This window comes from Olea europaea, chromosome 11, assembly GCF_002742605.1.
Source record: "Olea europaea var. sylvestris chromosome 11, O_europaea_v1, whole genome shotgun sequence".
Classification (NCBI taxonomy): Eukaryota; Viridiplantae; Streptophyta; class Magnoliopsida; order Lamiales; family Oleaceae; genus Olea; species Olea europaea.
Window position 1 is genome coordinate 36,839,584 of NC_036247.1, and position 62,249 is coordinate 36,901,832.

The window sequence follows — 62,249 nt, forward strand, 5'->3', positions numbered from 1 at the left end:
TTTTTTAATACTTGTACACTTGTTTAATCTATGATCCAAATGTATGGTGGTGATGGATAACAAGTGGGGTTGATTATAAGTAATTAGTAGCCTAAAGACCTATATTTGCAAAGGAAATCTCTAATCTTCCAACTAATATAATCCAACCCTCTATCTTTCATTATTAGCAAATGTATCCCAAATCTAAACTTATATCCAACTTACATATCCAAAAATTGTAGATCATAAATTAATTTAATCATTTGGTCAATTGAAGTCCTAACAAAATAATCGACCACATTCAATTTCAAATTTGACTTAAGTTTCGACTAACTAATAATCACTTCATGTATACGCAACATTTAACACCTCATGCTTGTAGTCATTAGCTATCTCTAACAATAACCACTACAAAAGTGGTGTCCCCTTTTCTTATGGCCAAAAATAGTATTGAAAGTTAAATCGCCATCTTAAAGAAATTTAAATCAGCATAAAATTTCGGAGTATTACACTATGGATGAGGAAATTGATTCTCTTATTAAAAATACAACCTGAATTTTGGTCAACAGACCTAAGAATCAAAAGATTGTAGATTCTAAGTGGATTTTTTAAATTAAAGAAGGAGATTCAAATTCAGAACACAAAAGATATAAAGCCAGATTAGTGGCTAAAGGTTTCACTCAAAAGGAAGGAGTAGACTATCATGAAATATTCTCTCCTGTGGCCAAGTACACTACAATTAGAATCCTACTGGCTTTATCTGCTCATTTTAACTGGGAATTAGATCAACTTGATGTTAAAACAGCATTTCTAAATAGTGATCTTGATGAGACAATCTATATGACTCAACCCAAAGGATTTGAAATTAAATCTAAATCAAAAAAAGTCTGTTTGCTGAAAAAGTCTCTTTATGGGCTTAAACAAGCTCCCAGGCAATGTTACTTGAAATTCAATTCATTTGTGCAGACTTTAGGTTTTGTAAAGAGCTGCTATGACTCCTGTCTTTTTTATAAAGGCTCAGGTGGAGCTGAATCAGTTTACTTGTTATTATATGTGGATGATATGTTGCTTGCTTGTCATGATAAAAATGAAATAGACTTCATTAAATCATAGTTAAAGTCTGAATTTGAAATGAAGGATTTAGGACAAACTAAAAGGATTCTTGGAATGGAAATAGATAGAGATAGAGATAAGTACATATTAATACTAAAACAAGAATCTTATGTGAAAAAAATTCTTGAAAAATTTTCTATGCTCGATTGTAAACTAGTTACTCTTCCTATTGCTAATCACTTTAAACTGTCTAGTGAACAATCACCTAAAACAGATGATGAATTAAAAAGAATGGAGAAAGTACCTTATGCTAACACTGTAGGTTCTATCATGTATCCTATGGTCTGTACAAGACCTGACTTAGCACATGGAATTAGTGTTCTAAGTAGATTCATGGCCAACCCAGGTGAAACTCACTGACTTGCAATAAAATGGATGTCAAGATACTTAAAAGGGTCATCTGAATTAGGTCTAATGTATAGAAGAAGCAATGAAGAGATAACCTTGAAAGGTTACACAGATTCAGATTTTGCTGGTGATTTAGATAGGAGAAGATCCACATCCTCATATATTTTTACTTTGTGTAATGGATGTATAAGCTGGAAGTCACAATTATAAAAATTAATTGCCTTATCATCTACACAAGCTGAATATATTGCAGCTTGTGATGCTGTCAAAGAAAGCATCTGGTTAAGAGGTTTACTAAATGAAATTGGCTTTGCAAATAATTCTGTTAACATTTATACAGATAATCAAAGTGCAATACACCTAAGTAAGAATCCTGTATATCATGATAGAACCAAACATGTAGACATAAAATTTCACTTTGTGCGAAATATGGTCGAAAAAGGTGTGATCAAATTGGTTAAGATTCCTACAGAGTTCAATCTCTTTAATTTGGGAACTAAGGTACTGCCTCTAAACAAATTTAAATTCTGCTTGAAGATTCTAAATATCACATGAAGGGGTGATAAAATTTAGAACTTCAAGTATTGTTTATGATAAGGTTAACTGATATAAATTTTTTTGTTTTACAGGAATGAAGAGCAAGTGAAACTAACTGATTTAGTATTAAGATTCATTAGTAAAGACCAAGATTCAACTCGGCAAGATGGAGATTGTTAAAAAATATGGGATGCCTCATTTAATCTTGGGCTATTGGGCCTGTGGGCTGCATTTATTTTGAGCCCAACAATATGAGTAACTGGGTTGCTGGTTTTTTGTTATATCGTATTATGAAAACACGATTTTAGCCTCTGAGGGAGTGTGAATCTGCCGTCCACGTGGCTACATTTCAGCCCTTCGATTGTGACTATTGAATTGATCAGATATATACTTGACCTTGGCACTATTCACACTCTCTGGATCCTTCTTTCAGTCTCTTCGTCTCTCTTCGTTCTCTGAGTGAAAATTAGGGTTTTGATCTCTAATGTTGAAATCGATCTTTGTGATTGATATAGTTGTTCTTAGTAATATAATCTGATTGCTGTGTATAATCGATAGATACTGCTTTGCGAGGTTACTTCAATTGTGAAAAGAGGCGAGAGAAATACGAAGAAATCTGAGATTTCTTCGCACATTTGTACTGTTTCTTGGTTGATACTAGTGGATCTTGAGCCTAATCCCTTAGTAGATCCTCAACGGGTGATTAGGTCTCACGACTGAACATCCTTTCGAGGGTGAAAAATCTCTGTGTTCTTTCATTTTTTAATTTCTGCAATTTTTACTTACGGTTACAAACTCGACCCTCAAATTTGAAATGTTAAAAATAACAATATGGAAATCCGAGCTATAAATTTACATGAATGAAGTTCTAAATCAAAAGGATAGTTGATTAATTTATGTTCTGTGGAAACTCTTTATTGCAGAAGGTGAGAAAAACTGGATTTTCTTCTTTTCTTTTTGTTTCTTTCTTTTGTTTTCTCATCTCTCCATTTTTTTTCAATAATATTTTGAGAATATTGGATAGATTGAAAAAATAATAATAACGGCATACGTAAGGCATGCAAGTGTTTGACAGAAAATTAATGTTTTTCAAGTTGGAAGCAATATGCAGTCGCATGAATAAAGTTCTTAGAAACCTATGCATTTTATTTGTGATAGTTTGAAAATCCCTACTGCGAATTTTCCTTTATTACAAATACAATTTCTTAAATCCAATTATAATTTTGATCTAAAAATTTACTAGTACATATGAGGAGAGAAATTATTAAAGGAATTTGATTTTTGTACAAGTTTCTTCTAAGTTGGGTGGCAAATTGGCAATTTAATAGGTGCCCAAAGTATCTCAAATTCTCTCTTAGAAGTCCTCTTTCTACAGTTTCGTCTAATGAGACCCTAAACAAAGTAAAAAATATGAACGAAGCTAAAACAATAGAAAATGTTTTAATTTAACTGAAATCTGTGTATGTAGTGCCTTGCATTCTTTTCATGAGCTAGTTAATATTGGCAAAGGTCAGTGCTACTTAAAAGAAACTCAGATTGACACTATCATATTCCACTCTGTAGTAGAGTATGGTATTCATAGATTTAATTAATGTGCGATGGGATTAATGTTTCTAACATTATATGGAAAAGAATTAATTTATTTAATTACTCGAGTAATACAAACTTTTCTTAGTATTTGCTGAATACTTAATTTAAGCATAGATATTTAATTAGGAATGAACAAGAAATTTTAATACATTGATCGAAGGAAAATAATGCTTTGAATATATAGAATATAACTAACTAATCAAGAAATTTCTTGACATATAAATACATGTTTCTACATTTAATTAATTTTGAAACATACAACTGTTCATAGCATGATCGCATTCATTTTGAAATAATGTTTCTTACTAAGATAGAGAATTACGACTGTCGAATACACGAGTGTTATCAAGACAAAAGAATTATAAGCACTGAGTACACTCCTGTGGCACATCATGCATAGTGTCTATCCCTTTAAAAGAATCGCGATCAAAGTACCAGTCGCCAATGGCCTGTGCAATGGTCTGCATAATATAGATTACATTAGAAAGTATTAAACAACACTTTTTCCATGAATGAACTGAAAGGATGGTGGTATCGTGATTTTTCAACTACTGTGAAACTAGGTAATAATATTGAAATTTAATTGTTTTATAAGTTGGTATAAACACAATATTTCAAATAAGATTACAATTATTCATTATTTTCATTCTAATTCATAAAGGAGTGAAGGGTGTTTTTTAAAAAATATTATTACCGTATTTCCCAAGCCGGCAGCACAATTCCATCTTTCAGTTGAGTAAGTGTAACAATGGAGGTAGCAAGAGTTGATAAACATTCCTGTACATGAAGAATTGCCTATTTCTTGCAATGACTTTAAGAAGTCCATTCGAAAATCTGAAAAGCAGTCGTAAACAAATATTATGCTGGTTTTCTTATTACAATAGAAAAGAAGGGCGATACTCTATTTTTGTACGTAGCTTAAGACACTCACCTCTTATGGTTTTTAGTTGGCCAGGGCTGCAGAGTTTTGTATCTTTAGTGCATTTTTTCCAGCCATGCTCATCTCCATGATGTGGTTTCAAATTATACGTTATCTAATCATAAATTCATCCAATAACAAATTGGAAAGAATTAGTAAAAGAATTATTACGAGGTCATTAATTCGTTGTCAAGTTCTTAAGAAGTTGGATATTTTGCAGATAGGATTTAATCATAGGATTGCATTTGTGTTGGGCGGTTTTGAGCATTCTCAATCTTAAAAGCTAGTTTAAGAGGTGAGGTTTTTCGTCACACTTATAAATTGACCATCACCCTCCTCCAAAATCGATGTAGAACAACCTCAACAAAAAGAGGGAAATAAAGTGCATTTATGTATTAGATGTAAAAATCTAACCTCATAAATTTTGAGCTGGACAGTGGACTAATTAATTCACTTTTATTCATATGCATGAAATATTTCAGTAGTTGTAATTCATGCATATCAGTGATTAAACATTAAGGGCGTGTTTGGGGCACCGTATTAGACTGTACAAGTGAAGTAATATAATTTTAAGATAAATAATATTAGTAAAATAATAACATTACGTGGACTAAGGTGGATACTAGTTTTTTATTTTCATTCAAAATAATGTTACTTATACAATTTATCTTATCTTGTCTAAACTCCATCTCCATCATCCTCTATGCTATACGGTCAAGAGTGCAAGTGCCATTTTTTAAACTAAAAACTAAAGAAGATTATCCATCATTATATTATGGACCTACTATGGTCCATTCTAATTTAATATTGAATTCTTTATACCGTGTAATATGGTTCAACAAATGTAACCTAAGTAATAGAGTTAGCAGTAATGAAATAACTGAACAAAATCTTAGTTATACGAGGAAAAAAAATCTGACCTGCCATGAATCATAAAGCGAATTGAGTAGAAAAAGTGGCGTCTCCATATCTTTTACTAAATATTCTGGAAATAAACACTGAATTTGTAGAAACTTTTCATTAGGGTTCTAAGATATTATCAAAATGATATTTGATATACTGCAGATATAGCTCCTCTTACCAAACTCGGATTCCTTTTCGATGTACAAGATGAAGGCAAAAAATTGGATAATTCCTGCATCACCTCACATTTATTTAGACTGAAATTTTATTTATATAGTAAAGAGAAAAATATTTCATGCTATGACAGAATTAAAACATATTAACAACACAGAAAGGACAGAAAATATATATACATGTAGTCTAACGACTCCAGCAAAGCGTTTTTCTCTTCTTTTCACTCCAGGAACATCTTTTCTATAGTAAAGCAACAAAAAAACAACATAAGTGAGCACCGAAAAGTTTGATGAATTTGGGATAAACAATCAGTACTAGAATTTAGTTTACGAGTTTTACGCATGGATAAAGTAACCAGAATCAGAAATGCACTTCACTCTATTAGCACTAGGCACTAGAGCTCGGAAGCGATCACAATTCAGAATTGTAGCCAATCCACCGGCCGAACAACCAGTGAGTATAGCCTGATATAATGAGCTGTTAGCGCATGGACATAATTTTCATACTATTTTGGGAGACGGGGAATATTTAATTGACCATACATTCGAAGCATACTTCATTCCTTTTTCCAACAAATCCTCCATCACAACCTTAAAAATCCTTGCACCTCTATAGTAAAGGTTGGTAGCCTGTCATAGATCAAATTAAAACGAAGAGCTTAAAGGACAAGAATCCCTCACAAATGTAATTTTTCATATGGATAGCATTGTTTTTTACGTAAAAATAGGTACCGGATTAACTGCTTCGACATTTCCTGCGAATGATGAACCATCGCAGTATCTAACAAATACTCTATTCCAGTTGTAGAATTCTGGAATCAGATAAAAGGAAAATTAGTGGTAGAAAATTAGTTAGAGACAATCGTAGTTGAACAATAATGAGATGAATACCAGGATTGATCATTTGGTTATTGCTTAGCACCCCATTGAAATAGTAAACTTTTGGCTTTCTAAAGGAACTGCCATAGATAGAAAGCGCCCTATCTTTGCACTCACTTTCTGTTTCACACCATCCACCGCCCTAAATAAATAACGAAAAACAAAAACTGGGATGTATATACTGAGGGAAAAAAAATCCCTTCGGAAAATAGAAACATTAATGATATTGTAAGCTTTTTTAAATGGGATCTAATGATTTCACCTAGGAAACGAGAGACAGAATTTAGGAATATTATAGAGCTTGTGGTTGTATGGACTAACCTCAAGATAAACCAACCAGTTGTCAATTCCATCTCCGAATCCCTTATCAAAATGGTAAGCCGGAGGGCTTCCATCCAAGCAAACTGTACCACATGAGATCGTATACATGTTAGCAAATAATGACGAAGAAAGTTGCTAATTTATTTTTGAATTAGTCGCTTTAATTTGTATAGTCACACCTGCTCCTTTCGAAACAGCACTCTCAATAAATGTTATGTTGATAGGGTTGGGCACTTCATCAATGGAGTGAAAACCTTCTGTCTTGATGACAACTAATAGAAAGATCAGTAGAGATATGTTTATCCAGTAACCTGATCTTGAATTTCCCTTCTGCACGAAATGTTCGGATGCAAAATGTGTAAAAGATTTTCGTGATCTTTCAAAGCACATTTATCTTTGAAATAAAATCTACAAGTCTAGTTGAACCACTTGATATAGGAGTTGAAGTGGTTAGCAAAAAATGCTAATTATAATTTATATCTTGTTTTTAACACTTTTTCTCACATATAGATATGATCCATTTTTTTCTATTAAAGCAAGACAAGTATGCATTTTCATTAATGTGTAGCAACAAGACTTGGGATCTCGGAATCTTTGCCTCTTTTGGTACAATACTGAATTATTTGATCTAAAAATTTAAACTATTCACAAGGCAATATGTATAGTAAACATGAAAATAACGAACAATATTGAATTTTCATAATAAATAAATCATTATTTGGTGAAGATTAATAAACTTACGGTATGCACCCAACCTAATTTCTTCATCGAATTGACTACGTAATTGAAGGTCAAATGTTAAGGTATTCAAATTGCTAATAATTGTATCGGTTTCATAAGAATTTATAAATAGTTTAATATATATAAATGAATGATAAATAAGTAGATACCAGTTGTGGATTAATTGAAATATGAAGTTTGATTAATTTGTAAATAATTTATAAATTTACCAAAGGGAGGCTAAACTCAAACAAACAAAAATGTGAATACTGGTTATGCAGCTTATAAGACATCCTCTTGATAATCATAGAGTTAAAGTTTTCCAAGATCAAGAGGGACAATGATCTCCTTTATCTCAAGAGAGAATTTATATTTTTGGACAAGAATTTTGGTTTTTTCATTTCAGTAGAGTTGTATACTTCATTTTTTTGTAATACAAGAACATTCTCATGCTAATTTCAAATGTATAACCAATTATTCTATGAGGTTATTTTTATTTTTACAATGTATAAAAGTTTTCCTCTTGTTAAAGTTATGAATGAGATGCCCTTTCATGAAATTTTATTCATGGTGTCAATGTAGATTAACTGTAGGAGTCGTAAAGAAATTTGTCATCGTAATTCATAGAATATTGTATGGTGGTTCATAAACAAATCTTACCGCACTTCCCAATATGTGAGAGCTATTCCATCTTCGAGTTGAATAATTGTGACAATGAACATCACAAGAGGCTATAAATAATCCCCGAGATAAATAAATACTGCCCATTTCATTCCTAGGATTCTAGAAGTTATCTGAAAATCTGAAAGAAAACATAAACAACATTAGTTAAATTTTCGTACATGAGTGTTTTATTTAAAGCTGCACGTACTGTTCTTTAATTCATTTTTTTTAGTTTCTCTTATATGGTACAAATTTAAGCTATAGTCGTATCACGACAATAATTAATGCTAACTTTTTGTATGAATTTAAGTCAGACCGTTAGCTCCAACAACATAGATGTGTCCCAAGTAGACCAACATTAAAAAATAAAAAATAATAAAAAAATACATATATTGACAAGTGCGAGTTACGTTAGAATTACTAAATCTTTATAAGCTATTTACATTATCCTTGTGCAATCAACATATAATGAAGCGTTGCAATTTTAGTTTTCAATTCTGTTCACTAAATATATTATATCAATTTCCTTAACAAAAAAAAAAAAAGGAAAAATGTTAATTTTCATGCACAAACAATTGTAAAAATATATATGATCAAATTAAAGAATTCAAGAGGCTATCTAAACACAGTACATTAGAGACTCAATCGTGTTTTTCATAATGGTAACTATTAACTTCTGCAATTTGCAATAAAAACTTATTAAAAGTCATAGCAACTATTTATTGAGTATAAGATAATAAAAAAACAAAAATAAGGACAATAGTAAATAAGATTTCTGCAGGTTGCTTAACAAAAACATATATTCATTTACAAAAATAAATTTATTCTTTTAGAATGAAAGAATATCCGCGTTATGAAAATAATAATATATCTTAAATATAATATATACACACACATGCATACTCATTCAAATCTAAACCCCTCGTGGACATACCTTGGGTCGAAATTACTTTGAGAAGTAAAAGAATTTCTCCTTAGCTTAGTAATTGCAATCACACCTATGCACTACCTCCAAAGTTTTTGTTTACCACTGCATCAATACACTCATAACCATTTTATAAATTACAATACATATAAATGCTCTTATTTAAGATAAATCGAATTAATAGAGTAATTGATGTGTTTCAGTTATCAACAAACATATTTGCAATGCATTCAAAGAATCAATTAATATCATAGACCTTATTTATAAGTTACAATGAATGCATCTAAGAAAACTAAATTGATACATTAAATCAAATATTTATTTATTTATATGCATCAATGAAGAGAATAATATGATTGGTCTAAGCCTTATATTTGTTTACAAGCATGGATCAATATTCAATCGATTGATCTAAGGTCGCATAGACGAAGAAAATGAAAATGTCTAATGCCTCTTCATTGTGTATAAACAGCAATATGATAAATTTGTTAGGATTTTGAAATTATGCCCCCATTTGAGCCCTATTATTTGACATTATTTGATGTTATAATTTTTGAAATGGTATTTTTTGGAGAATGTGTACTTGAAAAGGAATGAAAAGTTTTTAATTTATGTGCAATATTAATTTATTGGAGAATGTGTAATATTATTTTATTATAATTCAATCTCGGCGATGGACCAAACCATACGAATGAATTCTCTCCTGATATTCAAGTAACTTGCAATCTTAAAAACAAGTAAAACATGATGCCTTTGAGATACAAAAGCTCAAAAGATAAATTGTATAGATGGAAAACACAATTAAAAGTATGAAAAATGCTACCAAAGTTGTGGATGCTCTGGTAGTAATAATGGCCAATGCGTGGTACGATATCGTCCGACAATTTGATTGATTTGGGCTGCATTTCTTTGATGAATCCGATCAAGTCTTTCATATCGCCAATAAATGTTCTGTAAGGATTTCCATTGAGTCCTTGCTTTCTCAGACCTTCTTCTAGCTATTTAGGCCTTAACCACACCCAGTTTATCAATTTCACTACCCATCTTATGAATGCAGCTATGAAGATAGAGGTGAAGATTGAGCTCAGTGTGACATCCATTTTTTTCTTTGTCAGAGACACAGCAACACCAATAGAAACTTGGACAACTTCTACATAAACTAGTGACTAGAAGCTAGACTTGAACATGATATACTTATTGTTCAACTAGCAAGTTAGTTGACATCACATTGATTGGTATCCTTAACTAAAGTTTTGATGAATTTTAAAACATTATAAATCCTAATGAAATTTGTGGGTTCGAATAGATTTTCACAAACTCCATAATATATGGTGAAATTTCAAAATATTTGGTTATATTTTTTTTAAGCGCGTATATTAATGAAATCTTTATAAATTCGTTAGTTATTGAGAGTACCTAAATTTTAACATCTACTCTCAATTGAGGACACCTAAATTTAGAAGATTTTTAAAATCCTTGTTATCTAAATATCACCCACCTGCGCGGCGCATGGAACAATATTTTTTAAGTCAAAATTCAATGAGAAAAAACTTCGATGATCGGGGAAGAACTGTTGACATTTAAAACCACAAGGTACACTGTACCTATTATAATTTGGGATAAATATCAATTGCGGTAAGTGTATTTTCACTTGAATGTCAATCACGTGGAGTAACTACACATTAATTTTATCGCAATCAAGGTAACTCCATCCAATTCCGTCACTAAGAATGATGAAAATTGCTAATGTGGACGACCATCATTAATTTCTACGTGCATTAGATTTTAGGGCTGATAAGGCCTCATCCTGAATGCATTTTCAGAAGTATATAGGTATCTAAAATTTCTAATTAATCAACCATTTTTGGTAAGTATTCATGGAAATCAGCGTCTTGTCCTATTTGATTAAGCAATATCTATCGAATATGTTTCAGATATATATATCAATGCCATTTATCAAAAGGTGATTTCTAGTCCACGCCAAAACCTAAAAAGAGTATTTTCTTGAGGAAGTAAACTAGCTAGATATGTTGAGTTAAAAGTTGTGAAAAATAAATAAGTAGTGAATAAGAAATGTAACTTAGGTAGATTTCCAACATAAAGCCAGTCATAATTAGGTAATATGTCAAAATTTTAGCAAGGTTATGCATTAACACATGATATACAAGAATTTTCATATTATGTCTTCTAATTATCCTTCTTACCAATTGATGCTATTAGAATTCGAATCTTGTCAGACCTGAGAAAGGGGAGACTGAGGATCAGAATGAGGATGATCACGAACAAGCAGTCTTTTTCCCTCGGATGACCTTGAAAATGGCCGAGGAGCAATGTACCGGGGAGTCTCCCAAGTACTTGTGCCAACCCGAGGTACGTAGACTGAAGATCGAGGTAATGTTGGTCATGGACAATGCTTCCTGTAGTTGGGATGATCTGAAAATGACCAAGCAAAGATTCTCAGGAGGAGTGTTGCGAGCGGCTTCTAAATACCTACAAAAGGCGAGTAGGTGTGATCTTGTTACCCCTCTGGTGCAAGAAGTATTCGAGGAAGAGAGAAATATGCAGAAAGCTATGAAGTTCATAATGAGAGTGTAACGACATAATGAACAAAAGGCGTATATTCAGTGGCGAATCTAGGACTTCGATTCAGCTAGAACGGTCGTTGATCGTTGACCATTGTTTGTCGATAATTAACGATCGTATAGCGATATCGTTTATTAATATTAAATTATTAACATATCTTATAAATTATTAAAGCATAAAATATTTAAAAAGAAAAAACCAAAAAAAAAAAAAAAAACTTTTGTAAAGTCTTAACATATATTATTTTGTTAAATTTAGATTCGAAATTCAACCATTACCATAATGATTAAGCTTCCAATCATCCTAATTCTAGAAGTTATAGGTTCGAATTCTTTCCTTAGAAAATTAATTTTGGTAAATATTGTAAAAATAAAAATTTTACACAATGATATGGAGAGAAAGGAATCGAACCCAAGACTCACAATATATAAAAGGAAGCTCTAACCAACTAAACAAAAGAGAGGTTTGAAAATAAAATTAACTACCAATTATACAACCTAAAATTTTTATCTATTATAAAAAAAAAAAAATTCTCCCCGACGAATCCAGTTAGGACGGCCGCCCGTCCTAACTGGCCACATACTAGATCCGCCCCTACATATATTACTAGTTTAATGAGAAAAAACTTCGATGATCGGGGAAGAACTGTTGACATTTAAAACCACAAGGTACACTGTACCTATTATAATTTGGGATAAATATCAATTGCGGTAAGTGTATTTTCACTTGAATGTCAATCACGTGGAGTAACTACACATTAATTTTATCGCAATCAAGGTAACTCCATCCAATTCCGTCACTAAGAATGATGAAAATTGCTAATGTGGACGACCATCATTAATTTCTACGTGCATTAGATTTTAGGGCTGATAAGGCCTCATCCTGAATGCATTTTCAGAAGTATATAGGTATCAAAGAACATGAGGCCTATCAAGTTTTAGCCTTGTTTGACGGTCATGCTTTAGAATTTTTTCGGCAAGAATGAGTTCTGAAATAGTAAGTTTTTGGAGAATATGTAATCTAAAAGTAGGAAAAGATTTTGTATTTATACATAAAGAATATTTTATTATGAAAATGTGTAGTTGAGCTAAAATTTCTAATTAATCAACCATTTTTGGTAAGTATTCATGGAAATCAGCGTCTTGTCCTATTTGATTAAGCAATATCTATCGAATATGTTTCAGATATATATATCAATGCCATTTATCAAAAGGTGATTTCTAGTCCACGCCAAAACCTAAAAAGAGTATTTTCTTGAGGAAGTAAACTAGCTAGATATGTTGAGTTAAAAGTTGTGAAAAATAAATAAGTAGTGAATAAGAAATGTAACTTAGGTAGATTTCCAACATAAAGCCAGTCATAATTAGGTAATATGTCAAAATTTTAGCAAGGTTATGCATTAACACATGATATACAAGAATTTTCATATTATGTCTTCTAATTATCCTTCTTACCAATTGATGCTATTAGAATTCGAATCTTGTCAGACCTGAGAAAGGGGAGACTGAGGATCAGAATGAGGATGATCACGAACAAGCAGTCTTTTTCCCTCGGATGACCTTGAAAATGGCCGAGGAGCAATGTACCGGGGAGTCTCCCAAGTACTTGTGCCAACCCGAGGTACGTAGACTGAAGATCGAGGTAATGTTGGTCATGGACAATGCTTCCTGTAGTTGGGATGATCTGAAAATGACCAAGCAAAGATTCTCAGGAGGAGTGTTGCGAGCGGCTTCTAAATACCTACAAAAGGCGAGTAGGTGTGATCTTGTTACCCCTCTGGTGCAAGAAGTATTCGAGGAAGAGAGAAATATGCAGAAAGCTATGAAGTTCATAATGAGAGTGTAACGATATAATGAACAAAAGGCGTATATTCAGTGGCGAATCTAGGACTTCGATTCAGCTAGAGCGGTCGTTGATCGTTGGCCGTTGTTTGTCGATAATTAACGATCGTATAGCGATATCGTTTATTAATATTAAATTATTAACATATCTTATAAATTATTAAAGCATAAAATATTTAAAAAGAAAAAACCAAAAAAAAAAAAAAAACTTTTGTAAAGTCTTAACATATATTATTTTGTTAAATTTAGATTCGAAATTCAACCATTACCATAATGATTAAGCTTCCAATCATCCTAATTCTAGAAGTTATAGGTTCGGATTCTTTCCTTAGGAAATTAATTTTGGCAAATATTGTAAAAATAAAAATTTTACACAATGATATGGAGAGAGAGGAATCGAACCCAAGACTCACAATATATAAAAGGAAGCTCTAACCAACTAAACAAAAGAGAGGTTTGAAAATAAAATTAACTACCAATTATAAAACCTAAAATTTTTATCTATTATAAAAAAAAAAAATTCTCCCCGACGAATCCAGTTAGGACGGCCGCCCCCCCTAACTGGCCACATACTAGATCCGCCCCTACATATATTATACTAGTTTATGATGTAACCCTATATGGATTAGGACTGGATAAGGCATCCTAGTGTTGAGAGCAGTCTTGTGCAGTAAGGGAAGATGCTTCCCTTAGTTGAATAGGACTCCCTAGGTCGAGTTTGGATATGATAGGGAGATTTAAGGGATTTCATCCTGCTGTTGCCATGGCCCGAGGTGCCTACTCAGGTGAAGACCAAGGTGGTTGGGTCGGGTGACTGACTGAGGTGATGGGTCGAAGTGGTCATGGACTGGCCGAGGTGATTGGCTGAGACAAAGACTGACAAGAGGCCTATCAAGTTTTAGCCTTGTTTGACGGTCATGCTTTAGAATTTTTTCGGCAAGAATGAGTTCTGAAATAGTAAGTTTTTGGAGAATATGTGATCTAAAAGTAGGAAAAGATTTTGTATTTATACATAAAGAATATTTTATTATGGAAATGTGTAGTTGAAAATAGGTATGAGAAAAAAAAGAGTTTTAAAAGAGTAGTTACCTAATAGGTGCTTACTACAGATAGGGCAAAAAACTAGGTACGTCACCAAATAAGGTGCAGCTTATCTCACTCATTAGCTGGGGCTAAGAATTTTGGTGCACATAATTTGTATGATCACAACTTGTAAGAAGTAGCTTTTTTGTCAATCATTCTCTCAATCAAGAGTTGAGAAGCTTAATACACTGTCAAGAACGAACAGATCACATTATGCTTTTTATTTGTCAAGTCAGTCAAAAATAATTTAGAGTAAAAAAAAGTAATAACACAGTAGATAGCACCGTTGGCTAGTCAGCTTGTCTCTTTACAGACAGGTAAAATTGGAGAAAGAAAAATTAGAATTCACAAAAAATTCCAACATTTTGGTTGAATAATATGAAATTTGTTTTATTAATTATAGTAAAGTTGACAAACACACCATGTTACTTGATGATCTTTTATCTATAGAAAGAGGATTGGACCCATCAATTCATTTCTAATAGAGTAGATACCGTCCCTCCTACCAATTCGACAAATAATAGCAGCTCTTAATTTAAGCTAATTTAACTATCTAGATCCATTAGAACCTTAAATTAGATTAAATTTAAGGGTTATGACTATTTATCGAAATTATTTGTCAAATTCATTGATAAATGAAATTTCCCTAAAAAGAATTCCAAGCTTAAGAGAATCAATATGAACAATTCAACACCTACAATTTTTAGTGAATATTTCCTCCAAGTATCAAGTCGCCAATGGCCTCGCAGTGGTCTTTGTACACCACCAGAGTTAATGATACACATTGGCAATAACTATGCTTCTTTCTAAATTCAACTTTCATTGATCATTAATAATGGATCTCCATCCTCAATGAAGTTGGAGCGAAGTGACCTTGATGCAACAATATCAAAGGTTTCTTCGGCCTAATTGCCATGCAAATTGATCAACAGCCACCATTGGACGAGATGCTGATCCTATAGAGCCCTCATATCTGAAAAATTCCATTATATGCAAGAAAAAGAATAGAAACAAGCATCACTTCATGCCCATCAAGATGAAGTCTAAAGTCGATTGTTTTCCAGAATTTTCTTAGCCAAACTTTTAAATACTTACAGTCCAACTAAGAGAAATGCTGCCGTCTGCATCACAATAGCACCTTCACCAGCAGGTTTTGAAGTGTTCATGCACCTTGCACCAAACCAACTCTCATGAATTGAGGAGACAAGGTCTGAAACAAAATTTTATCCAACGAACTTTAGAATTTTTGTAAAATAACAAGGCATTATCGTTGTCTTTCTATCAAACTCTGATAAGTATATACATTTTTAAGATTAATGTTTATGCAACAGGAAAAAAAAAAATCCATCGTGTTCTAACGAAAAACATGATATCCTTCCAAGAGAGTTCCACTTCTTTGGTTGTAAGTTCTAATTTTTATGATGCCAACACTGCTAGTGTTTGGCATGGAAGGCTATGTCACCCTAGTCCTTCAATTTTCAAGTCCAATCTTAAAAGTGTGAAGTCCCTATTTCACTTGCAAACAAGATCAATTTATGTAGCCATGCCAATTCCGTGTTTTCCCCTTGTGTAAAACCATTTGTCCCTTTGAAATTGATCATACAGATATTTGGGGTCCTGCCCCTATGTCCATGGAAGGTTATCAATGTTGTTGACCTTAAAAAATGCACCTACCATGTGGCCAGCAATTCATAACTCCACGCGGATACCTTCCTAATTCCTGTACAGTAGAGCACGTCACTTGTGGACTTTCTAGGTGGTGATGGAAGCGACTGGAAGCACTCCGACGGTCAAGTCAGTTGGCGGTATGAAAATAAAGGGTGAAACGTTCTTATAATGAGAACCATTGAAATATCTATGTAAATAGGGGAAAGGAGAGAACAAAGCATCTATTTTGTGTTTGAGTTGTATTACTTTTAAAATAACACTAAATGTGATTATATATAGGGAAAGATGTAGATTTGGAGCCGTTAGATGGAGGGGGCACCTAGCCTCATCCACTAGTCGAAGCGTCTCCTCCTAGGTGTCAATCAATCAATCCTTAGGCGGGTAGGCATTTATTGTCACTGACAAGTGGATTGATGACTTGACTCTTTGGCGTCTACTGTACAAACGTCACATCAATCAATCGTGTAAAGATTTTATTTTAGATGAATCTTTGTATAAAAGATTTCCTGGTTGGAGGAGACGAGACGATGTGGCTCCCTTATTATAGTTACATGGTACTTTATTTTCGCAATATGTTGTCCCCTTCATACCACTTCAATGCATATCATCTCGATCATCTCTTTGACACCTCGATTGAGCAGTAATGGTGACACTTCGATAATAGTGATAGGCATGGTGGTATGGAGTGACGTGGAGTGCGAGACTTATTGATTTTACTTAGCTAGCTATCATGACGGTGATGATGTGAAGCCTACTCACAAGAGGCGTAACAATGGTTCCAACAAGTCCACATACGGATATTTATATAATGCATGGACTTTAAAGCCTAGAGTAGAGTTGGAGGTAAATTGGTCTTTGTCGAGGTGATGCGTTAGCTTGAAGTAGCTTACCTTCCTTTGCGGTGTAGTTTTGTACAAAACAAACTGCTTCTTATGAAGAAGTTCTAGATCATTACCAATGTGGCAACAAACTAAGCCAAATCAACAAGGCTCGCACTCCACGTCATCCCACATCACCATGACTTTTATTATTACCAAAGCATCATCGTTACTGCTTAACCTAGAGTAGAGTTGGAGGTAAATTGGTCTTTGTCGAGGTGATGCGTTAGCTTGAAGTAGCTTACCTTCCTTTGCGGTGTAGTTTTGTACAAAACAAACTGCTTCTTATGAAGAAGTTCTAGATCATTACCAATGTGGCAACAAACTAAGCCAAATCAACAAGGCTCGCACTCCACGTCATCCCACATCACCATGACTTTTATTATTACCAAAGCATCATCGTTACTGCTTAATCGAGACGTTGAAGTGATATGAGCCAAGGTTATATCGTCAAAGTGGTATGAAGGAAACCACACTTGTTGTGGAAATAAAGTATCATGCCAATATGATAAGGGAGCCACATCGCCTTGTCTCTTTCAACCTGGAGATCTTCTATACAAAGATCCATCTAAAATAAAATCTTTACACGATTAATTGATGTGATGTTTGTACAACAGACATCAAAGAGTCAAATCATGAATCTGTTTGTTAGGGACATTACATGCTCGCCCACCCAAAGACTAATTGGTTGACACTTAGGAGGAGACACTTCAGCCAGAGATGAGGCCACGTGCCCTTCCATCTAACAGTCCCCAATCTACCCTTTTCCCTATATATACTCACACTTAGTGCCACTTTAAAGGTAATATAACTCTAAACACAAAATGGATATTTTCTTCTACTTAGTGCCACTTTAAAGGTAATATAACTCTAAACACAAAATGGATATTTTCTTCTCCTCTTTCCCCTTTTACGTAGATATTCCGATGTTTGATATTACAAGAACAGTCCCCCTATATTTTCATACCGTTAATTGACTTGATCATTAGAGTGCTCATGACTGTTTTCACCATCATTGAAAAAGGCCATGAATGACTAATAGCGTGCTCTAGTGTAGGAAGGTATCCCCGTGGAGTTATAAGAGTTGTTGGTCACGTGGGAGCTACATTTTTTGAGATCAACAAATACTATGCTCATTTCATTAAAGCAATTTCAGTCCCTTTTTGAGAGGCAATTTTTGATAAAATTGAAATGTTTGCAATCTGACAGAGACGGGAGCATAGGCTGTTTAAGCCTTATTCAGAAAAAACTTGGGTTCCACTTTAGACACACTTGTCCCCACATGAATCTACAAACTGGGAGGGCCGAGAGAAAACACAAACACATCGTAGAATTTTGCCTAACACTCCTTGCAAAATCTAGTGTGTCATTTAACTTCTGGTGGAAGGCATTTACCACCAATATATTTTTTTAATTAACAAGATGGTAAAATCTAATATGGAGGTAAAATCTAATATGGAAGATGATAACAGTGTTTTACCCGCTTATCCGCTTGACAAAATATTGCTATTTAAGCGGTTATCTACTTAATTTAGTGTAAATATGTTAATTATAGGAAAAATCCGAATCGGAATGCAATTGGCACGAATAAAAACAATTATGAACTTAATTGGAGTTGATTCGGAGAATTTGAAGATCTACCATATTGAAAGTGACTAATAAGATGAATTATGATACCAATTGGAGGAAATTTACAAGTTCCGGAGCTCAGTTCAATATTTGGAAAGTTAGGGGACTTAATTGTGAACTTTCGAAACTTAAAACAGTTTGATTTCAAATAATTGTGGATGATGAGGATTGAAGTTTAAAGATCAAAATATACAAATAGGAAGGCACTCAAGCAAAACCAAAGGAGAAATTTAGGAACCAAGTTGCGGAAAGCAAAATAATGGACCTTGCGCCACAAGGCTCGTTCCATGACACAAACTTCATAAATTGGCCCCAAACAAAATCTTAATATTCAATATTCATTTTGTCGCAGTGCGACAGAAAACCAAAAATTAATTAGCAATTTCACACTTGGAAATTGGCCCAGAACACAATCATCCTAAAATTTTCGGCCTGACATCTTCAATGACTAACAGCGACAACCCCCAATAAGCAAAAAACGTACACAATTAAGAGTAGTTACCAGAATGAGAGTACAAGTTCACAACAAAAAATTGAAATGAAATGCCAGAATGCAGTTTCAGTCAAAATCATTACCAAGCATAAATTTAACCACAAAGAAATGACATAAGAAAACTGCTGCGGAAAACTAACAAAAGAAAAGATGACAGCGTATTCATTACTGACATGAAACTCACACTGGTTTAATCCAATAAAGAAGCTCTCTGTTCGAAGTTTGTTTCTATTAACATAACCGACGAACTGACTGAGTTCAATTGGATAAGATTGTATGCCCTCTTCCTCTGCTCTACAAGAAAGGAGATGAGCTTTAAAACTGGTGCTCTCAGAAGTTGGCAGAAATACTATATTGATGCATAAACACTAGTGATAGGGTTTCATGCAGCTGTTTAACTCAGCAACCAGATGCCAAGAAATATATAATTAGACAGGTGAGCATTTGTATAGAATGAGCTGCTGCTTTGTGTAGGCAGAGGTTTCAAGACACAGAACACTCTCCACTTGTATGTTGGCGATACCCTCGTGCACTAGGTCGGACCTAAGAATAAATAAAGAAGGAAGCAAGAAGAAAGATCCAATTGCTCTTCCAGTCAACACACAAAATTATACAATAAAAAAAGAAGATAAAATGCAATTTTTGGAGGTGAAGATTTGCCCAAGTTACTGAAATAGCGCATACTTAAAACTGAAGGCCAGTAATGCAGACTCTTAAATTGTCTAGAGATCTGGGTTTTTCTTCAATTGTCCTTAATAATAATAATAATAAAAAATAATAATAATAATAATAATAAAGAAAGAAAACAACTTGCATATAAGTCAACTTGTCCTAAAATGGATCCTAATTACTTTTGAGAAAAGCTTTCTCCACGTGATACTTTTTATCAGGATACATAAATCTCCTCACAATAATCAAAAGAAACTGTCACAACCTTTCATGTTTACTTTGGAAAATCTTGGCAGTGCGAGAGGTACCTATGCCAGCTATTAGGCAAGGAACTGGAGATGAAGAGAAATCATCTCTGCCACCTCATGTTCTTAAAATCCCATTGCAAACACAGGTTTCTAATTTTTAAAGGAGAAAAATGTTATATAAGCACTCTCCCAAAAAAACTCAAAAATCAAGGTTATTCCTTCTCCTTGTTTCAATTTTCATGAAAAAAGTGAAAGCACTGGAAATAAAATTCTAATCATTATTCAAGGAGTCAGTACAGATCCAAATATCCATAAAAATTAGTTTTTGATACTCCAGTAATCGCTCTGTTCTTTTTTCATTGTGTGTGAATATCATACCATGAGTTGGAAGTTGGTAGTCTGCTTTTGACTTAGACCACAAGCTCTTTCATTATAAAAATTGAACAGTGCCTTCGTAAATCGAATTTAAAAAATGAAAATTGTAGTGATACATGACATATTCCATACGAGAGGCCGTAGGGAAGATCTCTGTGCAACTTCAAAAATGTGTATAAGCTAAACTTCTATTATTCTTTCAAGCTTCAGTTTTGCCACGACCACTCCCAAAAAAGCAAAAACAATAGTAGGAAAAATAAACTATTATATATAAGCTCGAGAACTTTCACCTCATTGGAAGAGATCCTAGAAATTAGGAATAGCTACCGCGGTAAGAAATCACTGATCATCTACTACATCTAGCTCATCCTCTATTGGTAATAGGTTATTAGGTTTCTACTTAGGTTCCATAGCTAACCATTCATTTCTTCATTATTCTTTCCTCAGTTAATATCTCTGCCATATAACCTATAACTAGGAAGAGATATTATCAGAGCTTTATTCCTTTTCAAAGACATGTCATGCAACCCCTTACCTTACAATTTGACCCTGTGGAATATTTTGGTAGACTATGATTAGTTTCCAAATAATGAGATTAGGATAATTAGCATCTCAATGTCCAAGATTTTTTCTGTTTTCCTAATTGGTTAGTTTTCTATGTTTTGTCTTCCTTGATTTAAGGAGTTTGGTGAACCTAATTGATGGTTTCCTCTCCTATTTATTACTGTAATCTTTGCCTATTCCATAATAGAAAATAAGAAGAATTTTCTCTCATATTTTTCTTCATGGTATCAGAGCATGCTCTAAGCTTGAAACAATTTCAAGTCTAATGATGGTCAAATACGGAATGGCCATTGACAAGAGCAGCACTTTAGATGCCACTTCCTGTCAAACCCAAGCCTCTCACAATGGCGGATCTGAAAATCTTGCACTCCCAATAACTGGGCATAAGCTGAATGGACACAATTACCTTCAATGGGCTCAATCTGTGATGATGTTCGTATCAGGAAAAGGAAAAGATGATTACCTCAATGGTGCCGCTAAACCTCCTAAAAAGGAAGACCCACTTTTTCTGAAATTGGGCAGAATTTCATGTTCTACGGAACCGCGAAAGAAGTTTGGGATGCGGCAAAGGAAACTTATTCTGATAATGACAACACAGCAGAATTGTTGGAGATCAAAAGTAGCCTTCATGATTTACGCCAAGGTGATTTGTCTGTCACTCAATACTAAACAATCTTACTCGTTTTTGGCAACAATTGGCCGTTTTTGAGGAATTGGACTGAGATCGCCCTGGAGATGCGGCCAAATACAGAAAAATAGTTGAGAAGGACAGAGTCTCTAAGTTCTTATTTGGACTAAATAAAAATCTTGATGAAGTTAGAGGAAGAGTGTTCGGCATGAGGCCTTTACCTTCAATTTGAGAAGCTTTTTCAGAGGTAAGAAGAGAAGAGAGCATAAAGAAGATTATGATGGGAGGACAAGGCAACCCAAGTGCTACACCCGCATCAGAAGGTTCAGCCCTTGCAACTCGTGCAATAATCTCAACTGGTAACCCCCAAAATCGCAAAGGCAAACCTTGGTGTGACCATTGTCGCATACCTGGACATAAAAGAGATACATGCTAGAAAATCCACGGGAAGCCAGCCGATTGGAAACCAAATAAGCCACTTCAAAATAAAGAAGGACGTGGCTTTACAGTAACTTCAGATGAACAGCCAACAACTGAAGCTGCCCCATTCAATAAAGAGCAAATAGAAATGCTGCAAAAAATGTTCAGCCAACTCCAGTCAAACCCTACAACATCTACTACTATTAGCATAGTATCTGTCGCTCAAAAAGGTACTTTTCTAAGTGCTCTGGGAGTCAAAATTGAGGATCAACAACCTTAGATTATTGACTCTAGAGCCTCTGACCACATGACTGGAAATGCTTCTTTATTCTACGAATACAGTCCATGCTTAAAGAATTATAAAGTGAGAATAGCAGATGGTTCTCTATCCACAATAACTGGTATTGGGACAATCATTATCTCAAAGGCAGTAACTTTGAAATCTGTGTTGTTTGTTCCAAATTTGACTTGTAATCTCTTGTCCATTAGCAAACTTACTAGAGACATGAATTATGTTACTAAGTTCTTCCCTACTCATTGTGAATTTCAGGATTTGGTTTCGAGGAGGGCAACTGGCACTGCTAAAGAAAGTGAAGGTGTCTACCTCTTCAAGGGTGATGATCAAAATGAAAAACAATACCAAAATGTTCATCGTGATGATCAAAATAAAAAACAATGCCCAAATGTTCATCGTGGTTCTAGGAGTTTTAATTCAGTGGTTATTTCAAATAATGAAAGTGCTATTATGTTATGGAACCTTTGATTAGGTCATCCAAGTTTTATGTGCCTTGAAAAATTATTTCCATCTTTGTTTATCAATAAAAATTCAAAATCTTTCCAACGTGAAATCTACCAATTATCTAAACACACTCGAAAATCGTATCCGACTCATACATAGTGATATTTGGGGTTCTTCACGAGTCAATAATATTTCAGGAACCCGATGGTTTATCTCCTTCGCTGATGATCATTCTAGAATCACCTGGATATTCCTTCTTGAACATGGGATAGTTCATCAGAGTTCTTGCATAGACACGGAAAAACAAAATGGGATAGCTGAGAGAAAAAATAGACACATTTTAAAAGTGGCTCGTTCTATTATATTCACTACTCATGTTCCAAAACACTTCTGGGTGGAAGCCGTTCTTACTGCCACCTATCTCATCAATAGAATGCCCTCATGAGTCCTAAAATTCCTAACTCCATGCCACGTACTCACACAAATCTACCCACAATCCAGACTCATCTCGTCCTTACCACTAAAAGTCTTTGGGTGTACAACATTTGTCCACATACTGCCTCATCAAAGGAGCAAACTCGATCCCAAGGCCATAAAATGCATATTTATTGGATATTCTTCTCACCAAAAAGGTTACAAATGCTACTCCCCAACCACTCGAAAGTTTTATAATACCATGGATGTAACCTTCTTCGAAAATCAACCTTTTTACTCCAAAACTCATATTGAGGGGGAGAATGATTCCATCATAAAAGAATATCAGTTTTGGCAAGATGAGAATAATTCTTCCTTTGAACAGCCTTCCACAATCCCTAGTTCTTCTAATTCGAGTAACAACATTACACTTCCAATTGTACCCATTCTACCCGAGTCTACTCAAAATTCCGTTCTTCCCGAACCTATTCTAAACAATTCTGAAATGGTGAGTCAACAAGAAAAATTGGAGAGATTTAAAGGGTTTGTATACTCGAGAAAACCAACAACTCTGATGGAGGTAGATCACTTTACTTTTCCTGAGCAAAACCAAGAGACCACTTCGAATTCAGATAATACAATTCAAGGTAACACTAATTCTTATCCTGGTAATGACCTTGATATTCCCATTGCTCAAAGGAAAGGTGTTAGGTCATGTACTCGATATCCAATTGTAAACTTTGTGACAGATGAGAGATTATCCCCTTACTATCGTGCGTTCACTTCAAACTTAACTGGCATAGAAATTCCACATTGCATACAAGAGGCTCTAAAGCATCCCGAATGGAAGAAAGTGGTTGATGAAGAAATTTAGGCCCTTGAGAGTAATGGAACGTGGAAACTCACAGAACTTCCCAAAGGAAAACAACCTATGGGATGTAAGTGGATATTCAATGTCAAGTACAAGGCAGACGGAAGCATTGATAGGTATAAGGCAAGACTTGTGGCGAAAGGTTTCACCCAAACCTACGGGATTGACTACCAAGAAACATTTGCTCTGGTTGCCATGTTAAATACTAAATGTGTCCTATTATCCTTAGCAGCAAACTTAGATTGGCCTCTCCACCAACTTGATATAAAAAATGCATTCCTTAATAGAGACTTAGAAGATGAGGTCTACATGGAAATTCCTCCGGGTCTCAAAAACCCAAACAATGCCAACAGTGTATGTAAATTGATAAAATCTCTTTATGGCCTCAAGCAATCTCCAAGGGCATGGTTTGAAAGATTCACTACAGAAATCAAGAAGTATGGGTACACTCAAGGCCAATCAGATCACACCTTATTCATAAAGAAGTCATTCGAAGGTAAAATTGCCATTCTTATCGTTTATGTGGATGATATCATATTGATAGGGAATCATGTAGAAGAAATAAGTCACTTAAAGAATACTCTTGCTGAAGAGTTTGAGACCAAGGACCTTGGTGTAATGAAATACTTTCTTGGAATGGAAATAGCACGATCAAGCATAGGTATTACGGTTTCTCAACGGAAGTATACACTAGATTTACTTAAGGAGACTGGCATGCTCGGCTGTAAGCCTTCAGATACTTCTATGGACTCCTCCAAAAAACTAGATGTAAAGGAAGGTGCCACAACAGTTGACAAAGGAGGTACCAAAGACTAGTGGGAAAACTCATTTACTTGTCTCACACAAGACCAGACATTAGTTTCCCTGTTAGTGTGGTTAGCCAGTTCATGAACAATCCAACTAATGATCACCTCAAGGCAGTATATAGAATTCTTAGATATCTTAAGAAAACACCGGGAAAATGGCTGTTTTTCAAGAAAGGGACATATAGAGGCATAGAAATCTTTTCAGACGCTAATTGGGCAGGATCCTTGATTGATCGAAGGTCTACCTCTGGCTATTGTTCATATGTATGGGGAAATCCGGTCACTTGGAGAAGCAAGAAGCAATCAGTTGTTGCTAGAAGTAGTGCTGAAGCAGAATTTAGATCAATGGCGCACGGAATTTGTGAAGGAATGTGGCTAAAAAGACTTGGAAGAATTGAAGATACTATCTGATGATCCAATAAAAATAAAGTGTGATAATCAAGCTGCAATCCGCATTGCAAAGAATCCAGTTCACCATGATAGGACCAAGCATGTCGAAATTGATCAGCACTTCATAAAAGAGAAGATTGATCAAGAAATCATCAAACTAGATTACACTCTGTCGAATCTTCAAATTGCAGATATCCTCACCAAAGCTCTCAATCGAGACCAATTTGAAATTCTTGTTTCTAAGCTGGGAATGATAAACATATATTGCGCAGCTTAAGGGGGAGTGTGGAATATTTTGGTAGACTAAGATTAGTTTCCAAATAATGAGATTAGGATAATTAGAATCTCAATCTCCAAGATTTTTTCTGTTTTCCTAATTGGTTAGTTTTCTATGTTTAGTCTTCCTTGATTTAAGGAGTTTGGTGAACCTAATTGATGGTTTCCTCTCCTATTTATTACTGTAATCTTTGCCTATTCCATAATAGAAAATAAGAAGAATTTTCTCTCATATTTTTCTTTAGACCTATTAACTGCGAAGGCATTGACCCAATAATAAGCCATTTTAGTGTAATTAGTAATCAATGATAAACTTCTTTCCCTAGAACCTTTCCTCCATGGGGATTTCAAGTGGCCTCTAGAAAGAAAGAAGTTATAAACCTCTAGAAGGTGGGGTCCAATAACTAAATCACATACTACAATCACCGTGTAAACAGTTTCTTGCAATAAAGCAGGACATAAATGTAGATAACAAGATGTTCTACGAAAACCATGAAGATCCCTTTTGAATTCCAAACGAAGGCAGCAAGATTTATAAAGACACTGTTCAAAATGGCAGCAAATTTGTATATTCTCTTACATGGTAGATACAAGGCGAGCAGGTCCGGTAGGATCATAGTTAATTAACAGAGCACCCCTCAATGGTTGACCTGGAAATTTTTTACCTCGTTTCATTCCAGAATGATAAAAGAAACACTTCAAATTGGAGTGTTAAATGCATGCTCACCTGAAGAACCCACGTAGTTGGATGCCCATTTGTCCCAAATTCTTTGCACAAAACCCCAGTCCATTGTTTTTCTTCCGCAACTGGAAGCGCTAAGATTTACAGCACTAGAAAAACGGCATTGTGGAAAATGAAATAGGGAAAACAACATAGTCATTTCATCAAACAGTTGTCGTGCAGCTTGAATTCAATTAGAAGATATACACAATTATCTAAATTTCAATAGCGTTTAAAAAGAAAAGAAATAATTATCGACAAGAACTGAAGATCGATTCTTTACGCTTATATGCTTGCTTCGAACTCCCCGAGAAGTCGCTGCGATAATTATTATACGCTAACGAAGATCTATAAATGGATGTAAGGGAAAAGAAAATATTGCACAATTCGTCCCAACCTATTGACAGAATGCAATTTGGTCCATAATATATTTCTTTGACAGGAGTCGTCCCCAAGGTACTGTTTGGGTAAGTTTGAGAGAGCAAAACTATTTGATGAAGCAGCAAAGTTAAGTGAAAAATGAAAGCAAACACCATGAATCACCCTCACCACTCCTTCATCGCCACTCCTCAAGATCTAGATCCCCAACCACCACCGCCACCGCAACAGTCCGGCGCCGACACTGCCACAACCACTGCCACCCAACGCTACCATCCCCAACCTCACCCAGTCCAACCCCAACCAACGCGCCGTCCTCGTGGCTTCGCAGCCACAATGTCTAATAATACTAATACAACCACCACCAGCACTCCCCCACCGAAAAGCAGGAAAGAAAGGGAAAAGGAAAAGGAGCGGACTAAGTTGAGAGAACGTCACCGGAGGGCCATCACCAGCCGTATGTTGGGAGGTCTCCGCCAGTATGGCAACTTCCCGCTGGCTGCCCGAGCCGACATGAATGATGTGCTCGCGGCCCTCGCCCGCGAGGCCGGGTGGATTGTTGAGACTGACGGCACTACCTACAGACAATCCTCGCAGCCTCCTCCTCCTGCGGCTAATCTTCCTAACATTAATCATTACAATAATAATACTTCCAATATGGTGAGTATAGTTGGAACTAGAAAAGAACAGGGATTTTTTTAGCTGGTTTTGTTTATTTCTAGGTTTATATGGCCTTTGAATTGTGTTGCTTTAGTTTTTAGTTGGGAAAGTGACAATTTTTAGACCTTTTTTGTGCTATGGTAAATGCTAAGAACAAGAATTACGGAATTATGGATGTGTGTGTATGACTACCTTGCAGGAGATGGATCTTGCTATCTAGTTAGTAATTGAAGAGATGTGAGTAGAAGAATTTATTATTGTATCTTCATTATTGCCTTGCTGTAGTTTGAAGGTTGGAATGTTCTTGTCCTTTTTGCAATGAATGTTCAAACTAAAACTACCTACTTAATCAAATATAGATTTTATGGTTTACACTTGCTAAATTAATTGCATTTTTTTTGTTTCAGATACCTAATGATAAGCTTCCCTGAGAGCTTTAGAAGATGAAACGGAATCAAAGAATTTTTGTTGGGGATTGCAAGTTATCGATTTAGTGTGCATTTGCGTCAATACCCAGTGAACATTATTGACTCTAGCAGTGTTTCAATGAATTCAAAACCAATAACAGCTGTATTAATCTTAGAGTAGCAGGACTAATACTTATTTTCTTTCCTTTGACATGCTTTAGTGGATTCTTAAGTTTTCTTGTTTTGTGAGAAAAATGTTCTTCGCCTTTTAAACTTAAAAATTATAAAAATTGAAAAGTATTGTTTTTAATGCTGGGGCATGTTCAGGGTACCTGCTCCAGAAAGACTAGAGGGTGAAAGTGTTGGGTATGTGCCTGACCTTACACATCCTATTAATCTAAAAAAGGTAATTTGATTTTGTTATTTATTTAGTTCAACATTAAGCATTGAAGCCACATCCCATTCCTTCGTCTCAGTTTTTTACCTTGTCCCCTGTTCTTGATGGAAGAAGTGATCTTGTGGAACTCTATGTATTCCACGAAATCCAGTATGCACATTCGTAGTTCTGCAGCTATGTTGCTGTGAAAAAAGCTAACAATTGACTGATTGTCCCTTCTCCTTACATATTATCTACCAATAAACTATATTGGTTCCTATTCGCCCATAGTTGATGCTTCTTATATGGTATCCTGGCAAGAGGGGCCACCTTCAAAGGTTCTCTTAATGCTTAGATGCCCCTGTTTGTGGGAAATCTCCCGTTGTACATCCTTAAGAATGGCATAATAAGATTTGATCCTATTAATCATACAATGTATATTTATATTCTTGCATTAAAGATGATCAGTATGACTGTACAACAGATTATTCTAACATTGTAGCTTTACATTTTACCATCACAAGCCAAATAATCTCCTATCCTGCCCCTTATCTTCTAGATGATAAATTTGGTATACCTACTGAATCCATGATTTTGCTATGTTGAATTAGTATGACTAGTTGAACTACTTATATAGGCATATGGAAAATTTATTATGTGCTTGGATGGCTGCTGCCTTTACATTTTTGTGCTGATCTTCTATGCTTTGATTGTTGAGGAATTTGCTTTATTCATTATCATTGCTTTGATTTTTGATGCATATGGTGACAGCTTACTCAATATACGACACAATAATTGTTTAAAGAGGACTGATCATATTTGAAGCTCTTACGAGTATATAGATAACCTGTCTCATTTTACTGCACTACGTTGTAAAAGCCTATCCTCTTTCTCATTATTTGGTGCAAATTTGTGTAGGGAGCATATCCAGTGAGGTCAGTTGAAAGCCCACTATCTTCTAGCTCTTGGAAAAATTGTTCCACAAGATCTTCAGTAGACTGTCAGCCATCAGATCTCAGAATCAATGAGACTCTATCGCCAGCATCTCTAGATTCTGTTGTTGTTGCAGAGAGGGATGCGAAGTTTGATAAAGGTACAAGTGCTTGTGCCATCAATTCACCTGAATGTTTTGGAGCAGACCAGGTAATTTTAAGTCTTTTTCCTGATAGTTTACTGGAGAGTTGGTAAATTTCTGGTGCTGCATTTTGATAAAAAACCTAGTTCTTGTCATCCAAATTCTTTCTTGTTCCTTTTCCGTTCATGGAGCTTTTAACTATGTTTTTCAATTAATTACTGGTGTTATTATTGTTCATTGTATTGTTCATATTCCATCTGAACTGTTAATTGAATGATGACTTCTAGCAGAGTTATCTGCAGTGCAGCGATTCTTATTCTGACTGCATGTGCAATTTCAAGTCTCATTTTTGTTGAATACTTACCAAAATATGCACTCTATCTCTGATAAAAACTTAGAAAGTAGTTTCTACTTTTTTTTTTAATTCTGATTTAGGTTCTTATAGTAATTATTAATTCTGAGGTAGGAAAAAAAAATTGTTGTTTGAGTATTTGGACTGGCATTTCTAAACCATGCAGTCATTTGATATATATGGCGATACTTAATTCCTCCCTGAATTTTTCTCTCAATTATTCATTTCTTCTCTTTCTTTTGTTCTTATTTCTCTCTCTTTCTTTCCTGTCCTCCATCTGTGCACATGATAAAGACCTGACATAGATGCTTCTGGGTGCTTCTATTCTATGCGTAATGAATAATTCTCAAGCTTATGGTTGACTTGTGCAGATTGTGCAAGATATTCATTGTGGGGAGCATAGAAGTGGCTTTCAGGGAACCTTCTATGTCCCTGTTTACGTGAGACTAGCTGTAAGTGGTTTATCTACTCCTCCAATTCTCTTAAAATATCTACCTCATGCTATCTTACTTTCTTCCTTTTGTTCCGTGAACATTCCTGCTCCATATGTGGACTGATTTATTCTGTGTGCCTCAATTCTGGCAGACTGGCTTAATCAACAATATCTGCCAGCTAGTGGATCCTGAAGGAATTAAAGATGAGTTACAGCATTTGAAATCTTTGGGTGTTGATGGCGTTGTTGTAGACTGCTGGTGGGGCATCGTTGAAGGATTGAATCCACAAAAGTACAAATGGTCAGGATATAGGCAACTGTTTGACATCATTCGTGAGTTTGACATTAAGTTGCAGGTAATAATGATTTAACGTCTTGATTATTTTTATTTATATCACTAATTTCTGCTTGGTATAAATAATAAACTATTAAAAACTCTCGTTATATTAAAAATGCTGCTGTGGTGCATAAATGCCAGCAACTCTCCAAATGTTTCTCTACAAATTGTCTTTAAAGATTGTCTTTTGTGCATGTGATCTAACAATGCTTTAAGCATTCATTTTCGCGTTTCAATTTTTATCCTTTTGTTGCTTAAGTAAATTTCTTATTAGATTGATGGAAGTAATTTAGTCTGCTGAGAATTTCCTTGAGGAGCAACTTTAACTAAGTCTACTTTTTTCTGAAGGTTGTAATGTCATTTCATGAATATGGAGGAAATGATTCTGGTGGTATCTATATAACCCTCCCTCAATGGGTTTTGGAGATTGGAAAAAGCAATCAGGATATATATTTCACGGATCGTGAAGGAAGAAGAAATACTGAATGCCTTTCTTGGAGCATTGACAAAGAAAGAGTATTAAGGGGAAGAACTGGCATAGAGGTAATAACTTATTGTTTTATGTGTCCCATGAAGAACTGACTTTGCTTTTTAAATCTTCCTAATATATTTGCATTTTTTAATACTAGTTTGTTGACCTTCAGTTCAATTTGATTTCTTAACTTTGTGACTATTTAATCCCATCTATATTTCAGTATTTAATATGCACCATATTTGGTAGCTCGTTCTTCAGTCAAAAGGAGGATTTATTGCTTCTTTGCTTTTGCTTTTGCATCAGTCAACTGCCAAAGAAACATTATTTGCTTCTTAAAGAAAGAAGTCATATATCAAATGCCATATATCATAAGTGGCAGGGTAAAAGGAAACATGAAATTGATAAAGGAGGGAAGAAAGCAACAGATGCACAATTAACAACATCCACATCAGCTTGAAAATTTAGGCTCCGTTTAGTTTTAGTTTTAAGTTTTGAATTTATTTTCAATTTTTTGTTTTGAGAGTGCTTTAAGATTGCAGAAAATGCGTTTAGTTTGTCATTTTGAAAAATTATTTCTAAAAAAGAAAATTGAAAAGCACATTTGGTTTGGAATTTTTAGAAATTGTTTTATAATATTTTATTCAATGAATTTGTTTATTTAGTAAAATATAATAATTTTTTGCTAATATATTATCAAGTAATATATACATCTTAAAGTTGGTGAATCTTTTTCCTGCTACAAAAAAATAATAAATTGACTTGGCAAAAAGTAGGAAATAAACATAGAAAAATTAATGACATGAACACATAATTACATAAGGTGATTATGAATTATAAGATTGAAGCATATAGGTGCAAGTGGATTAAGATTTTATGCGTAAATATTGATAACAGAAATAAACAAATTGAGGAGTGCTTGGATGTAAAACCCGGACTTGGAGTCATTTTGGAGCAAAAAGACTATATTTTAGCCTTATTGGAGTGAATAGGAGCAATTGAAGGCTAACCGGATTGCACGGAGGAAAGTCCCAAGTTTCGAGAGTGAAATTAAACTTATCGAATGTTGGAGGATAAAATTGCACATTTTCAAAATTCGTGGATGACCGATTTAGGAGATTATTGAGGTTCAAGGGCCAACATGGAAGTTCTTGGAAGTTTCAAGATCAATATGTGGAAGATTAAGACGAAAAAGGATCAAAATTAGATGAAAATCAAGAAGCATGAATCAAATTGAACTAAAGCTAAAAAGTTCAAGGTGACCACTGTTTGTGAACAGGAGTTTGAAGGGAGTTTTATCAAAGTCTTCCACTCCATCATTTAAACACTGTAAACATTCAAAGCATTGAAAACTTGTTTTGAATTTTATGTTAATCTTGTTTTCAAAATTCACAATTAAAAATACCAAACTAAACAATATTGGGTGTTCTGCAAAATTAAAAACAACGAACCAAACCTACCTTATTCTTTCAGTGAATTTTACCTCACCCGATGTACCTCCAGTTGCTTGCTTTTTCAGTTCTGTGGTTGTTACATCCTTACCTAAGTACGCCTTATTATCACCTAACAAGATTCCCATATATATATTTCTATGCACCCATTAGAGTTACCATGCTAATAGCATTGACATATGGCAGTTTCCTTTAGAGAAGTTATTGAGTCAGTGTGTTTTTCCAAAATCCTTAATTTTGTTTAGTTAATTCGGTACTCACTTAAGGAAAAAAATGCAGGTCTATTTTGATTTCATGAGAAGTTTCCGAACTGAGTTTGATGATTTATTCATTCATGGCTTCATTTCTGCTGTGGAAATTGGACTAGGAGCTTCAGGGGAGCTGAAGTACCCTTCTTTTTCAGAAAGGATGGGTTGGAGATACCCTGGTATTGGTGAGTTTCAGGTATCTGATAAATCTCAGTTTCTTTTTATTATTGTGCATCTGTTAAAGGTCAGGGAAATTTACAAAAATTGTGGGCAAGTTGGGGAAGACTTTCCATCATCTTTGTTTAGTGTCTTGAAATTAACTTTTGGTCATTAGTTCGGGGGGAAGAAAATTAAATGAAACCCAAGTGATAGGATTCATTCAACATTTGATGTGCGCTCACTGTTGTGCCTATGGTGCTGGTAATTATTATATTGATTGTTTCACCTTGATTGGCCGAATTAGGTATTTACATCACTACGACAAGGTGGATTCTAGTGTTCTTATGTTGTTGACTGTTGAATAGTTCAAGTGTGCATGCTTGTATTATGAAATTTGACTATGTGCTCTCTATAGTTTTACCTGTTCCCCTTGTTCTTTTTTTTTGTTTTGTTTCCAGTGTTATGATAAATATTCGCTGCAAAATCTTCTTAAAGCTGCAAAACTTCGTGGACACTCTTTCTGGGCTCGAGGGCCTGATAATGCTGGTTATTATAATTCTAAGCCACATGAAACTGGATTCTTCTGTGAACGTGGTGATTATGATAGCTACTATGGACGTTTCTTCCTCCATTGGTACGCTCGGGTCTTAATTGATCATGCTGATAATGTTCTCTCCCTTGCGAACCTTGCATTTGAGGACACACAAATAGTAGTTAAGGTACTTTTCCAACTAACCTCCAGTCATTTTATTTCTTCCAGGCATATCCACCGCATTCTGTGACAGTGAAGTTTGTTGTCCCAGGATTGCAGGTTTCATATCATGAAATTGATGATTCCTTGTCAGATCCTGAAGGCTTGAGTTGGCAGGTAGTTACTGTAATGGTATTATTATCTTCTTTTACACTATGCTGCATACTTGCTCTTAAGAAAATATAACAAGAGCTAGAATTTTATGGTATTCAGTTTCCAGGGTTGGAGGTGGTAACACTCTTTTTCACACTAAAAGATTATTTTGCAGCAATTATCAGATTTGATGTTTACTATTCCCATTGTTGCAGGTTTTAAATTCTGCCTGGGAACGAGGGCTCACTGTAGCTGGTCAAAATGCACAATCATGTTATGATAGAGATGGATTCACAAGGCTAGTTGAGATTGCAAAACCAAGAAATAATCCTGACCACTGCCACTTCTCTTTCTTTATATTTCAACAACCTTTGCCTTCGATTGAAAGAACTATATGCTTCTCGGATTTTGATTGCTTTATTAAAAGCATGCATGGTAAGTGTTCCTGATAATCTCTCTTGTCAACAATATTTTTATTCTCAACAATTTATGATTCTTGCATCGTGAAGTAAAAGTAGCTACTTGCTCTAATTCGTTTATCAAATTACTACTGTTGAAATCACATATTGATGGAAATTTTGGCAACCAATGTACAAATACTGTTAGTGCTCAATGACGATAGTTATTTTTTCCCAGTGTCATAAAAGGTGATCCTGCGTTCGTGCTTTTACTGAAGGGAAGTTATCCCATGATCTAATCAGAAGACTAATAGTAGTGATGCCAGCATCGTATGCATATAGTTTGGACTCCCGATTGCTGCCCTTCTTTGTATTTCACATAATTTTTCTTTCAACCTTTTTGGTTATCTCCAATCCATGTTTGCTTTAACCTTTGCAGGAGATCCGAGTAATTCAGAGTCCTAATTTGTATCACAAAATTCTAGAATTTGGAAAGAGTAAATGTTCATTTCTGGAAGGACAGACAATGCCGGGAAGTAGAATTACCATAGATGTGAACCCTGCAACCGATATCCTTCAACAAGGAAGGTGCAATGGAAATGATGGAATCTGTACATTCAGTAGGTGTTCCTCGTCTTCACCTAGGATAGTAAATATAACTTAAATCTTAAGAACATGAAGCCGCAGTTTTTGTATTTGTATCTTCAAGACCTCAGATTTCCATGGGTACTTATTCTTGATTAAACATATATCTAAAGAAATGTTTAAAGTTAAGAGTCAGGATTCCTTGTATATGTCAATGTTAAATGGAACATGAGAATGACTGTGGCCTCTATTGCTCGCGTCCATCTGTTAACATGAAAATTTAGTAGATTTTCTGGTTACATTCATGGCATTTTGTCGCATAATAGTTCTCTTATGCAGTCCATTTTTACCGTCCTTGGGATCCACATGATTGTTTTCTTTGTTCTTTTACGTGCATTTTATTTTTCTATAGACCCCCTTTATATCGAATATGTTCTTTGCTGAACAACGTATTGTTTGAGCATAAAACAGGTAGAAGGTTTAACTCAAAGCAGAAAATTGCTAATATATTATCAAACTTTTTAGCAAGGTTCCACCAGTCTAACAAAATACTACCATTTAACTGGTAGTTGTTTAGAAACGAAAACCATTGATGAAAAAAGGTCACAAACGCAAAACAAGTTCGAGAAGAATTTCTCAACAAATACATGAAATCCATCGTATTCCTTGTAATCTTTGTCCAATAATTCGTTAGCTTGGCATTTGAAAGGGCCGAATAAGTTAATCTATTGTGTATATATCTGAATGAAATGCTTCCTCTTCTGATGTTAATTCTTCACTCGTCCATCATCTCAATAACTCATTCCCATAATCAATGATATGGATCGCAACTCTAGTAAAAGGGAAGATCAGATGGTCGTGAAACTCAAATTCCCAATTTCCAACCTCCATAGAGCTGCCGGTCACAGTATTTGTTAGAATTAAAATCGTCCTAATTTTGATAATCGCAATGCTGAGGAAATTCGCATTGGCAAGGACCTTTCCTGACCTGCATCATATGGTAAAAAAAAAGTAATAATAAAATTATACATCTAGGAAAGAGAACCATATCATCAGTAACTTAAAAAGGATGTATACACCAGATCAGAAAGTAAAGAAAACCACATTAAAGCATGTAACTGAGGGCAAGATTACATTCCCCCACCCCAACTTATTTGATCCCTTTGTTATTTTCACGAGAGATTTTCTTATTTTTCTCATTGCTAGACCATACATAAGTATGTTGCGTAAGTGGCATTCTCCAAAGAGCATTAGATTGAGAGGAATTGTAATTAAATACATTCAAAGCCAACTTGAATGCGCATACCTTGCGTAATGTCAGGGACACTCTCCTTGAGCCCCTTCGGATTTCCCTGTCCTTCACTTTGTCCACCTGCATCACAAATAACATATGTAACTTCGAGTAATTAAAGAATACACGATGAAATAAATAACAAGGTAAATCATACTTTTCCACTGTAAAGGATACAATTTGCCTAAATTATGTAATAAGTGATACACTTGCCAACGCCAAAGAAATTCCTAATAAAACTGTAAAAACGCAAATGCATCCAAACTGTCAAAACACATACATGCCAACAACAAAATTGTGGTTGCACAAAGCTTGCTGCCTTGTTCATGTCCAAAAAATAAAGGTGCTAGATCTCTGGGGTTTCAGTGTTCAGACTTTCTGGATAATGCACAAAACTTTCATTTGTAAAGCAATTATACCCTTAGTTCTGATGCTCTGCAAATATATTAGTATGAACAATAGAATTGCTCAGGCCCGTGCGCAGAATTTTCATGTCAATCCACTCCATGCCTCATGCTGATAATTATAAGCATGAGAATATAAATGAAGAAATTAAGCTTTGTTCTTTGAGTTCTCATTAAAGATATTTAAGTTACTTCATTCTGTATAGATTCTATAGAAGATTGTCGAACATCATAAATGAAACACACTAGTATACCTTGTGGTGGGGAATGTAATGATGCCAAGCATATCGGCCCTCCCCGGATAACAATAACATTGATCGAGGTGGAAGATAAATAGCTTTCTGCAAGAAATTGGAGCTATTTTCACATATTTGCTCCTCTGTGTCACAACTTGAGGTATGACTTGACAGCCAAACACCTCTTGAATACTGTCTGAATTCCATGATGCAAGGGCCAGCCAATGAAAGGCTGAAAATTGATCCCTCAAATGCTGAATGGGTGTCTATATGTGGAGACAAACCAACCCCAGGTGGATATTCATTCACCTGTTATGGAAAAGAATACAATTCTTAGTCAGCCAAGAATATGAGTTCCCTAATAATAATGAGAAACTCTGCACCTAAAAGTGCTAAACACCCGAGCAGAAGTACAATATAAGTAGAAAGAGTTTAGAGTTTACTTACAGTTAATTGATCCACACATACATCTGTAGAAGAATCAAATTTTTTAAACATTGTGATCCTATCAAGTACTGGAGACACAAAGCACGGGAGATCACCCAAGTATTGCTTTGGGTTAACGTTCCTTATCTGTAAGAGGGAAGGGAGATGGGAAAAGAAAAATAAAACAAAATATCAAAATCAAATAAGGCGGAAGGCTGATTCAGCATTTAGTATTTCTGATAATAAATCCGAACTTACATCATAGCGAAACTCGTACCCGTAATGCTGAACTCTTCTTTTCGCTAGATGTTGCCACGGCTGACAATCCACTGCAGCAAGTAATTCCTATAAAAGGAGTATTTTGTAGTTTAGAGTAAATATGTGCGTATGTGATAATAAATTGGAGAAGAACAAACCGGGAAAGAGCCCATATATTACACTAAAAGATTATCCTTAACCTCCTCTTCTTTAGCAGTGACAAAGTCATGCACTAAGTAAACACCAGGAATCTTTAAATCTGAAGCTGATGTTGATACAGGAACAGTGTCTTTGACCTTAACCTAAAAAGATATACAGTCATTCAATAATATGTACAATCAATGGGAACAGCTACTAAGAGGAATAGAAGTCTTAAAAATCACAATAGTATAGCATCAAAATACAGAAATCTTTGAGTTCAACGATTAACTATGCTGACCCAAAGAAGGTTTGAATCATTTAATTCTCATTTACTAAAAATTGATGAAAAGAGAAAATGGAGTCACAAGAATTAAAACTTAGATTGAGCACTATTACATGAGGATCAGACATTTGATTCAAAAGTATGATTAGTTGAGGCAGGAGATGAACTTCATCAATTACAGATGGATATTTTACTGTAAATTGTTGGAGATACTGGACTACATTTTTATCTAAAACCAATATAAAGAGATAGCTGAATAAGACTAAAGCAGAATTGGTTCATTGCCCCCACTGGAGACATTCAGTAAGACAATAGGTAAGTAATCCACGTGATTCAAAGTTATACCCAATTGCCTCTTGAATTATTGCTGACATCATGGATGATTGGGCTCAAATCTGCAGTTACCTAAACATATTACATATTGAAATTTACATGTAGTACAATATCCTCACCTTGCCAAGTGATTGTGCAGAATAGCGAATGTGCAATGAGCGGCCTCCAAGATCAGAACATGGGCGTCCATCTAGTTCCTTCAGCGCTGTTTGTGCGCTACTCTCCTCATGATAAGATACAATAACACGAGTGCCACTCTCATCTGCTGCATAAACTCCCTTGACTTCGCCATATGTACCAAATGCTGACATGATAGTGTCAAATGAAAGTCCAACTGCAGGCCCACAGTTAGCCACATAAAGGTTGGAACTTGACTCACCATCCCTTCCCTTGGGACGCGTAAATCTCGGCAAACCCATAAGTTAAATTCTGTGCCGACAAGGAAAAAAAACTCATTTGCAAAATTGGTATTATCAAGGAACTATGGAAGAAAAACAACCCTTGACATACGAAAGAAAAAACAACTACAAGCTAAGTCTTATTTCCAATGAACGTCTTCTTGGCTTTGACTTTCTCCACTCCAATTGACTAAAAGTACCTCCATGAAAGGCCCAATGGAAACAAAATATTTGGCAACCAAATTTAACTATGCTAATCACAAGCTTGAGAATTTATTCGAGTGCGAAGAAAGACTATGAAATCAAACTTATCCAAGACAGAATTCAACAGGATACTAATGAAGGTTCACATAAGCATAGTAAGGAAGGCAAATATTTATCAAGCCCATTCTCCACAAATTTTTAGTATCACAGCAGAATGCTCATTGCATTAACAGACTGATCCAAGAGCTTAAAATACGTTCAAAATTGATTTATTTACAACGTAATTAGAGGTTAAACAAGCTTTGGACTCAAATCTCGAGCAGCAAATGACAAAATACCCCACAATTAATAGAGTTTAGACAAATTTGAATTCAAGTGACGTTGTTTCTTCCAACCTTATAACAGTGAATGATAATTTGTCCACAGAGAGTAAAATTTAACTGGAAAGAGAAAACATTTCTTCAGAAGCTAATGATTAGTCATTGTACTCTAACTAAGATATATGCAACAGCAAAATCATACAATTCCAAATTAAAGGTACGGTTGCAAGTAATGTCCATCAGTATTTTGCAAAGAACGAGAAATCAAGAACTCACAATGCATCTAACTACAATTTCAAGAAAATTCTATCATCTATGTAATTCGCAGTAGCTTTTTCTGGACCCATAATATATTTCATTCAATCCCTGGAGCCTCACGCATGTTTCAAAAACCAGATACCTTAAAAAAGAAAAGGTATCACATAAAAAACACAAATCACCTATTTCTTCATCAATGTCTTAATCCTTTTCTTTTATTTAAGATGGGAGGAGAAATTTGGTATCTCTCTTTTCTCCACACAGCACATAATTATTCTTGTAGCATAAATGGAGATTGGTACCTGAAGAAGATCCACGAGCAGTTTGCAGAAGCTATTGAACCACGACAGCGGAGGCTCAAGGACTGTCTATTCGGATTTGCTCCCCGTTTCTCTTTGATCCGAAGTGGTATTTTTTTCGTTTCACACTATTTTTCCGGTTTATTTGCAGAGAGAGGATATCGAAATTTAATTGCAATGAAAGTCTCTGATCTTTGTTTATTACACAGCTAAGTCCTCAACATTTTTTCTTCTCATTCTTATTTATTTTAAAGCAAAAGGGTGGCGCTAAGGAGTCGCCACGTATAGCATCCCGCGCTCCACAGATAATCCATATAATTGTCCTTTCTTTAATCGTCGTCAGACGTCAATCGAATATCGACCCCACTGAAAATTTCCCACTCGATTCCATACTCACGGAGCATCAATGGCGACTGCTCCTCTTACTTGTAGTAATCCCCCAAAACTCAAACTTAAACCCCCATTTCTCAACAACTCAACTTATTCTCCCTCTCGTATTCCTCGAAATTACAAAAAGCTCAGGCACTGGCAATCTTTATCTCCACGCATGGCAATAAACCCCAACTCGTATGCTGAAATCGGTAGAAGAATTAACAATGTGAAAAATACTTATAATTATAGTAATAAGAATTACAAAAGGCTTGATTCTTGTCTAGTAATCCCTCCGCCCCAAGGTGTGAAACCCAAAGCACTCATCAAATTCCTCGGCGGCGCGTTTATTGGAGCTGTGCCAGAAGTCAGTTACAGGTACTTTAGTTTATATGTATAAACTATTTCATCTAAAAGCTTTTGCCATGTCCCTCACGTGTTGGCCAAGTATGCACAATTTTAAAAAAATAGGTGGCAGTGTCTGATACTGCGTTAATCATCTTGTCAAAAAGGCAATGCTGTTCAGCATCACCAGTCTAAGTGTATTCACTTAAATACAATACCACGTGATTTAGTTTAATTGAATTAATCAAGTGTGGTCATCTAGACACCACACGTGCTAGATAGCCTTATTCTGTCAAAAAGCATAAGATGTTAAAGAGGACTAACTGTATTCATTTAAATCTTGTTGAAATGTGCATTTATGTATATATTAAGGTTGTAATAAATGGCCTGAGGTATGGAATTGAAATGAGAATTATTTATTTATTTTTTAATTAAATTATTTAGGCTGGGCTGACTTGATCGCTATGTCAGTCCTCAAACCTTGATTTAGTTTTCTCTGTCACAGTTTCCTTTGTTTATAGCCATACCACGTTTGGATCGGTAAGTGAAAAATTCTTAGATCTATCTTAATGAAACTCGTTAAATTGAGTTGTATGGCTGGTATAACTTGTACATACCATACTACTGAAATAGAAAGGATATCCGTCACCTCCCTTGGACTTTTGGACCTTCTATTTCAAAACCTATTGAATAGAGCAGGGATAGAGACTAAGGCCGTTTGTGATTACCCAATTCTATGTCAAAAACAAGCACTTTCAGCCTTCTCTTCTCTGACAGTGCTTTCCACCTATGCTAAGTTTACTAGTTCCTGTATTTAAAAACCTCTCCCACAGTCTGTTTTTAGTAGCAAATAGGGAGGTAGTGGTCTCCCTTGTTTTTCACTCCTTCTATTTCTTTATATAGTTATAATAATAGTGTTAGAAGTCTAAATAATTGAAAGCACCTACGAATTAGTTCCAAGGAATCGTCTGTTTATGGTTTCTTGTTTGTGCAGCTATTTGCTGGAGCTTTTGGCTAAGGAAGGATATTTGATTATATCAGTGCCGTATAATGTGACATTTGATCATGCACAAGTTACGAAAGAAATTTATGAACGTTTCCATGCATGCCTGGATTCAATTTTGGTGTCTGGGTTGCCCGAGAATGGGCTTTCAGGAGTTGAGATTGCTGATCTTCCTTTTTATTCAGTTGGACACAGGTGATCTCAAAACTTCGGAATATAAATATCATTTCCGTGGGATATAATTAACTCTGTGGGGGATGTGATCCTATAAGATTTAGATTGCGAAGTATAATTTTGGCTGATGGAATATCGTATCAGACTAGTTGTTAAATATATTTTTTGGCTTGAGAATTTTTATTGTTAGGATAATGTAGAAAATGGACATCATCATGTGCTATTTATACATTACCCTTGGTGCAAAATGGTTTGTGCAAGTAATTGGATCAAGGTTGAACGCCACTCAAAAATAATGACAAGTAAAAGGGTAATTAGCTTCAAATTACGATGAGAAAACAGAAAAGCTTATTGTAATGGATGAGATAGCATCTGACCAACTTCTGCAATATACATGGGTAGTTATTGACTTTAACTGCTTCAACCTGTGCACATGGCCTGTATACAATAAATGATGGTGACAGAGATTGGTTCATGGTTTGTAACATCACATTAGTAGGGTAGCTGGTAGCATATTTTATCGAGTATTCTCCGCTAAGAAGGCTTATTGGAAGCATATACACATAAAATGGTAGCATGATTGTATTATATATATATGTAACTTTAACATGGTTTGAATGGACTATTAAATCTATCATATATATAATTATTATATATCGTTGCTGATTGTGTTTATTGACATTGTTATTGTTTTAATATGTATCTGCAGTAATGGCGCACTTCTTCAGGTGCTCATGGGAAGTTATTACTGTGAGAGGATACCAAAGGTTCATTGTGAATCTTCAAACTCTAAAATATGCCTGTCATTGATGAAATAACAATGTACATACTTTTTACAAAGACTATATATGTTTTTGGTTGAAGGCTAATGCAATAATATCATACAACAACAAGCCAGCATCAGAAGCAGTACCATACTTTGAGCAGGTATATTTGCATAAAGTTTGAGTACTCAATTGAGAAATTTTTCCTAAGTGTCTTCAATTTTTTTTGTATCTGGATGATATCTCAATACAGTAAAAGAAGTCATAAAGATGTCCTAAATAGGTCTTTGTCTTTGTCACTCTCGTTTCTGACTAGCTGACAGAGATGGAGCTTGCATATTAGATTATTTCTCAAGCTAGGGAATTTTTTTTCCCTTTCCATGCAAATAAATGGTTTCCTCATTCTTCTTGGTCTTGAATTCAACTTGCACTGCAGTTGTTTTAGTATCACCAACATAAAGTCCATGCAGTTATAACCTGTCGTTTCTTAAATAAAAATTTAGGTGAAGTTAACAGTAATTCTCCAACAGATTCCAAATTTGTCTGTCCTTTTTTGCAGTTAGGTCCTCTAATCAATCAGATGATGCCAGTCATGGAGGCATCTCCTATGTATTCGATGGCTCAGAGTGTCTCAGGTATGTTGGACTTATATGCAGCTTATTTGCTATTTTAATTTCGTTTAAGATCATAATAGTAATTTTTCATACTATTATCTCATTCCTTTGACTTCTTCAATATTAAGTCTCAATATAATTTCTTGTACCTCTGTATATATAAGAAATTGAATCAAAGTACCACAAAATATTGTATTGTGCACCAAAGTTTCTCTTTGAGCTTGACAAGTGTTGTCATGTTTTGGTGCAAAGGCACTTACTGGTTATTGCCTTGAAAGGATTTTGGCATAAGATAAAGATTTTGTTTGTTGTTAGCAACATCTTAATGATTCACTTTTGCTTTGCATATTATGGAATTTCCATTTCCTGAAGCTCATAAGCGTGTAATTTTCAAGTTAGAAGCTCATTAAACTGCCATCGTACCACCGATATTAATGAGTGTTCAGTGTTCTAAAAGGCTCTGCTTTGGCACGCCTAGGCTTGAGGCTCAAAGAAAAAGCCCCGTCTCACACCTTGGTCTAAAAATAGATAGTCAACTTTATATTGACTGCCTAAGGCATGCCTAGGAGGAAAAAGCACACCCTTTTTTTTTTGGGAAGTATATTTTCTTATTTTGAAGTTCAGCTCAATAAAGCACACCCTGAAACATGGAATTGGACTCCTTGTAGGCGCAATGTACAGACATCTCTTGTTTCCTGGCCTACTAGGGCACATCCCTCGATTTACCCCCCTCACAAAGCTCTAAGGGCCGAGCGGTGGCGGCCCTCAAGGTTGGGGTTCAACCTTTTAAAAAGGAGATAAGTCCAACAAAAAATCCACTATACAAACATATCTTTCTCGGTCCACGAACAAAGTATTATTGATTTGATGTATTTATGATTTTGAATCATTTTTTGTTGGAAACTTGAAAAATAAGTAAGAAGTTCCTATAAATTTTCAAGGTAGCTTTGAAGGTGCTGACTGTAAGTTGGAGTGCCGTACAGTCATCGACGTTAATTTTGAAAGACTTGTAATTGGTTCTTTTTTCTTGGTTGTTGTAGTTCTCATTGCATAGCGTATATGCAGGATATTAAAGTTGTCCAGCTAATTAATTTCAGTCGTTGAGTTATATCCTTGTAATTTTTGTCCCATATGATGCTTCAGTAATTTAAAGATGTGGAATAATTAGGAGATGCATGGAAAACACTAGTTGATGTGGCTGGAAGAATTATGCCCGACGATGATCCAGAAGCTGCTATATCATTGAACAACTTTGTTGATCAGTTGCCTGCAGTATTTAATCAGGTAATATGCCACGATGTATTTGTGAATTTATAACCTTTATATTTCTTGTGGTTCAAATTTCCAAATTGATCTTGTGCTAATATCCCAGGGTTTGTTACAAACTGCACTAATTCCTGGCCTAATGCTTCACTAAAGTTTTATACCATCAAGTTCTAATTGGTTTCCACACTCACTTTATAATTTTTGTTTAGGTTGCACAGGGGATTTCTGAGTTCAAGCCAACGCCTTCTGAGAATCTGGACTGTTTTAAGGCGTTATACAATGTTCAACACACTCTATTGGTACTTTCTACACTTGTACCCACTGTTAAATCAAATCAAATGCTGTCTAAAATTTATTAAGTATGTCGATTTTTGTTTCAGGTAAAGTTTGATTTTGATGCAATTGACGAGACAGATCTCCTTGAAGAGACACTAAAGCCCCGTGTGGCGTCTTTTGGTGGAAAACTTGAGAAAGTTATCTTAGGTGGTAACCATATCACACCATGTGCGCAGGTAGTATTCTTCATCACTGATGTTTTTAAAATAAGAAAAAAGGGGGAAATCAAATTTGGGAATAGTCATCTAAAGTGTCAAGTTGGTATAGAAGCCATTTCACTCATATAGACAAAGCTAAATTTTGTCAGACAGCCCATGTCACATCACAATCACTTTCCAAAAGGACACTATTTTCAGTTTATAGTCAGGACTGAGTGAGTGCAAATCTGTCAGGCTCCCTCCTAGTATTACTCTTGAGATTGGCACTCATACCCACAGGAGGGGTCCTGCATGCAAAGCATGAGCTCAATGGGATCCACAAGTGATTACTCAGAATCACTTCACCAAAATATTTGACCTAAGTTGTGACGAAAGCTTACCACCCTCATATAAACACTAAACACGATCAACGTAAGATGTTAAGATCACTCTTTTTTTGGTGAACATGCGATGACCTCTTTGCATTTCATCCACTGTCAAAGGCATCTCAAGATACATCTGGTTTTATTCTCCACACCAATAGTGCCCTAGTGTTGGTTGTGGATCGCTCTTGCTTACAAGCGACCTTTGGCATGGGCTTCACAATAGCTACTTGGGATTGGGCTCGGGGCTTGTCCCTTTTCTCGTGATATACAGAATTAATGAACATGTCATGATGCACATCTTATACCAATACACTAGACTCCTCCGACCAATATATCCCAAAGTTGCTTTAACACATCCTATTACACCACTGCAGCCCACCCAATGAAGGAGGGGTCAGCAAGAGAGACTCAGGGTCATGGGTTTGACAGACAACTACTTGGCATTTGTGCTCTCATGTTTCCAAAATGAGGAACTCAAAACTGTCATGAAAGCCCATGATATTTACATATAAACACATTTAATTATCTCCCACATCGCGGCCATACTATTATATGTACATGCAGAAAGAGTTTTATCTCTGCTTTCACTAGCAATCCTAAATGCAAATTGAATTTTTGTATTATCAGGAACCAAGGTGGCAAGTAGGACCCGTGTACACTCCAGCGGATGCTGTTGCTCAAGGGCTCAAGGCTATTTCGCTAAATGATACTAGAGTCCTATCTAGAACCATCAGTAAATGGTTAAGCGGACTTGAAGTTTAATTATTTTCAAGGGTTTGACCAGGATGCATCTTGTATGTGAATCTTCACTGGAATTTTTCAGTTATTTCTTTCCCTTAATTAAGTTTCTGTCATTTATAATGTTCATCCATGTATATGCCACTGAGAAGCAATAAACATGTCAATATAATAAACATGTATGCATTGTCACACATGCATTGCTCATTAGATTTTCAACCCACAGCCCTACTACAAAAAGTGAAGAAACTGCTGAATCAACACCGTGCCATAGTATTATAAGGCATAACAGTTCATTTTTTACTTTCATGTAGTATGATGAGCCTAGCGCTGAGAGAAGATTTATGTTATCATCCTCCATGATTTTTGCAGTTTCATTTGTATTTCTATCCAATATTCTTTGAAAGTCAAGAAAGGTTGGTGCAAACCGGAAGGATTAGTGAAAGCTCTGTTGTGGGTTCTTGTGAAGCTGAAAACAAATCTGTGTAAATTCTATTTCTTTTGCCTTTTGAGAAGCAAAATTAAAGGTTAGATCATTATTCTAATGTTAATGGAGATGTTATAATATAATGACATCAAAATGTCTTAAAGATATTTTGGTTTTTTATTGTCATTGGCCCAATTATTTTTCAAATCCCACAAACAATCAATCAAAATTCACAAATAAAAATCCTTTAACTATACACAGTCGAGAATTTCTGCAAGTGGCGATGAAGAAAATGAACAAACTCATGTACTAAACATGTATCAAGAAGAACTCGATAAGATTTATTAGTCTTCGATAATTGATACTTTTAGTTTAACAAAAAATATTGATTTCTTAAGTTACCAGAAGTTTTACTAAATTTTATCAAAGAGCAAACATTATTGCTTCAAAAATTAAAATTTATTCAAACATTTCATTGAAAATGAAATTAGTGTCCATGAAGTTCTCACCACAAAAATGGATATTGTCCCCCCATTTTTCATATAAAAAAAAAATACTGATAAAATTTTGTGTGGGCATTGATCATCTGATAATTAATTCTATATACATTTATCCTTCACTCATTCTGAAGTTTCGATGGAAAGATTTATCTATCAACGCAGCCCACCCCATTTGTTAGAATAGCTTCCATTGCATCCATTAATTCTAACAAATTGAAAATTCTTTATGCGAGAAAAATAAAGAAAAATTTTCAATTCAAGGCAAAAGGAACAATTAGAACAAAGCATCAACGGTTAATTATCACAAAATTAAAATAATTTAAGCATTTTTTTTTTCAAATTTAAAATAAATACCGTGATAATTGAGATTTAATATACGTATTGATCGTTACGTGGTTTCAACGAAAGTCAACAAATTGTTAATTTTTTTTATCATAATGTAATAATGCATCTCTTTGGTAATAGCACGTTCTTGTTTTGTGATTATACTAATTGTCCCATCATTGAGGAGCCTAGACGCGAACAGTACAATTAGACGCAATGATAAATTATCGATCGGAGCTCCCCGAGGCATAGTTTAGTGATGCAAAGGATAGGAGTGAAGTTATATCACGCCTTGCTGGCAGCAGCAATGTGAGGGATCGATTCCTGAAACATGAAATTATATTCCTTGTAGGCTCAGTGTACAGGCAGCTCTTGTTCCCTAACCTGTTAGGACATATTCTGCGATTTATCTCCCTCACAAAGCTCTAGGAGTGGAGTGGTGAGGGCCCTCAAGGTTGGGGTTCAACCTTTTTAAATTATCGATCAGAATTACATCATCACTTTTCATAAAACGTGATTAATTTTACTATATATTTTTCGTTCACTGCCTGCAGGTCCCTCTTCAAAACACTCATGAGCTACATATTTCACACTTCTTTAGCACGTGTATCTCTTATTTGTTTTATGCGTGAACAATTCAAAAATGTTATATTGTTTAGATTTGACACAGGAAATGCAAGTAGGTCTATACCATTTTTTATATTTAGATCTCTAAACATGAATTTTGTAGAACTTGAGTGTCAATCGTGATAGAAAATGTCCATTCAATTGTAAAATAATGATGATAATCGTTGGTGAGAAAACATCTATTTTTCTTTTCAATTTTCAGATTCTTCTTCTTTTTCTTTTTTTTCTTTCTTTCTTTCGTTTTTTTTTTTTCCACCAAATTTTGAACCTCTTTCTAGGTTGTGATCAGAACTAGGGATGGCTACGTTTTTTTTATCTATATATATATTTTTTTATAACTGAAAATTACATTTTCACTACCCAAATGACGAACCAGCTTGCGAACCGATGAACAGCGAGCACGAGGTTTTTCATTGTTCAAATTGTTTGTGAGCATGAGCCGCCACCTCTACCTTCATCTTCAAATCACCTCAAACAATTGGAGAAACATCATGAAGCAGATTCAAATTGTATATTAAAGGTACACTTTCCTTCGATAAAGTTTAAATATAATTCAATATTACTCTTGCTATCCAGAAGGAAAATCACTGCCATATTCATATCAAGATGCGGATATAAGAAAAGCTGCTGTATGACATGGAGATGGTATTTATTTACACAAGATGCCATCCGAAACTGCACATCTCCTTGTCATGGGGAATTTTGAGCAGACACACTGTGGCAAGCCTCTCGACCAATGCACCATACTCGGCTTCGACTTGGTGTTGCATTCACTGAACTACTTATTTTAGCTTCAGAAAACTGAGTTTCAATATCAGAGGCATCAGTATCATGGGAAACCCGTGATTTTCCATCAACACCATTCAACTGATGAATAAGGGAGTGCCTCACACGGTCCAGCATCGGACTATCTGATATCCCCGGAATTCTAGCTCCAATGAGGTGTGAAATTGCCACAGGTGAATTGGGATTGCTCACAACATCTTCTTGCAGAATATCTCCTATCCGAGAGAGAATTCTGAATGACAGGTTAGCTAGAGTTCGAGAGTAAGCCTCCAGAATCGAATGCCCCACATCCTGCATACGTACATAGCAAAGTCAATGGGGAAATCTTTTAGATCTTGCTACTGTTAAATTCGTATAATTTGTGTTTAAATAACTTTCAAGTAATGCTACTCTCATAATTAGGATTTAATCTGAACACTTACTTGGCTAGTCAGACGTCAAACAGTTTAGAGTAACAAGCAACTTACCTTTCCATATTGAACTTTCGTAACATCAAGGAAGCTTTGAGGAAGATTGGGATACTTGGTCTTTAGCAGCAGCAGAAGTATTTCCGCTTTGTTCACTAAAGACTCCACCTTATCCAGCTCCGATATTGGATCTTTCACAAAAGACCAAGATGTTCGAACTGGAGATTTGCCACTTTCTTGCTCAGTAATTTTCTCTTTCCATGCAAGCTTTGCAGTTTCCAATCTGTTAATGACTTCAAGAGCTTCATGTTCAGATTTCAGATTAAGGCAACCGATCATATCCTCGGCTGGAAGTGATTCTGCGGTCAATATTTTGTAGAGTTCGATACCAAGGCTTGCCTTTCCACACTGTAACGAGGGAGGAACACGGGAGTCAACAATAGGGAATTCTTTCAAATAAAACAACAAATTCATAATGCTGTAAAACCTGACACATCGAAAAATCACAGAGGAAGGTACTAGCCTTTCTAATTTAGCTTTTGCGAATAATTTAAATTTATTTAATATATTTTAGCTCGTATTTTCATGTTTAAAATGATTGAAAATAATGGGGAACCATGCTTGCCTTTGGTAATGCATCCTTGATTTCGTTAGGAACTGGCATTTCGAGCAAGACATTTTCGTTGATAGATTTGGCAGCCTTGAATACTTGATAAAGCAATTTACCATGATGTAGCAACCTCTTTCTCTCTTTCTCAGAGAGCCCGACTGTAGGTACCCGGGGAGAAGGAAGCCACCATCTCGTGCTCTGGCCAGCACTTCTGCTTCTTCCTTCTGCTCGGCTACCCACTTCCGCGTACCAAAACTCGGTATCAACCATCGAGTCCAGCGTTTCCTATCAGTTCGACACATGTAAACAGGCAATGTTATTCGGTTATAGTAAAACTGAAACCGAGCGATTTAAGTTTGCGAGTGGAGAGACCACCTACAAGAAGCATACAATCCAACTTCTGCAATGCTGGAAGATTCATATGAATGTCTGATCGAGCTTTTGGGGTCATTATCTGCACCAACAAGAAATGTCACTCAAGTTTGGTTGTGCTTAAAAGTTACGTTTCTCGAAGTAATTTCGTTAGTACAAAGAGTAACATGAAAATCATGTTTAGGAAAATAAGCAACTTACAAGTTATATGTACATTATTTTATTTTTTATTTTATTTTTTTGTTGTAACGATACAACTAGTGATGGCAATGGGCCGAGCCGGCTTTAATCCACGAGCTCGTGGCTCATGAAAAACGAGCCGAGCCCACAAGCGGCTCTTTTTTTTTCACCTTTTTTTAAAAAAATTTCATCTTTTTGGACGAGCTCGGCTCGTGGGATGGAGCCCCCTGCTCGGCTCGGGGTCGGGCTGGTCATTTGATGAGCTCGAGCTGCCCACGAGCCCGGTTTTAACAAGCCGACGAGCTACTTAGCCCATTTGACATCCCTTGATACAACCCCCCGCCCCCCACCGAAACCACCATAGTCAGCCTTTTCACCCCAAAATGGTCCATGCGGGATTCAATACATACTGTCCACGGGGGTTAGGCCCAACATGGATTTAATTCGCATCTGCAACTATTCGAACTTAAGACCTCCCTTCTTGAATGAGTAGTAGAACTCAACAATCAATACTGAATACGAAACATTTACTTAAAATTTCAACATCTATAGTGTATTTTGGCAAGACTCGACAGTCTTATCATTACTAATAAATACAAGACACGTACTTAACTTAATTTCAAAATCCAATATAAAATTAGGCTAGCCATGTGGTACGTAATTAGGTGCACCACCGACGTATAAGAAATTGTAACACTCCAAAGACTTTTTCACTCAATTATGACCTACCCACAACGGAAATTAAGCAAATCTAACTGCATAAATTAAGGAAAAGTATACATATTACATACACGTTTGTGTATGTATATATAGAGAGAGAAGCTTACTCTCTTGTTCATCAAAGTCAATACTGGTTTCTCTATCTCTTGTACAACATGCTAGTCTCCTGCTCATGATCATTTTCTTGCTTCCTAAAATTACAAAATATTATTAATATATAATTATATGAATGTACAAAATAAAAAACAGATTTTCTTTTTTTATTATGAAAATAAATATGGTGAGCTAATTCAAAAACCCGGGATCCCGGATTTCAGGATGTAACTCAGACAGCATAAAGTAGCCAGTAATGGCAGTGCAAGGCGCAGCCAAGGAAGAAAATCTACCATTTGCTACGATAAAATTATTTTCTAACCAGAATTGTTTCAGAAGGACGGTTGAAAATCATAAATGCATAGATAGTACTTGAGGCATCAAAATTTGTACAAACAGTCCATTAATAATTTGTGAATGGAGACCTCAAAACACCATTTTGCGTCATAAAACGCCTCCAATGTTGCACCATAGTTTGAAATTTGCATTTTTATTTCATTTTTCAAAGAAAATTGGTTAGGTGTATTTGTATCATTTTCTAATAAAATAAATTATTATTAGCCCTAGGCATATTATTGAAAAAATGAGAATGAAAAATATAATCATTATGAACTCAACACAAAGAAAATTGGTTAGGTGTATTTATATCATTTTCTAATAAAATAAATTATTATTAGCCCTCGTTTGAGGCATATTATTGAAAAAATGAGAATGAAAAATATAATCGTTATGAACTCAACACAAGAGATAAAAAGTCAAATATTGTGATTTGATGTGACGATCATATTTTTCGTTTTAATGAGATAAAAATGGAGCTCAAACAGGGCCTTACTATTATTATTATTATTAAGAATTATTATTTTTAATAATATAATCAATTATTTTCATCAATTTAACGTAATACATAAAACAAGTGGATAATTTAGTACTCAATAATAATTTAATATTTTCGCTAATTTAATGAAATTATTTATTTAGTAATTTACATAGTTGTAAATAAATAAATAAATTGCTAGGAATCGAAAAAAATAATAAAACACTGCTCATTTGGTATAAATTTTGATGTAATGGATTAGAGATGATTTTCAATTTAATACAAGATTTGACATAAAATGGTGTAAAGCTTATCTTAAATTTTGGTGCAGCGTTAGAAATGGTCTGAAACGTCAAAAGAAGTAGAATTTATTTCATGTAATAGCTTTTTAATCAACCACTAGAGCAAAAATTTTAAAAAAAAAAAATCCGAGCTAAATTTTCCTTAAATGTGAAGGATACTTTGAGTCAAACGAGCAATTCAATCCACTTAATATTCGAACAAACAATTAAATTTCAAGGTCGTAAAATTTGTTCACCTAAAAGTAGACATGGGTGGGTATAAAACCTAGTTCCTAGTTCAACTTCTTCTCTTAACAAGATTAATTTTTGTGGCTCGTCGACTATTGCGTCAGTGCGCATTCGAAAAGGTAGCGGCGACGGTTCCCCAATCATTAAAAAATAAATAAAAAATAATTGAGATAGATACCAGTACTCGGGTATCAAAATCCGAGTCAAGAAGAACATGACTCACTGAGTTTAATACTTAAAGAGATGATAGAAAAAAGCTTATGCATTTCACAAAACAAAGTGCCTATGTTAAAATGATTAGCGTGTAAGAAAAAGAGAGCTGCAAAAGAACCTTTGACGCAATATTCACACACTTTTTCAGGCCAGAGAGTCAAAAAAGGGGAAGAGAACAAAGAAATGAAACTAAAGAATCGAAAAACAACACATTTTAGGCTAATTTTTTTGTGAGCCCATCCATGAAAATTGAAGTAAAATTTGAGCCCATTATGAATCATAAAAAGCCAAGATTTTTCCACCAAACTCTTGGATTCTATCCCCCTACCCCCACCACACCCCACCTCAGCAAAAAAATACAGAAAAAAAAAAAAAGAGCAGAAAACAGAAGAAGAGGAAAAAGAAGAAGAATGGGGTAGTGGACATACCTTGTATAATCAAATGGGCACCAAATTCTTGTAAAGCTGTGTATTTTTGGGATCGATGTATAGTGAGAGATGGGTGGGAAAATGAGAAGTGAAAGGTCAAAAAGCAAACGGCAATATGGAGCTGCTACTTAACTAAAACCAATATTATATATAGGCAGTGTTTCAGAGCTATCAGAAAATGCAAGAGAGAGAAGAATGCAGTTTCAAGGTTTGGGAGTGTAAAATAAAAGGAATAGAGAAAGAGGGAGCGTGTGTCTGCGTGTGAGAGAGTGTATCTGTCCCCTCTCTCACCAACTAAAAGTTTGAAAAATTGCAGTCATCAAAAGCCTGAGTGTAATTAATAATAAGATTATTATTGTCTAATCAGACTCAAATTACTTAATCCCATTCCTCCATGTTTTATGTAGGGTAGCAATGGACTCAGCCATATGACGAGCCGGTCTACAGATTAAGTTCAGCTCGACATTTGGCTTTTGAAGCTCATGGATCGAGTCGAGACATCCTTAAGTCACTTGTATTCTTTTTAAGGAAATTAATAAAATGAGCTGGTTCACGATTTCAAATGGAGTCAGCTCGTGATCTCATTTCACGAGTCCAAGCCTCCTCTACTCATTTGTCATTCCTAATTTTATTTTATTATTTAATGCCATATCCCACCCCGCCAATTGTTTTCCTAGAAAAATCCTCATATGATGTATAATTTAATTTTGTGATTTATTTGATAACGTGATCTTTAAGATGCTAAACAATAATAGCAAAAAAGTAAATTTAAATTTAATTTATTGTCAAGTTTTAAGTGGAAACACATTACTTGTTTTTGTTTCTTATCTTTTTTAGTCCATCAATTATGACATACATGACTAATTAAGGTATTTTGTTCCTAACTTCTTGTTTACGTAATACATTTTAACACGTACACATCATCTCTTCTTAATAAGTGAGAATACATCGACACTTTCATTTTTATAACTAAACAGGTTACATGTTAATTATTTCTTTTATTAAAAAGAGATGATATATTGATACGTTAAACTGTAGTGAAAGACAACAACTCAGAACAACATATATGATCTTGACTCGTTATCCCTGTAGAAAATAGACTAGGCATCACCTAAATTACCTTTTCTAGACATATATGGATGAAATTTTTAAAAATGAGCATCTAGAGCCTCCGCGGGGTCCATTGGAAGCCATAGAAATTTCCTATCAACCATGAATCGCCGCCCCTCAGGACAAAGTTTGGTTAAGCTCCACATAATTTTTTACTCTTTTCCATTTTTTTATTTTTTATTTTTTTTGGGACTTACATCGTTTTTATTCATAAAAGCTACTTTTGGGAATCTTCAAAATTTTTCCTTTAAATTAACTCTTATGTATAGACAAGAATATCAATTCTTAGAGGAAGTGATATTTAGAAGAATGCATTGGATCTAGAGTTGTGTCTAATGCCTTTCACATCTTATTTTATCGATAGAAGGATAGAGGGATTTTGAAAATATAGGCTTATACGTGCCAATTTAAATTAGGAAAAATTGCAATAACGGTCCCTAATCTTTTTATTTTTGTAAACTTTATCCTAACCTTCATTTTGTGCCAACGAAGGTTCCTAACCTTTCATAAATATGCACCTGAGGTTTCATCTGGATGGAAACCGTCCAAAACACTTTCAATTGACCGGAAAAATTAAGGAATTAACATCCAATAAAATCGTCCAAAACACAATCCAAAACAATATCCGAATAGGTATCAACATCCAATAAAACCGCTGCGTTAGCAGACAGTTCAAGGAATTTTCTCGGTCAACTTATAGTATTTTGGAGGATTTCCGTCCAAATAGATTTCGGGTGCATATTTTTGAAGGGTTATGGACCTTTTGCTGGCACAAAATGAAGGTTATGATAAAGACTGTAAAAATGAAAAGAGTAGCGACCGCTATTACAACTTTCCCTTTAAATTATCACATTGAGAAAAACTAGACTGGACATGATGAAATAAGTTTTCATAATATTTCACCACCATTAGTTTTTATGATGTCCTATGGAATTCAAATGATTTCGATGAGAGTTCAGGAGAGAATAGTTTAAAAGAAATTACTTTAGTATGCTTACCTCCTATTTGGTTTAGATAAAAATTAAAATTTTAATAGATTTTAATACAAGTTTGATAAACTTTGTAGACCCACAAAACGTGTAGTTAAATTCCATTGTTGACTTTAATTTAAATTTTAATCAGATTTTCAACTGAACCAAACAATGACTCATTACTTCCATTGATACACAATCAATTTTAAGGGGATGTATACATTTGAGACTTTTAAAGAGTAATGAAGATTTAAAAATTTTAGTTGTATTTTAATTGAGATTTTTGAAGACGCTATAAAAGTTGTGCATTTAATTGGGATTTCTATAGACTTTTTTAAATTTTCTAAAAGTAGCGGCGTATTCAATTGAAACATTTTAAAAGTTTCTATAAGTCATGGGATATTCAAACAAACAACGACTCTTGGAGAATTCTCTACTTACTAGATTTCTGAAGACTTTTTGATGAAAAATATAAATTGCAAATCTCAAAGAAAATATCTCATATATTCAGAAATTTGTGAAGATTTCAGAGGAAAAAAAAAAGAATGTCTTTTTTCTTTCAATTTTAAGATTTTCTCATATCTCTTCAATTCATTTGCTATAATCAATTTATGATTATTCTATATATATAATTAATTTTGAATTGAAATTATATGCAATTGTTTCAAAATGTAGAATTTCATGTAATTAATCTATTCTTTTTTTTTTTTTTGTTAAGAATAATTTGTGTTCTTAAAAATTATGTTAATTTCATAAAAAAAAATTAGTTATATTCTTAGAAATTGATATAAAAGTTTTTTATTACTTTATTTTCGTCAATTGAATGACTGGGTTGTCATTAGTGACTTTACCAAACAAATTTTTGTGAATATCATGGTTCTCGAAATTTTAATTAGTTAGTAAGAAAGATTGTAATTGTATAATGTGCAATATGAAAAGTCTTTAAAAATCTTTAATCAAAGTCTACAAAAGTTCATGGAAGACTATTTATTATTCTCAACAAATTCATAGAGGTCACTTAAAAGTCCATAAAACCGACAAAAATCACCTACTTAAAAATGTCTATAGAAATCTTTAAAAATTCCAATTAAATACAGCCCCTTAGTTACAATGGTTGTACAGTACATATGTGGATGTGTATGTACACACACTAGCAAGCATTGTAAAGATCATATCAGAAATTTGAGGTACATTTTGTAGATCATAAACTATGTTTAGTCTTTATATTGGTACCAACACGATATCAACATAGTAGTTAGTAGCGAATGGTGTGCAATACATGAACTCGATAAATTAAACTACTCAATTAGGCCCTTATACAAATGTGACTAGCTAGTCGATGACAATACAAATAATGGTATATATAGTCGTATATAACTTTGATAGTTCCTCCCATTATCGAACTCTACTACCATAGTGGTTCATTATCTTGTGACTCACCATCACGTGTAGTCATCAACCTCCGATCCTTAGGGACTCCATCGTCTAGCATGACCCCGAGTCCATCCTCATAGACTTAGTCATACCATGATCTACATAAAAGATTTGATATCCCGCTCTCTGAATATGTAGTTGCACTCGGGGCAACAAGGGCAGTGTCTCTACCCTCAACTTCAGATGTTCGTTGGTCAACCTTGAGCTCCATCTCTCCTAAGCTAACAAGTCCCCACATTGAGAGCCCAATCACAACTCATTCGCATGATTAATTTCCTTAAATCTCTCGTATCTTAACCATAATGGGAGTCCTTGGAGTCTTAATATATAAGGTCACCTAGAGATCTGTACATGAGGTTTTTATGGTGTGAGATTATTTTATTCTTTTTTCCTTCCATTGTCTCACTTATATGCTCTTAGGCCATGGTAAATATTTCATTTTGCTTTCGTTTGGCTCCAAATTTATTGTCAATCACACATTTTATGAGACAAACGAAAAAATATGTGCTTTATCGCTTTTTCCTCTACAAAATAGTGTTTTTCATTGTATTTTTTATGCAGTACTAAAAATAGTGCTTTAGCCGATTTAAGGGTTAATTTCACAAATGTCATTGAACTTAAGCGAAAATTACATAACGATCACTGAAATTTAAAACTTTTAGTAACGGTTACTTAAGTTTCGGGGCACTTTAAAAAACGGTCATTGAAATTTAAAAACTTTTAGTAACAGTCACTGAAATTTAAAAACTTACAGAAATGGTCATTGAAATTTAAAAATAATTTTTCAATTTTTTGAGCTACTTTTGCGGCAACTTTTTTGCCACTTCCGACATCGATACCGTCGAATTTTGATACTGTTGGAAAGCCCACAATATCCTCTTCAATTACCACCCAAAATCTCCCCCAAACTCCAAAAAATTGGGCCAGAATAAACCCAAGAAGTCGGCTATCTAAAAAAGCGAAAATCTGGGCAGAATTTTCAGTTTTTTGGGCTACTTTTGCGGCAACTTCCGACCACCAAAATCGTCGAATTTTGATACTGTTGGAAAGCTCATGATCTTCTCTTCAATTACCATCCAAAATCTCCTCATAACTCTAAAAGATTTGGCCAAAATAAACCCACAAAGTCAGCATCCCTAATCTGGGGCAGATTTTCGCATTTTTGGGTAATCGACTTTGTGGGTTTATCCGGCCCAATCTTTTGGAGCTTGGGGAAGGTTTTGAATGATAATTCAAGAGGACATTATGGATTTTTCAATGGTATCAAAATCCAGCGGACTTGGTGGTCGGAAGTCGCCATAAAAGTCGCCCAAAAAATCTGGAAATTTGGGTCAGTTTTTAGATTTTTTAGGCGACAATTTTCCAGTCAAATCCTTTGGAGTTACGGGGAGATTTTGGATCGTAATTTAAAAGTACATTGTGAGTTTTTCAACGGTATCAAAATTCGGCAGTATCGAAAAAGTGTTTTTGAACTTTAGTGACTGTTTCTACAAGTTTTTAAATTTCAGTGACCGTTTCTAAAAGTTTTTAAATTTCAGTAACCGTTTTTTAAAGCGTCCCGAAACTTAAGTAACCATTACTGAAAGTTTTAAACTTCAGTGACCGTTTTATAATCTTCGCGTAAGTTTAGTGACCATTTGTGAAATTAACCCCCGATTTAAGAATAAAATAATCAAAGTAATGGAAAACGATTTAAGTCATTGGCTCTTAATTTATTTAACACATAGCTTATTGTTTTATATTATAGTCAAACTTAGGTTCGTGTCAATTTATTAAGTTCGTGCTGTCTACGTTAAACAAATATTAAGTTATACTTTCCAAGGTCATTTCACTTGCTACGAAAAGTAAAAGGTAAGAAAATCCACTTTAAATTGCTTTTAAGTTTTAATTTTATAAATCAAAATCAAATTATTTTTTAAGTGTATGTGGGAACAACTTTTAGCAATAAATAACACAATAAAATATTGCATTAGTGAGCTCGAGGCTCAATTTCTTTTCCTTCTTTTCTTTTTAAATTTGCCCAAGCACAAATCAAAGGAGACTGAAAGTTTTCAAACTTAATTAAATATTTTATAAAATTAACTTAAACTACTTTCTAATTAGTGGAATTGTAGTCTTTGTTTGGAATAAATTATTCGAAGTAAAAAAATAATTTTTTGGAGAAACGTGTGATTATATTAAAAGTATGAAAAAGTTATAAATTCACGTGTGAAATTATTTTATTAAGAGAATATGTCTTTGAAAATGAGATTGATGGAAAATTATTTTTAAATAAATTGTGCCAAACACGCTAAGGCTATGTTTGATGGGGAGAATTCATTTTTTTAGGCTGCTGGCCGATTTTATTTTTGGTTTTTTGTTTGTTTTTTTGCAATGAAAACAAATTTTATCCCAAATTATAAAAAAAAAATTCCTTTAATTGACAATTTTCATGTAAAACAAAACCAAACTAATATCAAAAGATAGATGATTTTCTTGGCTTTTTTTTATTTTTTATTTTTTGCAATGAAAACAAATTCTATCCCCAATACCAGTAAATTATATCCTTTTAATTAACAATTTTCATGTAAAACAAAATTAAATGAACATCAAAAAACATTTTGATTTCAACATTTTCAACTTGAAAATTTATAATAATCAAACACAATAATTGATAATTTCTAGTAAAATAATTTCTAGACAATTTAATTCTCTACAATATATTTTCTTTTCACCCAAATTTCATATTTACAATTAAACAGACCTAAATGATTCCACTTTTACAAATCCATATAAAGTGTACAAAAGCCTTGGGTTCCCAAATATTCTCAGTCTAAACCCTAGGAATAAAAACTCAAATTAGTTGCAAAAAGTAACTTTTAAAGCTATAAAAGGAAATTTCAAATGTGCTATTAATTAAAAAGTATTTTTTTTAAATTTTTTTGTACGGTTGTTTGCTAAACATTTGACATTATTGTGTTAGCGTGTCCAAGTTGGAATTATCTAGTACATTTCTAGTGGAGATATGTTGTCCAGTTTTACTGTCTATTTTGTTGTTCAGTCAATTATTTTTTGACACATCATTAAATTAGAGTATTATTAGTAAAGTTAATGAGGATAAATTTGAGACAATATATTAATTATTGATGATATGTCAAGCATTAATTAGAGAAATGTGTTGAAATGAATGAAGAAAGGTGTTGAAAGAATTATTTACAAAAGTTTATTGATTTTTCGAAAATCAGTACTTTGGGAGGTTCATGATTTTATTATTATTTTTTAAATTGACACAGTTTTGTATTATCTTTCCTTTTATTTTTTATTTTTTTCAATGCAAACAATTCACGTTCTATCAATTTCAACACCTTATAAAATTAAATTCTCCTTTGCTATTAAAACAAGGATTTCTTTTAGTCTCTATTTGATGTTGATTAAAACTTTGAAAAATATTTAAATGAAAATCAATAAATAATTTTAATAATAACAGCTTCTAAACAACACATCTCATCACTTCTTATTAAAATCTAATTTTAGTTACATTAAACTGGTATTTAATACAAAAATTAACACAAAAGTAAATTTAAACACATTCTCACAAAAGTACGTTACAATTAATTTTTTCCTTTGAATATGTTTAAACAAAAATGAATTTAAAAGGTAAAATTTCAAGTCAAGGTAAAATTCCTATTCCTCCAACTTTAGAGGTCCACGTTACGCGCCGGGCGAAGAGGCGCGGTGATAGCAGCATGATTACCGCACCATCGGAATTTGTGGGGGCTAATGTTTCCATTTTGTCTACCTCCGAGGTCCACGCCTAGGCCTAGCTGCCTCCCAATTACCTTCAAATTCAGCTAGAAAACAGAGGACCAATAGCCATAGTACATATTATTTTCTAGAAATAAAAATAGATGGAATAATATTTTTTTTTAAAAATGAGTGATTCAAAAAGAATGAAAAAATTTTGATTTACGTATAATACTATTTTATGGAAGATTGTGTGATTGAAAATAAGAGAAAAAAATGAAATGTAATGTAATGAAATATTATGAGAGCCAAACGGGGGCTAAGGCCCTGTTTTGAGCCCCATTATTTTGAAAAAATGTATTATGAAATAGTGATTGATGGAAAATATGTGATTAAAAAAGAAGGAATTATTTTTATTTGCGTGTAATATTATTTTAATGAAAAATAAGTACTATTGAAAAATGTAATGGAAAATAATATAAAGTAAAAGATGACAAACGGGACTGAAAAACACATGTAGATGTCACTAATTTTTGTCCTCATTTGACCTTTTGGGCTAGTAAAATATTCTAATGGAGGGTGTACAACTTAAGATATCTCGATAATATCTATGGGTATGTGTGGACACCCTTTTTCTAGGAACTTTATGGAGCTAGGAGAAATTTATTTTCTATAAACTTTACATCACTTTTTGTCTAATTTGTCCTGCGCATCTTTGTTTGCGGCATGAGTTTTGGGCATCCATCGACTCGAACAAAAATAAGTATTTATGAGAGAAATTATGAGTCAACAAAATATTATGCAGATAGTATGAAGGCAAGACAATACAACGAGAGCACATGAGATCTAGAACTTAATTGAGTTGTGTTATGAATACAAATTATTCATAACAAAAGATAAAAATATATATATAAAGAAAAGAGTGAAATGGATTTCGACGAACCAATATAATCTAAAGTAATATGTTTGCAGAACAATTCATAAACAATTTTTTTTTTTTTTCCATTTGTTGTTTACATTTAAATACAAAACAATCTAACCATTATTTTTAAAATTAAGGAGCACTCCTTGTCCCACGATCACAATCTATTTTATATATCCATTTGATCAATGTTGGAGCTAGCACCTGGTGTGGGGGCGCAACTGCCTGTGTTGACATCATCGTAATTTATATTCACTGTCGAGAGCCAAGGAGGAATTTACGATCATCGACAAAATTAAAGGGCAGGGATGCATGTAAAAGAAGACAAGAAGTGGATTGGACTAATTATTATTATATTTGTTTATTGTGGCTTAATTCGTTTTGTGATACAGGCTGCTCGGTTTAACGGTTTGTGTTGTTTTCACGATTCGATTGCACAATCAAATAACAAATACTTATCCAAGCGAATTCCAAACTGACAAACCCTATCTCACTCACTGGCTCCCTGTCACGGACTTGCTAATTTCCTTCAAGAACCGTGCGGCCTTAGTGTCTTCAACTTCCGCCCCCGCGGTTATTACACTAAGTCAGCCTCCCGATTGGCGTTGATGTTTTAGAAAGGGACTAAGTAGAACACTTTAAGAAAGGGACAAAGAAGGAACACAAGAGCTTACAAAGAATGCTTTGTATTGAAATAAGGAATGCTCTTTACAACTTCACTCTCTTGATCCTTCAAATGAATCCTACCAAGCTATTTATAGTGGTAGCCTCCTCAAATGGATGGCTAGGATCTTTTCTATCCGACGGTCTAGATTACACATCTAGAATTATCTATACAAATATCTACATTAAAAATATCTATGGACTAACCTAGGATGATCTAGAATAATCTACCAAGTGAGGGGCTTGTAGTTTTCTAGAATGTCCCACCATATTCTAGCAATCTTCATGCACTTGTGGGAGTCTAGAATATTCCGGTTAGCCCCAACTTGTCAACATTTTAAATTTCTCGATCTTCCTGTGCCAAGATCGAGCGAGTCGTGACATCCTCCCCTGCCTATTTGGGCGACGCCCTCGTCGCCGCGTAATGCTTTAGTTTATCTTCGAACTGCCACAAGTCTTCTTGACTTTCCCACGTTGCTTCGGACTCGGGCAATCCCTTCCACTTTATCAAAAATTGTTGGCAAGGAGGCACTCCACGCCTTCGCACAATGCGATCTGCTAGGACCTCATCAACCTCCTTGTCAAATGACTTAGTCACAATCGGAGGTGCCCGTTGTGACTCCCCTCGGCTAGGGTCTTCCATGTCTTCATGATATGGCTTCAACATGCTCACATGGAAGACGGGATGAATCTTTAAAGTGCTAGGTAGGTCAAGGCGATAAGATACCTTGCCAACCTTAGCTATCACCGGGAACGGCCCTTCATATCTCCGTACCAAGCCTTTGTGCACACTTCGGTACGCCTTGAATTGTTGAGGTAATATTTTCACAAGGAATTGGTCGCCAACTTTGAATTCCAAAGGCCGTCTCTT

At 34.6% G+C, this 62,249-nt stretch overlaps 6 protein-coding genes across 13 annotated transcripts; 2 read left to right on the forward strand and 4 right to left on the reverse strand.

Annotated features, from left to right (window-relative positions):
• Nucleotides 1-3,805: 3,805 nt before the first annotated feature.
• Nucleotides 3,806-6,870, reverse strand: LOC111404824 (pectin acetylesterase 8-like). Its single transcript, XM_023033573.1, has 11 exons — nt 6,763-6,870; nt 6,454-6,583; nt 6,295-6,374; nt 6,106-6,192; nt 5,903-6,027; nt 5,743-5,803; nt 5,568-5,621; nt 5,407-5,484; nt 4,499-4,601; nt 4,262-4,401; nt 3,806-4,028 (listed from the first exon to the last, which is right to left on the reverse strand). The coding sequence occupies exons 1-11, from the start codon at nt 6,868-6,870 to the stop codon at nt 3,927-3,929; spliced, it is 1,068 nt and encodes a 355-aa protein (XP_022889341.1). The 3' UTR covers nt 3,806-3,926.
• An 8,309-nt stretch (nt 6,871-15,179) lies between these two features.
• On the reverse strand, nt 15,180-26,710 carry LOC111404272. Of its 7 annotated transcripts, none has more exons than XM_023033094.1 (6): nt 26,650-26,710; nt 26,373-26,452; nt 26,226-26,295; nt 19,430-19,539; nt 15,673-15,787; nt 15,180-15,550 (listed from the first exon to the last, which is right to left on the reverse strand). In XM_023033094.1, the coding sequence occupies exons 2-6, from the start codon at nt 26,434-26,436 to the stop codon at nt 15,466-15,468; spliced, it is 444 nt and encodes a 147-aa protein (XP_022888862.1). In that variant the 5' UTR covers nt 26,437-26,452; nt 26,650-26,710; the 3' UTR covers nt 15,180-15,465. The 7 variants fall into 7 exon arrangements, with proteins under 7 accessions (XP_022888862.1, XP_022888861.1, XP_022888865.1 ...); XM_023033093.1 differs by having other exon boundaries at nt 26,373-26,476; XM_023033097.1 differs by lacking the exon at nt 26,226-26,295 and having other exon boundaries at nt 19,430-19,534; nt 26,373-26,476.
• Nucleotides 26,711-26,829: 119 nt separating this feature from the next.
• Nucleotides 26,830-34,851, forward strand: LOC111404271 (beta-amylase 8). Its single transcript, XM_023033090.1, is given in 10 exon segments — nt 26,830-27,404; nt 29,106-29,330; nt 29,986-30,066; nt 30,200-30,403; nt 30,733-30,927; nt 32,587-32,751; nt 33,173-33,461; nt 33,464-33,582; nt 33,774-33,993; nt 34,396-34,851. Coding segments are annotated over 10 exon segments (2,043 nt in total). The 5' UTR covers nt 26,830-26,885; the 3' UTR covers nt 34,422-34,851.
• Nucleotides 34,852-35,279: 428 nt separating this feature from the next.
• Nucleotides 35,280-39,605, reverse strand: LOC111404274 (alkylated DNA repair protein alkB homolog 8-like). The gene is made up of 8 exons (XM_023033099.1): nt 39,396-39,605; nt 38,033-38,342; nt 37,357-37,458; nt 37,157-37,243; nt 36,920-37,045; nt 36,491-36,781; nt 35,848-35,913; nt 35,280-35,529 (listed from the first exon to the last, which is right to left on the reverse strand). Exons 2-8 carry the CDS (start codon nt 38,330-38,332, stop codon nt 35,473-35,475), a joined length of 1,029 nt encoding a protein of 342 aa, XP_022888867.1. The 5' UTR covers nt 38,333-38,342; nt 39,396-39,605; the 3' UTR covers nt 35,280-35,472.
• A 94-nt stretch (nt 39,606-39,699) lies between these two features.
• Nucleotides 39,700-45,874, forward strand: LOC111404273. Its single transcript, XM_023033098.1, has 9 exons — nt 39,700-40,139; nt 41,101-41,304; nt 41,993-42,050; nt 42,148-42,210; nt 42,607-42,682; nt 43,830-43,945; nt 44,137-44,226; nt 44,308-44,439; nt 45,414-45,874. Exons 1-9 carry the CDS (start codon nt 39,799-39,801, stop codon nt 45,546-45,548), a joined length of 1,215 nt encoding a protein of 404 aa, XP_022888866.1. The 5' UTR covers nt 39,700-39,798; the 3' UTR covers nt 45,549-45,874.
• Nucleotides 45,875-47,880: 2,006 nt separating this feature from the next.
• LOC111404275 (rop guanine nucleotide exchange factor 14-like) lies at nt 47,881-49,692 on the reverse strand. Of its 2 annotated transcripts, none has more exons than XM_023033100.1 (4): nt 49,585-49,692; nt 49,221-49,490; nt 48,656-49,003; nt 47,881-48,479 (listed from the first exon to the last, which is right to left on the reverse strand). In XM_023033100.1, exons 1-4 carry the CDS (start codon nt 49,654-49,656, stop codon nt 48,093-48,095), a joined length of 1,077 nt encoding a protein of 358 aa, XP_022888868.1. In that variant the 5' UTR covers nt 49,657-49,692; the 3' UTR covers nt 47,881-48,092. The 2 variants fall into 2 exon arrangements, with proteins under 2 accessions (XP_022888868.1, XP_022888869.1); XM_023033101.1 differs by having other exon boundaries at nt 49,581-49,664.
• Nucleotides 49,693-62,249: the final 12,557 nt, after the last annotated feature.

Bases quoted from the DNA above. Each gene is read 5' to 3' on its own strand.
- LOC111404272 (XM_023033091.1), bottom strand. From the start codon at position 26,526: ATGACTATGTTGTTTTCCCTATTTCATTTTCCACAATGCCGTTTTTCT. The intron at 26,296-26,372 runs GTGAGCATGCAT...AAAAATTTCCAG, and splicing joins CAACTACGTGGGTTCTTCAG to GTCAACCATTGAGGGGTGCT. The intron at 19,540-26,225 runs GTAAGAGAATAT...CCTTTCTTGTAG, and splicing joins GCTCGCCTTGTATCTACCAT to AGCAGAGGAAGAGGGCATAC.
- LOC111404274 (XM_023033099.1), bottom strand. From the start codon at position 38,332: ATGGGTTTGCCGAGATTTACGCGTCCCAAGGGAAGGGATGGTGAGTCA. The intron at 37,244-37,356 runs GTTAAGGATAAT...CTCCTTTTATAG, and splicing joins TCACTGCTAAAGAAGAGGAG to GAATTACTTGCTGCAGTGGA. The intron at 36,782-36,919 runs GTAAGTAAACTC...TTTCCATAACAG, and splicing joins TATGTGTGGATCAATTAACT to GTGAATGAATATCCACCTGG.
- LOC111404824 (XM_023033573.1), bottom strand. From the start codon at position 6,870: ATGTATACGATCTCATGTGGTACAGTTTGCTTGGATGGAAGCCCTCCG. The intron at 5,804-5,902 runs GTAAAACTCGTA...GCTTTACTATAG, and splicing joins TCTGGTTACTTTATCCATGC to AAAAGATGTTCCTGGAGTGA. The intron at 4,029-4,261 runs GTAATAATATTT...TATATTATGCAG, and splicing joins CTGCCGGCTTGGGAAATACG to ACCATTGCACAGGCCATTGG.
- LOC111404275 (XM_023033100.1), bottom strand. From the start codon at position 49,656: ATGACCCCAAAAGCTCGATCAGACATTCATATGAATCTTCCAGCATTG. The intron at 49,491-49,584 runs GTAGGTGGTCTC...TCGAACTGATAG, and splicing joins AGTTGGATTGTATGCTTCTT to GAAACGCTGGACTCGATGGT. The intron at 49,004-49,220 runs GCAAGCATGGTT...CCCTCGTTACAG, and splicing joins TCAAGGATGCATTACCAAAG to TGTGGAAAGGCAAGCCTTGG.
- LOC111404273 (XM_023033098.1), top strand. From the start codon at position 39,799: ATGGCGACTGCTCCTCTTACTTGTAGTAATCCCCCAAAACTCAAACTT. The intron at 41,305-41,992 runs GTGATCTCAAAA...ATGTATCTGCAG, and splicing joins TTTTATTCAGTTGGACACAG to TAATGGCGCACTTCTTCAGG. The intron at 44,227-44,307 runs GTACTTTCTACA...TTTTTGTTTCAG, and splicing joins ATGTTCAACACACTCTATTG to GTAAAGTTTGATTTTGATGC.